The 71,562-nt window shown below is 46.5% G+C and overlaps 2 protein-coding genes across 2 annotated transcripts; one reads left to right on the top strand and one right to left on the bottom strand.

Annotated features, from left to right (window-relative positions):
- The first annotated feature begins 8,910 nt into the window (after positions 1 to 8,910).
- LOC123363319 (cathelicidin-1-like) lies at positions 8,911 to 14,304 on the top strand. Its single transcript, XM_045004178.1, has 4 exons — positions 8,911 to 9,223; positions 11,029 to 11,139; positions 13,086 to 13,169; positions 14,131 to 14,304. The coding sequence occupies exons 1-4, from the start codon at positions 9,050 to 9,052 to the stop codon at positions 14,302 to 14,304; spliced, it is 543 nt and encodes a 180-aa protein (XP_044860113.1). The 5' UTR covers positions 8,911 to 9,049.
- A 23,231-nt stretch (positions 14,305 to 37,535) lies between these two features.
- On the bottom strand, positions 37,536 to 48,444 carry LOC123365040 (centromere protein F-like). The gene is made up of 4 exons (XM_045007652.1): positions 48,336 to 48,444; positions 47,471 to 47,542; positions 45,533 to 45,726; positions 37,536 to 38,538 (listed from the first exon to the last, which is right to left on the bottom strand). The coding sequence occupies exons 1-4, from the start codon at positions 48,343 to 48,345 to the stop codon at positions 38,335 to 38,337; spliced, it is 480 nt and encodes a 159-aa protein (XP_044863587.1). The 5' UTR covers positions 48,346 to 48,444; the 3' UTR covers positions 37,536 to 38,334.
- Positions 48,445 to 71,562: the final 23,118 nt, after the last annotated feature.

Below are 71,562 nucleotides of genomic sequence, written 5' to 3'. Positions count from 1 at the left end.
GAAAAAAAACTATTTAAACACTGCTTTTCAGGTTAAATATGTAGCAATATAAAAACATTTTAAAAATCTATTATCAAATTGGAAAAATTGAAAGGCCTTTAAAAGTCTGGTTGGCACAATTCATATTTATTTTTTGAACTTGGATAGTGGCTGTAGATCAGTTTCACTTTGTTTTTTACTAGCTTCATTTTCTGATTCTTATGCATTGGCACAACACTGCAGTGTTTAGGCCACAAATTTTGCAGAGGTTCTTTGTCAGGGGTTCTCAAACTGGGGGTTGCGACCCCTTAGGGGGTCGTGAGGCTATGATGTGGGGGAGTCTCAAGCTGTCAGCCTTCACCGCAAACCCTGCTTTGCCTCCAGCATTTATAATGGTGTTAAATATATTTTAAATGTTTTTAATTTATACGGGGGCGGGGGGCTTGCTATGTGAAAGGGGTCACCAGTACCAAAGCTTGAGAATCACTGCTCTTTGTTTATAAGAACTACCTCCACTGGAATTTTCTAAAACGTTATTGAAACGTTTCTATTTGGTCTTCAGTTTTGAAAAAGCTGCTTCTGAAGAAAAGCTATTAGAAACCTATATTTGGGGCCAAATTTAACCCAATAGTGTTCATTTAACTTATTCAATGCATGTCTCCCTTTTTGGAAGGGGCCTTTTGTAAATATCATATAGGGTCTTTTTTTTCACATCACTAAAACCACTTATCTAAAAATCAAAACTGCTTTTCTCATGATACACGTGTGTGTGTTTGGGGAGGCTCAGAATCTATAGTTTCTTTTCCACAGACTTCAATGGAATTTTGCACATGAAGAACAGTAGTCATCAATTTCAGATTATTAGCATGTGAAATGAATGATCTGATCATTCTTTTATGAGGACCTATTCCACTGGTACTCTATCTGCGAACAAACAGATGACAGCCAATGGCAGTTGAGAATTTTCCTTTTTTCGGTCACTGACTTTTCTCCCTGCCCCATCCCCTTCCTCCCCTGCCCCAACACCCCAAAAAAAACCCCCAAAACAAACAAACAAACCCTTCAGGCTTCCAAAGCTGAAACTTCATCTTAGGTTTGCAATTAACTTTACAATGTGACCACACACATAAACTAAGCCTTGAATGAAAACTCTTCCCATTTAAACAGTAAGCAAAGGGTGAGTGTTTGAATTGAGATAACGGTCCTGCAGAACAGCATTACCATTTAAAAAATGATCTTTTTCAAAGACCACTTGACAACGATTTTGGCTTAATTGGATTAAAGCAGAAATCTAAGAAAGGAGACCCATCCATTCACTGAAAAAAAAAAGGAGGATACAGACACTGTCCCAAACACTTCCAACAATGTCACAAAATTTACTGACAGAAAATCTGAAGAGCAAAGACAGAATGGCAGAGCAGAAGACATGAAATGGCCTTAAGTCACCTGTCACCTTATCTGCTGAAGATAAGGTTCTTCCTATAGCGTTTATTGAATGTTACAAAGACTTCTAAGTGGGTATCCTGCACCGCTGCACTGACACTATGGCTACACTACAGCTTAAGTCGACATAAGGTTTGTTGCTCAGTCATGTGAAATTAGTCACCCACCTGAGCGACATAACTTACACAGAGTTAAGCATCGGTGTGGACAGCACTGTGTCGGCAGGAGACAGCTGCCACCGCTTGCGGGGCCCGGAGGAATTAAGCCAACGGGAGACCTCTAGACCTCTATCCCATTGGCTTAGAGTGGCTACACTAGAGAGCTTGAGCTCAGAAGACTTCTCAGTTGAAGAAGCTCCAGATGCTCATTTTACTATGGTTCTAGTTTAAGCAGGCAAGGATCTCCATGAAAAATGACTTCTTGATGGAACAGATTACTCTACAGAACCTGCCAAAGAATTAAATTCAAAAACACAATAAAACAAGTCAGTTTCTTAGCTCAGTTAATTTTTTCATACTGGAAAAACTTTATAAACTAAGAAAATAATTAATAAACATGTATATAGTGTTTTTTACCCAGAGATCTCCAAAAGTCTTACACGTTGAGTAGGTATTTTACCCCCATTTCATATATAAAACAGTCTTCAATGAAGTCCTTAAACACAGAGGGTTTTAATTATCTTTAAAAAAAATAAGACTTTCTTATTTACAAAATAGATTTAAAGTCATAACTACACTTGCAAGATACCTTGGGTCTGTGCTTTTAACTGCTTGATGACGGAAGAATTACCACAATTTTCAGGGAACTTGTTGTTTTAATCTGTCTTCTTTGATCTTAAGCCACTGTGACTAGGAATTGCCTCTAGTCCCCATAGAAAATGGGCTGAAGTAAAACCTCTCTGTAAAGGGGTTCTTGACTGCTGGCTGAAGGACAGCTGTGTGTCTTTTCTTCCCAGCAGCCAGGATAATGGGCTAGATGGACCAGTGGCCCTACTGCATCAGACCATTCTGTTCTAAAAATACAAGAAAGCTGCTATTGGTACTTACTGAACTTGGTTTTCCAATATGTCGACCATTTGAATGGGGTTTTTGACTAAAGCCCTAAGGGCCCCAATACTGCTCCCCCAAATTCACAAGAATGGAATCTCTGACATCAGTAGTGGAGCAGCTTCCCCCCTCCAGTAAAGCGCGGCTTCAAAACAGCCAAGCGAAGCTGATTGTGGAAGCAGCCACAGCTGTGGCCAACCCAGTCAGGGCCCAGCTGGCCCTGACAAGAGGCCTGTGAGCCAGCACCTGAAGGACTCTCTCTTCAGCCCTGGACGGAGAGGGGTGAGCTGTCTGCAAGCCAGGTACCCGAAGCAGAGCAGAGCTAGGGGAAAGGGCAAGGGGAGCTGGGGAGCTCTAGCCTTGCAACTCCCCAGGCTGCGGGTCTTGATGGAGGCCTATGGAGGTCCTGGTGCTGCAGAGGGGCAGCCCAGGAATAGGCAGAGGCAGCTGGTCCTAACCCCTTGCCAATGATGAGTGGCCATGACAGGCTGCGTCTGCCCCAGTGAGTGGGGGCAAGAGGATGACTGGCAGTAGCCACTGAGGCAAGGTGGTTTTAGAGGGTTGGCAGCTCCCCTGGGAGGGGAGACCCAGAGAGAGTGGGGGTATTGCTGGGGCAGAACCCCGAGGAAAAGGGCACCGGGGTCTGGGAGGGTCATGGGGCCTGAGGCTGGCGAGACATCCGCCGGCAGAGAGCGCTCCGAAGGCTGGAAAGAGACGAACAGCAGGAGGTGCCACAGCGGTGAGTCTTCGCCTCGCTACAGAGCGCTATCAGTCTTTAAAAGTGCTACAAAGGAAGCACCTACTGAAAAACAGTAATGGGAATATTCCTGGATATTTACACTGAGTTTATCGTGTAAATCAACTTCTAAATTTACTAGAAAGTGATTGTACACGTATTTCATTAATTTTGTTTGTAGGTTTTCAGTACACGTTTCCTAAAAAAAGCATGTTGAAGTAGTATAAATATTCTTAAGGTGGTAAAACAACTGTGCCCAAGTAGAGTAGGTTAGGTTTTTTGTTTGTTTTGCTTTTAAAACAGAAAACATAAGAGATCATTTTCAGATTTTAAATTAAAAAACATATACATTCCATATAAATTCTATCCCTCTTTATAACGAAGTATTGAGAAATTCTCAGTCGTGTGATTATTTACATGAAAACAATATTTTTAAAAAGCCCTTTTTGTGTATTCTAATTAGTACTAACTTTTCAAAAATGCTGTCAGGAAATTAACCATACCCCCTGCTTACTCTTCTTAAATCTACACTTTAATCTCAATGGTATGAACAATGAGCACATTTAATGTTACCACTTTCCCTGAAAAATCATATGGCTAATTTTGAAGAACTGCACCTTCCTCCATTTCACACATTAAATGAGATTCTAATGCTGAGATACTCTAGCCCCATACTTTAATCTGGCTATTTCTCAGCTTTTTTCTTTCTTCAACTTCTTTATTGTATTTTTCTTGGAGTTCTTCAAACTTAAAATCTACAAATTGACAGTGAATATTTGCTAATAATCTGCCTCATTTCATACATCATCTTTCCCTTTCCATTTCTTATGCCTAATATTAGACAAGGGTGATAACAGCAACAGCCCTCATTAATCTCTAGTGATATATTAAGACAACTCCTCAACAGGAGTTCTTCTAAAACTGAACAGTTCAGAGACTGAAAACTGAGATCTGGAACTCAGTGCCACAATGAAATTGCAACCACTAGACTGAGGAACCAATACCAGGGGTACAAATGTATATTGTTATATCTCCTGAATGAAGATTTTTTTTCCCATCGCTCCGCTGGCATTAACATTCATTTGTAGCATGAATTAAAAATCAGGCATTAAGATTCAAAGGAGCTCAAAAGAAAAATCAGTGGGAGTTGGACACCTAACTTCTTGCTAATGGGACTCCCCACACGTTTGAAAATCTCAGCCTAAAGTCACATCTTGCTTCTCTCCACTTTAATTCCTACATAACTGTAGCAGCCACTTTCTCAAGGAACACCATAGCCAGAATGCTTTTCCTCTTCCAAAAGCATCTGAAATCTCAGCTTTCAAATGAGAACAAGGACTGGGGATCTCCAACTCCAGCTAGGTAGCCAAATGCAAGTTTTTGGCTGTACCTTCTTTTGGTGTCCATGAAATCTGTGGGTTTTTGTTTTGTATTGTAGAGTCTGAATTTCACAACCCTAAACTCAAGCAAATTGTGTGATGGTACCTTGTCACTGGTAAGCATTTCCGATTCTGAGCACTTACTACTAAAACCCTCAAGCCCCCGATTCACCAGCCGGCAAAACTGAATTTCAATTATTTTGAATGAAAACTTTACCTGAATATTTTGTTATAGAACATAATTAGTTAGGATGTCCGTGTGTTACGTCCATATTAGTATCTGCATTTGTACCCTCCCCTGAATCAAGACAAAGCATAGTCTTGGACTCACAAAGTATGCTCACTTCAATTCCTACATAGTCACTCATGGGAATTAATTTTCAAATATTGGAAAATTATAGACATTAACAGATTATAAGCCAAACACATGGTCAGCTGTTTTCTTCATTCACCTTTTGTTTTCTTTTATGCTTTCAGGAGTGACCTGTACTTTCACAGGAATTTACATTTTATTCAATTGCATACTAGGGGGGAGAGGGAGTGACCATTGTGATTTTGATTTGGTGTTAAAGGAGCAGAAAAATTCTTCTGTGGTGTCCTCCTGAGTGATAAGTCTCCTGTAATCAATGTTTGCTGACTTCTCTCAAGTTCAGATTTGTACCTGTTTAAAAGAGAATTAGAAGAGCAAGGAATTAGTTACAGAAACAAATAGGGCCCAATCCTACATTTTTAAGAACACCAAATGCACATTGAATGGCAATTTTGGTTACTCAAGGAATATAAAATTAGGCATAATAAAGATATATCACTAAAAGTATATCTAGATGACAATACGATACCTTCAAATATTGGAATCTGTACTTTCACTTCTAGTGATACTTGGTTGTTTAAATTCTTTCTTCTATGAAAGAGACAATTAGCTTATATTTTATAAATACACTGAAGGTTTAATATTTCAGAAGACTCATAACTAAAAGAGTTATACACAAAGGATACAGATTAAAAGCAATTACAACGATTATCCCCTCTTAAAATCAGTCACAGCTCTGATAAGGCTCCCTCTGCTGGACATTCACAAGACTGCTGCCTTTGGGTCCCAATATGCTTGATTTGTGCTCTTAAGCTTCCCTTGGCCTGAAAAGGCTGCAGCAACTGCCTTTTCCCTTAGATTCGCTGGTACACTTCCAGGGCACAGGCTCCTAGTTCCACTTCCCAGTTACAGGACCACACAACCTAATTGTCTTAAGCCCCCAGGCGAGCACTGACCCCACAGACTTAAACACACCCTTTTCCCAGAGCTTCAACATTGTGGGCACTCCAGGTACACAGTTCACCTCTTCAATGATATGTGGTAGTTGAACACAGATACACAGACTTTACAAGGGTTCCCAAAAACACTCTGTTAGCAAGCACAATAAGTATACAGATCTGAACAAAAAAATTATAAAACCCTCTACACAATTCCCTGCCTCAATTTCCTCACCACTCCTAGAGCATTCTTTGGTCTTAGGTCAGAGTCCTCTAGTTCAGGATTCTTCCTCTCTCTGCCCTCATGCACATGGTTTCTCCCCTGAATCATGGAGTGTCTGTAGTCCTTTCTCTCCTTGCCCCCCTCCCCAGGATTCGTCAGAATCCCTCTTTTATTATCTCCCGCTTCTTTGTCAGGTGACTCCCAATCAGCCTCATCAGCTAATGAAAGTACCTGACCACAGATTCTGTTGCTTAGTTACCATCACTCCTAGAATTTAAGTATCAGAGGGGGAGCCGTGTTATCTGGATCTATAAAAGCAGCAAAGAGTCTTGTGGCACCTTGTAGACTAACAGACGTTTTGGTGCATGAGCTTTCGTGGGTGCATCCGACGAAGTGGATATTCACCCAGGAAAGCTCATGCTCCAAAATGTCTGTTAGTCTATAAGGTGCCACAAGACTCTTTGCTGCTTTTCCTAGAATTTAGATGGTGAAAAGCTAGTTTAGCCTGGATGGTAGCCCTTGCTTTGTCCCAGCGAGCTCCATTTAAATGATCATCAGAGTTTCACAGCCTATCATTGATAGCCCCAGGCCCTCACCACTTGGAATTTTAGTCCAAGATGGAGGTAAAAAAACAGAGGCTAAAAGACCCACATTCAAAATGGAGTTTGCAATCTGACACAGGGTCCCCGATATCAAACAATTTGTAAACTGTACATAGGCAGATTCTCCAAATGTTCATAATTAAATTGTTTTATTAATATTCCTGTCATAGGTTTTCTCCCCCACTTAGAGCTGTTGGGTTCCAAGATGGGGACCTGCATGGACTCCTCTAAACTAAAATCCTAGTTTAGATCTGGTTTTCGCTGCCACCAGTTACGTTTTAAGTGAGTAACACACTGCCTGTTCCCCCAAACTTTCCCTGGGAAACACAGATTCAATCTCCCTGAATTTCTGACACGAGCCCTGCTTCTACAGGTCCCACGATATTAGGCTAAGACTTAGCATGACAGTTGCTCTGTTTCTTACAACTGAGAGGCCTATATTTAAATCCTTTAACAGGATTTAACACACTGGCGATTTCCCATCTACTGACTGTAACTATAACCCAAGGCGGCTGGAAAATTGCTAGAAGGCTTCCAGTAAAACTATGAATCGGATAATCCATCTCCTCTCTGCTCAGTACTGGGCAGCCCAAGCTTCCTGGCGACACACAACCCCAAAGCCCTTGAAAACTGGCCAGAACGGGGCCTCACTGCAAGTTTTCCATTGGTGCTGTTGAACTGCTGCGATAGAAACACCAGGCATCCAAAATTCCCTCTTACCATCTTCAGCTAGATCACTGCACTCACACTCTTAACCTGGGCCCAGGCTGCCACTCCTGTGTGAAGAGCCAGGGGGCAGGGAACAGTGTCTGAGGAAATCTCCATGACAATTCCCCTGGGGAAACCGGTGGGGCCTGCCCCCAAACCTGGGGAATGTATAGGAGCCCCTGGAGCCCCACCCTGGTGTTGGCCACTGGCGGGGTGACACCATTAGCGTTATCCCTGCTCTCTCCTCCCAGTCAGCTTGGATTCCACCCCCTCCCCAAGAGATGATCCAGGCCTGTACAGAGAACCCCCCACAGAGCCAGGGGGATGCAGGGCAGAGGACAGTGCCTCCGGTATTTAAATTAAATGGCAACTAGGCATCCAATTTCTTTGCTGGTCTCTAGTTAGCAGGGGCGGCTCTAGGTATTTTGCTGCCCCAAGCACGGCAGGCAGGCTGCCTTCAGCGGCTTGCCTGCGGGAGGTCCCCGGTCCCACGGATTTGGTGGCACGCCTGCGGGAGGTCCCCGTTCCTGCGGATTTGGTGGCCTGCCTGCGGGAGGTCCCCGGTCCCGGGGATTCGGCGGCCTGCCTGCGGGAGGTCCCCGGTCCCGCGGATTCGGCGGCACGCCTGCGGGAGGTCCCCAGTCCCGGGGATTCGGCGGCCTGCCTACGGGAGGTCCCCGGTCCCGGGGATTCGGCGGCACGCCTGCGGGAGGTCCCCGGTCCCGGGGATTCAGCGGCCTGCCTGCGGGAGGTCCCCGGTCCCGCGGATTCGGCGGCACGCCTGCGGGAGGTCCCCGGTCCCGGGGATTCGGCGGCACGCCTGCGGGAGGTCCGCCGAAGCTTTGGGACCAGCGGACCCTCCACAGGCATGCTGCCGAAGGCAACCTGCCTGCCACCCTCGCGGCGACCGACAGAGCGCCGCCCGCGGCTTGCCGTCCCAGGCACACGCTTGGTGTGCTGGTGCCTGGAGCCGCCCCCTGCTAGGCTTGGTCTACACTTAAAAATTAGATTATGTCACGCAGAGCTGTGAACAATTCCTTGCCCTGAGTGGTGTAGTTAGGTCAGCCTCACCCCCGGTGCAGACGTGGCTGGGTCAAGGGAAGAATCCTTCCATCAACATAGCTGCCACCTCTCAGCGAGATAGTTCAGCTACATAGACAGAAAAACCCCCTTCCATCAAGGTAGGAAGCGTCCATACTACAGTCTTACAGCGGCACCACTCAGCAGCTGTCGTGTAGACAGGCCCTCAGACAGCTATTCTTGTATGCCAGTGAACGTGATTAGAATAGCGACTGTTAGCAAGTACAAGCCGGTCACCTCTGCTCCTCTGTCTTGCCATGTTATTTGTAATGGCTGCAGCTCAAGCTGTGAGAGGCTGTCCGTTTTCTGGTTGCCGCTGCGGGGTGGGGGAGTGGGTTTTGTCCCCTCTGTTGGTTTTTTGGCTCCTCTTATCGCACTGAGAGCTACAGGGCGAGGTTTCGAAGCCCCTCTCTTTGCAGGCACTGGCTCACTGGCTGACAACGCGTTCCCGTGGGAGAAGGGGAAAGCCACAGCTTTGAGGAAGAGCTGAGCACAGAATGAATGAGCCAATCATCCCCCTTTGCACAAAGCTGCTGAAGAGGCAGCATATATAAAGCGCCCAGGCACTGCACTCCCACCTTCCCTTGAAACAAAGAGGGCCAAGGATGGCGAGCTGCTGGGCGGTCCTGCTGCTGCTGGTCACCGTGGCCGCCGCCCTCCCCGTGAAGACCCCTCAGCCCTACGAGAAGGCCATTGCCCGGGCCATCGACTTCTACAACCAAGGACCAACGGTGAAATATGCCTTCCGCCTCCTGACATCCACCCCTCCGCCTGAAGTGGTGAGTACTGAAGGGCTCCCTTCGTTAGCTGCTGTTTGAAACCCAGGTACATACTCAGGGATACACGATTCTCCCTGACCCTGGGCCCCCGTCACCTCTCGCCCGGGTCACTCAGCGCCTGCTCCATAGCCCATGAAATAGACTCCAGTGGGGGTTGGATCAGACCCGCTGACCTTTCACTCTTCTAACACTGAGAGGCAGGGTGGGCCGGTGGCTGATGCACAGGATTGGAACTGGGGGCGCCTGGATCCTAAACCTGGCTCTGCCACTGACCTGCAGGGTGACCTTGGGCCTGTCCCATCCTTCAGCTGCCTTGTGTAGTTAGATGATAAACTCCTTGGGGCAGAAATCTCTGTTTGTTTCTCACTACGTGCGCGCACAGGGATTAGCTCAATGGGCCCCCCGCCTTAGAGGAGGCTGTTAGATGCTAACAACAGTGACGATCCTCTCAACTTCGAGACTTCGCACTCCCCCAAATGTACAACTCAGCAGCAACCTCCTAAGGGCAACCAGTCCCACTCCACTAAGCAGCCTGTCCTCAATAAGAATATCCAGCTCTTATCTAGCGCTTTGCATCAGTAGCTCTCAAAGGAGGCCAGTAACATCGGCCCCATTTTACAAATGGGGAAACTGAGGCACAGGGCAGGGACATGACTTGCTCAGTGGGCCAGTGGCACAGCCAGGAATAAACCCCAGCTCATTAGGCATTAACAAAGCTGGGATTGCTTCCTATCCCCAAAACAAAAGACACTGAAATAAAAATGCATTTCAGAAGGGTTAACCATGGCCGGTCGTGGTGGTGGGGGTGCTGGTGGCACAGGATTAGCCTGACACACTGCACTCATGTAGACATTGTAAATACAGCATTACTGAAATATTCAAAGCTGGCTGAATGGTGCAGTGCTGTCCTACCAAATCCTCAGAGCTACATCTAAAGTAAATGCAGCATTCACCCCACACTAATGAATACCGTTGGATTGCTGCAATATGCATTTACCACAGTGTTTCTCAAACTGGGGTCGCTGCTTGTGTAGGGAAAGCCCCTGGCAGGTCCGGCCAGTCGTGGCTCCCACTGGCTGCAGTTCGCAGGTCAATGGGAGCTGCTGGAAGCGGCATGGGCCGAGGGACTTACTGGCCACCGCTTCCAGCAGCCCCCATTGGCCTGCAGCGGCGAACCGCGGCCGGTGGGAGCCGCGATTAGCTGGATGTGCGGACGGGGCAGGTAAACAAACCGGCCCAGCCCGCCAGGGGCTTTCCCTACACAAGCAGCGACCCCAGTTTGAGAAACACTGATTTACCACATCACATCTGAGCTAAGGATTAGACACAGACATACAGAATGGGAACAACATGAATTATATAAATTGGGGTAAAATCATATAAAGGGTACAACCACTACCTGCTGGAAGTTATGGACCCCCTTCCCCTGTGGCAGGTTATTCTGTAATTGTCCAGTAGGGGACTTTGATCCCTTCCTCCAAAGTGTCTGGTACTGACCAATGTTGGAGACAGGAGACCAGAGTAGCTGGCTAACTGGTCTGATCCACCATGGAAATTCTCACACGTGAGCTCACTGCAGAACATTGACACGAGGCGATCCCCTGCCTCCATCCGCCACATCATACCTTGCTTCATACCAAGGGTTTCAGTGGGACTGCTCGTTTAAGGGTACCAAGATCTGGTCCCAAAGGCTCAGGCTGCATTGGTACATGTCATCAGCTGCTAAACAAACGCAGTGGTGGAGCCCAGCGTGAAGCTACTCGCCACGAGAAGGTTCTCTCATTCCTTTACTGGTTCTCTCTTAGGCCCAGGGCACCATATCGAATATTCTTCAGCTGAACTTCACCATCATGGAGACCACGTGCCTGGCGTCAGACAAAGCCGCTGTGGAGCAATGCGCCTTCAGAGAGAATGGGGTAAGGAACAGCTCTGGGGGTGGAGACAGTGCCATGTTCTCTTGTTTAGCGCTCCTCTGCCGTGATGAGCAACAAGCTCTCCTGAGTCCCTGGGGGCTACGGTGGTCACCTGACAGGCTTTTACTGCCTTTGGCTTTACACTGTGATGTTATGAACTATCATGATCCAATGTGTCGCCACAGAACCTGCTGAGCCAGATTCACTGCTGGAAATGAAGCTGCAGGTTTCTTTTGTTTGTTCCAGCAATGAACTTAGCCCTGTGTCCAGCGGGGCTGGAACAGTTTGTATTGTGGGGGTGCTGACAGCCATTGAACCAAACTGTGTAACCCCTGCATATAATGGAAACCATTTTGAACTGGGGGAACAGCAACCCCCCCACCCCAGCACCCCTAGTTCCAGCACCTCTGCCAGTGTCATACTCACAACTCAGCAAGATCTGTGCTCAGCTTCACTCAGGTCTGTCAACCCACCAGCCCTAGCAGGGGGACAAATTACACTGACGATCGGGAAAAAATGTGTGGCACAGTGTTTAGGGCTGTGACCCAAGACAAGAGATGGACGTGCTGGTACTAGGGATTCTGAAAACAGGGCAGAACAGAGGGTTAGGAAAATTCCTGCGGAGAACAAATGACGGGGAAATGGAGCGAGTGACGTACTGGTTCTCTGCCACCTCTGCCCTCTGGGATATGTGTGTGTCTGTTTCAGGTGAGGGGAGGGATGCAGACTCCCAAGGTTCAGCAAACAATTTCACAGCCAGAATTTCAAAACCAGCATCTTGCTTTGGGGCGCTCAGCTTCAGGCACGTAGATGCCTGAAGTTAGGCACCTGCCATTCATCGTTAGGCTCCTAACTAAGCTTTTGACATTCAGAGGTGGCGAGCGCCCACTTGAAGCCCCAGTCGAAGTCAATATGAGCTCAGCGCCTCTGGGGAAAAAAGCACAACACCACAGACCCACCGTTCCTAACTTCCCTGAATGTCTCCAACAGCCCCCAGACTGAGTGAATATCAGAACAAAGGGAAGGATCCAGGGAAGATCAAATAGAAACATATTAAAGAAGTCAGTAAGTGGTGCCAGCTGCTGACCAGATTTCACCTCACACTGCAGCGGCTGCACGGTCTAGTGGACAAGGCAGTGACATAGAGTGACCAGATAGAAAGTGTGAAAAATCGGGACAGAGGGTGGGAGGTAATTGGCGCCAATATAAGAAAAAGCCCCAAATTATCAGGGCTGCCCTATAAAATTGGGACATCTGGTCACCTTACAGTGGCAAGACACAGATTCAGCGATTTAGCACTACAGGAGGGGTGAGGTCTGATCCATACCTGCCTGAACACCTGCTTCCAGATGTGAGCGGTCAGAGGGGTGGGGTCCATCAGGAGAGAAGAGGAGACTGTTTTTTTCTGCTAAACGGATCTGTTTTGAGTTACTGCACCATGTGCTACAAGCCGAAAGAAGCACCCCCTACTTCTTTCTGCTTTTCGCACAAGAAATAGTAAAAGAGATGAGCAGAAACAAGACCCTCCTCTCCCCCCATGGAAACCCCCTGCATCTAGGAGCAGGCATCCAGGAATGCGTAGATCTGACCTCAGCCCACCTGTGGAAGTCACCTGAGCTGCTGCAATACTTCAGGGGACAGCAGTGACGGGGAGGGTTCTCCTGTCGCTGTCGATAATCCACCACCCCAGGTAGGTGGAGGGAAGAATTCTTCCCTCGACCTAGCGCTGTCTGCACGGAGGGCTAGGTGGGCACAGATACATCTCTCAGGGGTGCGGCGTTACCCTGAGAGACGTAGCTACGCCGCTGTAAATTTGCAGTGTAGACCAGCCCTCAGTCTACCTAGATCAAAGTGAGCTGGGCTGTCCCTACGGGAGCTGCAGCCACACCTCCCCAAGTGCCGTTTCGACAGACTGGAAGCTATTGTCCCCTCCTCTCCCTTCCTTGCAGCTGGTCAGAGACTGCTCAGGACACGTCTCCACCCAGGAAACATGCCCTGTCGTCGCGATCACCTGTGACGTTGCCCCTGCGCAGGTGAGCTGCTCAACCCGGTGATTCGGGGGGCGAGGGAGGGGAGAACTTATACCCTGAACAAGAGAGGCTGGGGCAGCATCTCCCCAGGGTGAAAATGCCACTGGGGCATCTCCTTCTGCTTTGGGTGCATTCACCTGCAAACCCACCTCTGCCAAACAGAGAGAGAAGTCAAATCCTCCCCCTACGTGGGACCAAGACACCTCAGGGAAGGTGGATGTCCAAGATGGGTCTTTGTCACTGCACGGCCGGGTCTAACAAAATGAGTGTCTGGGTTTCAGCAGAAGATGCCCTTAACCTCACGCTACAGACATTAGGCCCCAGGTTGGCTTCCCGGTCTCTCCCACGAAAGGATCTACCTTGGCTGGGATGGGCCAACCCTCAGTCGAAGTCGTAGGGCCTCATCCAGACATCAAGTGAAGCCCATGACAGTCTTTCCATTGAATTCAGTGAGCTTTGTTTCAGACCCGGAGAGACAGTAGTACGTGATTTGGATCCCCATATGAAAGGGTGTCCCCAGAACATCAACTCTCCAGCTGGGAATCCCAGTTCCTCCCCGGCACAGACCCCATTAGTGTGGTGTCATCCAGCAGCCAAGAGAGCTGTCCTCCTGAAAGCGAGCCCCTTCCCCACGTGCCCAGCAAGAGCCCCAGCTGCTATGGCAGACGCTTCTCCCGGGACGCAGAATTCCAGCCATCCCTTCCTGGCCATTCCCAGCTCCTCGTGGTCTAGCTCTGGTCTCAGACTCCGCTCCCCAGCAGGGGCTGCACAAAGCATGTTAGAACAGGCCTCTCCCCCGGCCCCCCAAACCAGCCCTCAGAGATTTGGCAAGGTGCAGATGATGAAGTTGCACAAACACCAGTAGAAGCCAGGTGGGTCTCCATGGAGACGCTAACACACATCTTTCCCCCCACCCCCATACAGCCCGTTCGCGTCACCAGGTGGTGGCCCCTTGTGCGCTTAGGCGCAAAAATCCTCGGTCACGGCATTTCCTTCTTCCGCAAGCGGGGTTAATCCAGAGATCGAGGAGGGGAACGCAAGCTTGGCAGACCTGCCCGTGCCCCACGCTGGAAGCTCACCAGGAATCGAGGCGCAAGTCGGAACCGCCCCAGGGATCGCACTTTTCCTCACGGCCTAGCTACCCCCTTAGTCCAATTGCATCTGCCAGGGCTTCTCTGTACAATAAATGGCTGTTCGCAGAGCCGTATGGTTGTGCACGTTTCCTGCGGGCCCGCACACGTCCCCTCACCCCTCACCTTCCCACGCTGCCCCCACCTGTGCTTGCGGTCAGTGAAAAGCCCCCGTTAGGCACCAAGCTGCCCCTCTCCCCCGGCCCATTGCCAGGCAGGGCCAGAAGCCCAATGCCTGGAATGGCTTTAGCGTCTGGACTTCAAGTGCAACAGGGAGCTGAGTCACCGCGCGAAGCCCAGCACGCGGGCAGAGCCAATGTAAGAGGCCCGTACCCTGGGCTCACCCAGCTTAGTGACATGGACCGCGGGTGCCTCTGGCTTCCATCGCTGCAGCTCCAATGGGGCAACCAGCCAGTCCAGGGCCCACAAAGTTATGGGGGCCTAACCACGGTATGATTTCAAATGCAGGAGTCCCAGGCTGGAGGTCTCTGGGGATTGCACCCCTGACGGGTACGAGTGGATAGGACTCAGGCATCTGGAAGCCTGTATACCCACTGCCTGAAGGTGTAACCAGAGCATAGATAGATAGAACCCAGGCGTCCGGTGATCTGGGGGGAGGAGGGGCTTTCTGTGCTGATGTTGCAGGGGGCTGCTGGCCATGGAGGGCTCCTGGATCTAGCCCACGTGTTCCTGCCACTACCAGCCCCCCAGAAGTTGAGCCACAATGCTCCGCAGTGGAGAGGGGCCCCAGAGGAGAGCAGGATCCGCCAGCCCTGCAGGGCAAAGGGGGTGGCTAGGATGGGTGGGGCGGCTCTGTCTGGAGTGGCTCCAGGCATGAGCAGCCAGCAAGGACACACGGGGGAGGCACGGTGGCATTGCAGCGCTGGGGACACACGGGGGGCACAGCAGGGGACATGGGGGCCCCTAGAGATGAAATACAAGGTAAAAGCATCGGCCCCTTTGTATGGGTTGGGGGGTGGAATAGGGGAGCGGGAACTAGATTGGAGCCAGAGGGGGACAGGGAGGGCAGCGGGAGCAGAACTTGGGGGGCTGGAGCTGCTCAGGCTGGGGAAGGGGACGAGTGGAGCTCAGGGGGTCTGGATCACGGAATTGGAGCAGCTGAAGAGGTCTGAGGGGCGGAGCTGGGGGAGGGCTTGTGGGGGCCTGAACCCAGGCTGGGGGGTGGATCAGGGAAGCGGGTCAGGGCTGGGAGAGCCTAGGGCTGGACTGATGGAGGCTAGAGAGGGGTTGAGGGAGAGCTGGGGCGGGGATTGGGGCTGTGGGGGAGCGCACCAGGAGCTGGGGGGCTGGAGGATGGTTGTTAGTTACTTGTGCTGCTTTTGCACCCAGAGGCCTCCAGCGACATCAGGGCCCCAAGGCGCTAGGTGCTGTACAAACCCAGTGTGAGCAACTGGCCCTGCTCAGAAGAACTGACAGGCTGAATGGCTGAGACAGACAAGGGTGGGGGAAAGGAGGCGTCATTAGCCCCAGTTTACAGAGCGGGAGCTGAGGCCCCAGGCCAGACAGGGAATCTGGGACCTAGACCTCCTGATTCCCAGCTGTTTGCCTTACCCCCAAGACCAGCCTTCCTTTCCTAAAGGCTGGAGGAGCCAAGGGTCTGCAAACTGACTCCTAATTGGGGTGGTGGTACATGGGGGAGGCTCCCTCCTTTTGGCATGTTAATACTGACGTTCCAGAGGCTGCCTTTGAGGGTGGGTCTGTGACTGGCCCTCCATCACTGACCTGTCATTGCCCCAGGCCTCAGACTGGCCCCTCTCTCCCCCCAGTCTCAGCTGCCGTCAGGCCGAATGACTCTCCCCGCCTGCCTGGGGTCATACGGCTCTGAAGGCAGCAGTCGAAGGTCTGGTTCCCAGCACATGCTGCCCCCTCACATCAGAGCTCAGTGGAGGTGTGCAAAGGGACTCCCACCAGCTGGGATGAGCGGAGTGAAACGGGGGTGAGGGGGGAACAGCTTGCGCTGGCCCAGCTTTGGAGAACAGACTGTATAAGTAGGGGCATTGCCAGCAGACCGAGGGACGCGATCATTCCCCTCTATTCGACATTGGTGAGGCCTCATCTGGAGCACTGGGTCCAGTTTGGGGCCCCACACTACAAGAAGGATGTGGATAAATTGGAGAGAGTCCAGTGGAGGGCAACAAAAATGATTAGGGGGCTGGAGCACATGACTTACGAGGAGAGGCCGAGGGGACTGGGATTGTTTAGTCTGAAGAAGAGAAGAACGGGGGGGGATTTGATAGCTGCTTTTAAGAACCTGAAAGGAGGTTCCAAAGAGGATGGATCTAGACTATTTTCAGTGGTAGCAGATGACAGAACAAGGAGTAATGGTCTCAAGTTGCAGTGGGGGAGGTTTAGGTTGGATATTAGGAAAAACTTTTTCACTCAGAGAGTGGTGAAGCACTGGAATGGGTTACCTAGGGAGGTGGTGGAATCTCCTTCCTTAGAGGTTTTTAAGGTCAGGCTTGACAAAGCCCTGGCTGGGATGATTTAGTTGGGAATTGGTCCTGCTTTGAGCAGGGGGTGGGACTAGATACCTCCTGAGGTCCCTTCCAACCCTGATATTCTATGAACGGGCCACATGGAAGGGACACCGGCCTGGGCCATGGACCCAGCACTTGGAAGATGGAAATGCAGAGCCCCCATTGCCCCCAGGGAAAGGAGCAAGAGGCAGGAAGAGAACCCCGGGCCGGCAGGATTGATTTCACAGCATGATAATCCGTAATCCCCATCTCTCATGGACACCACAGAGGATTCATTCCAGCCCGGGGCTTGGCTGCCCCCTTGTGGCCGTGTTTCTTATAACAGATACAGAATGGGATGGGAGTGAGGGGAGACAGGCCCTCGCTAGAGCCTGCAGCAGCCAAAGTACTTGGCTCAGTGCTCCCGGGATGGCCTGAAAAACACCCAGTGATGGCGGTGCTGGGGTAAAGCCTTTTGGATGCAGCACGATGTTGTTCTGCTCTGGGGCCCTGAGAGGCCCCAACCAAGAACAGTGTCCCATGGTGGTAGGTGCTGTACAGACACATAGTAAGAGTCCCTGCCCCGAAGAGCTTACAGTCTACAGAAGACAAAGGGCAGGAGGGGAAACAGAAGCACAGAGAAGATCAGTAGCTGAGCCGGCAACAGACCCCAGTTTCTCTGGCTACTAGTCCAGCGCTCTGTCCCCTGGACCGTGCTGCCTTCCAAGAGCCACCAGCACTGGTCTAGTCTGTCTTTCCTCCATAGCAGGGGGCTTCAGAGCTCATTGGTACTCAGCTGTTCGACCTGCTGGAACTAAACGCTGTGCGGACCTCCCAGGTCACCTGGTGCTGCTCCAAGCGAAACTGGCTCACTGACGTTTGAGCCGGTCTCCGAGCCAGCAGCAGACACCGCCTGTGGGCTCAGCCTCTTTCCTGGCATGGGGGCTTGTCTGAATGATGCCAGCTGTGGTGAGATGCAGGGAGCAGGGCTGATGCAGGTGTCCCAGTGGAGACCTGGGTGGGAGGATCCCAGCAGGGGAAGTACAGATGAGCTGGAAACAGCAGCAACCATCACTGGGAAGGCAATGCCTCCAGTCAGGCATGCTAAGAATTCGGGCTGGTTCGCCGTTGTGCAATGAATCACTCTCTCAGGAACATTCCTGGGGCAGTGCAGGGCTCCCTGACAGCCTCTCTGAGGAACACCAGACAGGGTGAACTTACCCAGGATCCCATCCCCTGTGACTGACACAGGAGGACATTGCACTTTCCAGATGAGGACAAGACACAGTCCTGGGGCTTTCGATTTCAATCTAAACACTCATTAATTACTAGTAAGGTCACACCCAGAGGCCCCATTCAGGATCCAGGTCTCATTGGACTGGGCCTGTTCACACACCAAGTAAAAGACAGGACCGGCCGTGAAGAGACTAGAGCCATAGTAAAAAATGATCCATGCATACAAATAGGATAATTATATTCAGCAAATCATAACTTTTTCAATGACATCTCACATGACTTATCTTGCAAAAAATGCATTATAATTATGTCATAATCCTATCATCAAAATATCGCTGCGAAGAATATGGGTTGCAGTGTCACACCAGCCACCTGAGAAATAATTCTCTGGAGTAACTCAGAGGCCTCCCCCTCTAGTGTCCCGTCTCCGGCCATTGGAGATATTTGCCAGTGCCGGCTCTAGGCACCAGCGTTCCAAGCATGTGCTTGGGGCGGTACTTTTCAAGGGGCGGCACTCCGGGGGGGCATTTCAGTGGCGGCACCCCCCCCCTTTTTTTTCCTTTTTTTGCTTGAGATTGCAAAAAACCTGGAGCCAGCCCTGATATTTGCCACTATTTTCAGTCGCAGATCGGCTATATCCCACTGGAGGCAATCTCATCGTACCACCTGGTTCGTTATGCTTGTTACAATAAAGGACAGTGGCATTTTAATTTGTAATGTATTTGCCGTTGTCTCTTTACATCGCAGCACCGAGCTGTGGCTTTCCCGTCTGTGCTGGGGAGGGATAGAAGACACACCCGGGTGAGGATTTGAACCTAAGGAAGGCACCTGTCCGTGTTAGCAAATGAAAAACACTAGACAGGATCGGTCTCCATTCCTCACCCTCACCGAGGTTGCTAGGGGTTAGGAGCTTCTCCTGCTAAGCTAAGGACAATGGAGTTGCTGATTAGACCGGTGCACGCGCTGCAGCAAAGAAAAAGGAGGCCCATCCTCTTTGAAAGGGAAAAGACAAGGTGCGTTGGTGAGCACAGACGAGCGTAACCAAAGGGGTGTTGGTGAGCACACACGAGCGTAACCAAAGGGGCGTTGGTGAGCGCACACGAGCGTAACCAAAGGGGCGTTGGTGAGGGTGCAAGTCACCAGGCTGACATTACAGATCACAGCTGACCACACACACACAACGTAGCCGATATCTTTATTACAACACAAAGCTGCCCCCAACACAAACACCGGCAATGCTTTTTGCAATATATTAAATCAGACAAAACACAGACGGGGGCAAATTTTCAACAGCGCCTAAGCCACTTAGGAGCCCAAGTCTCAGTGACTGACACCAAGTCTTAGACTCCTAAGTCACTTGAAAATGGGACTTGGACGCTTTTGAAAATTTTGCCCTGGATCTTCAATATCGGCAGCGATTACATTCTCTGGGGGGAAACTCGGGGCTGATTATATGCTATGATCAAGGAATGCAATTGATTAAGTCTATGAATTGGTGCTTATTTCTATAGAGGATTGTGAGATTGCGCAGAAGCAGGCTTAAAAACAGTGTTACATTGAGAGTTTTGCTGACAAAGGACAGTGTTACAAGGGGAGGGCAGTTCCAAAGTAGAGCGCTGGGTGGCACTGTTTGCTATAGCTCCGCATGGACCAGCAGCCCCACTCCAGCAGGTGGGAGGCCAGAGAAGCTGACCTGGGACCGTATGTAGCCAGTAGCATATGCCGGAGTAGCAGCAAGGGTGTGAGGCAGAGGAGGAGGGAGATTGAGCCCTTCAACCTGACTGGAAGCCTTTCCCCCTTGACGGATTAAGCTGTTGGACAGCCAGAGACGCCCAGTCCAAAGGAGCCTCGGGGCAAAGCAAAGCTGGAAAGGGCTGTCAGAGAAGGCGGCCCGGCCATGGGGAGTTACTGGGGCAGCAGGAGAAACCACAGCAGGTGGTTTCAGTCTTACTGGAATGAAGTTCTGCTCAGCTCCTCACACAAATATTTCTGGCTCTGCCTATTCCCCTCAGCCTTCCCGTCAGGACAGCTCCATGCAGCACGGCCCTTCCCTGCAGAGCCTCTGGCTCTGCAAGATTGTGCCTTGCGTTTCCCCTCTGCTTATCATCGAGGAGTGGCACCTGAGGAAATCCTTGACTCCCTATTGCCAGCCCCAAGCGTTCCAAAACCATAGGTCAAGGGTCCTGACAATCATGAAATGGACTTGGCAAATCACAAGGTTCTAAAGCTACTGTGCTTGCAGTTCTTTTATTAGCCTTTTGATTTCTGAGCCTCAGGGCACCACGATTTCAAGCTTTTTTCTCCCACCCACAAGGGCTAGAAACCTGCTTTTATAGATTTAAAATGAAAAGCCCCGATTCTCGCCTCATCACATGACTCCAGGAGCTGGGTCTGTAAGAAAAGCACCAGCTGTCATAACACTTGCAATAAGACTGCGAGAGTTGGCCAGTAACCGTGGGAGTAACCATCACCGGGATCCCTACCTTGTGACTGGAGCCTTTGGTAGGACTGGTGCACCTCACATGAAGCTCCATCTCTTCCCAGCAATCTCACATGTCACCCCTTTAGTCACAGGCTCAGAATTCAATTAAGGCCAAGATTTTCAAAAGTGTCTAGCAATTAAAACAGGCCTGGCTTCCAGAAGGCAGCTGCTCAGCACCTGCAGAAAATCAGGCCCCGTTAAAGGATCTCAGATTTGGCACCTGAAAATGAAGGCACCAAAATGCCTAAATCTTTGGCAACTCAAGCAGAGGAGGCCCTGTGAGAACGGCCGTCTCTGGAAGGGAACGTGGCCGGGATGGATATAACGTGTGTGAGGTCTGCAAGCGAGGGGCAACTCGGCCACACACTTCAGTCCTTGTTGCAGCTTAGCAGAGAATATAAAACTGAAAAGGCTTCCCCCATTTTGCAAGGGCTTTTTCACGCCTGCCTGTCAGCCACCCCAAAGCAAAGCAAGGAAAACCAGTGACAGAGACTAGCCAAGAATAACATGGACCCAAAAGCTCTCAAATTATCTGTCGGCTGAGATGGTGGCGTGGCAGGAAAGCAAACAGGCCGTTTGAAGACGATGGCAGCACGCTAATTCGACGTCAGGCAGACTGTGCTTTAGTCTTCTGGTTTTGTCAGGGCCGCGGTAGAGAAAGACGACGGGAAGTACTCTACAGTCACTTTAGGGACGGTCTGGGCCTTGGGTTTTGGTTTCTTGCTGGGTTTTTTCGCCCGCTGGAATTCGAAGGGATCAGAAGTGTCAATATTTCCCCCCCAAGGTCCAGTTTCTATTTCATAGTCTTCAACCAAACCATCCATCTACTAAGGTGACCATTTTTTTCAAATTTAAAACCAGGACATTTAAAATAGCTCAGCCAGCATGAGTAATAGTCGCTGTCGTAGAATATAAATTGAAAAAATATTGCGGAGTATGCTTATCTTTTTTTTTCTTTAAGCGAAAGAATACAATAAAATGTACTTCTTTTATTTATATTATATATTATGAAAGTAATTTTGCAGAAATTTTTTTTTGATATGGGTAGATTAGTACATAATTGTATACTTAGGATTTTGGGATCCAAGTAATAAAGAAACAAGTGTAGCAGTAAAACAAAATGGTTTTAATAAAAAATGGTACAAAAGTACTTAATCTACATTCCTAATTTTGCTTCTTATATTTTTGTGAAGAGTGGATTGATTTTAATAATAATTTGTTTTCCTGGATGTTTTTATAAAATTCCATGCAAGTTTGGTTAAAATTATATTTAGTAATTAGCAAACATTTCAAAGTTTCAACATGTACTTGAGTTTTATCACTGGACCAGATATTGTTCATCAAAAAAAAAAAGACGTTCGGCAGGTGCATTGGTTCCTGGTAAACAGAGACAATATTCTACCAATTTGCCAATATTTTTGTAGGAAACATCATTTTCACTGAAGGCTTTGAATATTTCAATCCATCTGTTCGATAGTGGTACAGAATTTTGTCTCCCGTGAGTAATTTTTTCATCTGTAATGTAGCGTAGGACAAAGCAGGTTTAATCAAACAGTTCATCTTCTACTAAATTGATTTCAGAAAAATACTGAAGAATATAATCACTGCAAACTTGAATGTTGTCATGGGTGAGTTTAGTGTTTAACAAAACCCAATTGAATTTTTCGGTATGCTTAATAGGTCCTTCCCATTCCTCTAGATATTGAATACATGTGTCATAAAATTCTACCACTTTTTCTTTGAAAATAGCAGGTTTTAATATGCCTTCTTCCTCAAGCTGCTTCAAATTTTGCCACACCTGTAATGGCAAGAAAACGTTTGCTTTTCTGTCAGCTAATTTTGTTTTTAAGTCACTGTAAATATTGCTAGTTTCTATAATAGAAATCTCCCTGTCCTTCTATTTTCAAAATAGTATTGTGGAACATTGATGACACGTTATGCAAAAATAAAGCCAAGACTCTGTCTCTGAATTATCAAAATAATTTGTGATAATTGTGGGGCTCTTCTCGTTTGAGGCAAAATATGATTTTAAGGCAGGATATATTTGTAGGACGCGCTCAATCGCGGGTCGTAACACCAACCATCATGTGACACTGTATCCCAAGACTTTCTTATATTTGATGTCCACGAATTCACAAAATTCTTTCAATTCATTAACGTGCACTGTATATATATAAAAGTATGAATAAATCTTGGTGATGAAAGTTTGCACATCAATTGGTACACAGTCGGCAGCAGTTTGTATAGCATTGTTCAAAATATGAGCGGCACAACCAATTCCCACAAGCTCTCTTCCACCCAAATTTGATTTCAGCTTGGTAAAAATGTTATTTTTCCCACTTCTTCGCATTCCTCCAAAGTTAGTATTGGTGTTGTCAGCACAAAATCCAAGTACCTTGGTATCTAAACAATACTTTTTTAACACTTCCAAAATATAATCAGTAACTATGTCAGATGTTTCGCCTGGCAAATCTCTTGCTTCCAAAATTTTGACGTGTATTCCAGACTGGTATGAAAAATATCTTCTTATTATGGGAATCAACTTTACTTCCTTGTGGTTTGATGTATCCAAATAAATAGAAATAAAATGTGCAGCATCTAAATCCTCTTCCAATAACTGTTTCGCATAAGGCACCAGCACATCGGTAACTATTGCCTCGCATTTTGTTCTAGAACATGTAAACCTGGCATCAAAACATGTTTTAATCAGTTTGCAGGTACAATCCATTGATCGGAATGAGTGATTATGCATTACTGTGTGGTACGCCCATAAACCTTCAGCTGCAGCTAGTTTTCTTTCAGCATCTTCAAAATGTTTTTTCTTAAAATATGATGTCACACTCATACTTGCAATTGCTGCAGACACGGCCCGTTTATGTTTGACTGTTTGTATGTGGTTTTCAATGTTGGTTTTTCCACTGTTTGCAATAAAAATATACTTCTGCATTTTACACATTCCACCTCACTATTGTCATTATTAGTACTTGCTTTGATGAATGTATATTTTGATTTTAACTCGTCATTGAAGACGCACTTTCGTCGTTTTGGCGCCATGGGTGTCCAAAAATAAACAATTATTACAAACTTCGTTGGATGTCGGTCTTGGTCCGAGGGGGCGAAGTCACCGGTCCAGGATCGAGGGGGGCAAAGACGCCGGTCCTGGTCCAAAGGGGCAAAGGCGTCGATCCTGGTCCAAGGGGGCAAAGTCATCGGGTCCTGGCGAAGCAGCGAGGTGCGCCGTGAAAACGGCGGAGCGAAAAGCTCGAGTAACCGAGAGAGCGCGGAGCTCTGAGGGCCAGTGTCACGGTCCGAAGATGCCAGATCACTGGTGCCTGTCCTGTGCTGCGGAGGTCCTTTTATAGTCCGAAGCTAACACCGAACTGGTCGATTCTGTGTGATGACGTCATCATTGAGTTCCCACGATCGGACTGTATGTAATGCGCGGGAGTATTATCGAAGAGTCGCCGCGGCCACAATATAGTGAGAGTGCGTGTGCTGAATGCTGAGTATTGCCGAGATCCAACGACGAGAACCGTCGTGTAAAATAAAACTAAAACTAGGATAAATTAATAAAATTGATTTAGGCTGGTTTATCAAGGATTGATTTGATGTACTCAATCTTTTGATAAATTAATAATTTTTGATTTTGTAATCCTAAACTGTACTGATGACATCTCACGACTAACCAGACCAATGTCCAAAAAACCAGTACTGTACTGGTAAAACCAGTACGTATGGTCACTTTAATCTGAAGTGATATAACTGCAGGCTAGTAGTATAAGGGCCCTACCATCAATCAAACCCTAACCCTGCTCCTTGACCCCTTAACCTGTCCCTTGACCCCTTAAACACCACCATCCTGTCACCAGAAGTCCTGCCCCAGAGGATATTACTTCTGGGGTCAAGGTAGCCACATGACCAGAAGCAAGTATGCCATGTGACCCCTCTAAGAATTCCATCCACTGCCCTCTACCCATCAGGATGGGTTTTGTCCCATTAGCAGTGCCCTGAGAGGCGATTTGACCAATCAGGGTGAGATGCGGGGTGGGGTGAGCCGTCCGTAAGTGGGTCGTGTGACCCCTCTAAGAACTTCTCCCACCATCCTCTACCAATCAGGAAGGGTTTCAGATGCTGGGGACCACCCTGAGAGGAGATTAGACCAATCAAGGCAAGTTCTGGGGTGGAGTGAGCCATCTGGAAGTGGGTTGTGTGACCCCTCTAAGAACTCCACCTACTTCCCTCTACCAATCAGGATGGGGTTTGCCCCAATAGGACCGCCCTCAGAGGAGATTTGACCAACCAGAGTGAGTGCCGGGGTGGGGTGACCTGTTCGGAAGTAGGTCATGTGGCCCCTCTAAGAACTCCTCCCAACGCCCTCTGCCAATCAGAGAGCAGCACCATTACCCCATAAGTCCCAGCTCTGGGCAGAGGAGGCCATCTCTGACCAAGGACACGTGTTTTAGAAATTGTGGAAAGGCTGCTGAGAGGAAACATGGACTCCTTTACCATCCCTGTGAGAACTTTGGACTTTGTTTTAGCTCCGAGCACCTTTGGACTTGTGTGGAGAAAGCGCTACCTCAGTGACAGTTCCAAGGAGGACCCTTGATGGATACGTTGGAATCCGACTCCGAAACCCTTGTTAGGCATCCTGATTAGTGTGAAGGCCTCTCATTGTCCACCCCCCTCGAGGTGGAAGGCGATCATGGCTTGGGGAAGTCACCAGCAGACAAGGTGAATGGAAAAGTCATCGCTCGGTTAAATGAATAATTAAGAAACGACGGTTGAGGATGGGGTGTAATGGGGCTAGAAACCAGGGATTGCATAAATTAACAACACGCAGTAGGGTGCTTACACTGTTCTTTACTGAAAATCTCTCAACAGCTCGACGATGCCTTTCTAGAGGCCTCTGAGTACTTGCACATCGGTAGCCCTGTGGGAGTAAATATATCGTGCACCAGCTGTTTTTTTTTTTTGCTCGTGCCTGAGACACAGATCTCAAGAGGAAAATCTGGAAAAGGACAAATGGAAGAATGAACTGTAGTAAGATGAGGCCTGAGGCCTGATCTGAAGTAAGGGTCAAGATGTTGCTAAGCAAATTTAGGCTGTGAGCCAGAGGCAGGCCCTGCTCGCAGAAATTGGCAAAAAGAGGGCTGCTAGAAGAGGAAGGGTTTCAGCTGCTGTGTACAGATGTGGTCTCCTCACCTCAAAAAAGATATTCTAGCACTAGAAAAGGTTCAGAAAAGGGCAACTAAAATGATCAGGGGTTTGGAGAGGGTCCCATAGGAGGAGAGATTAAAGAGGCTAGGACTCTTCAGCTTGGAAAAGAGGAGACTAAGGGGGGATATGATAGAGGTCTATAAAATCATGAGTGATGTTGAGAAAGTGGATAAGGGAAAGTTATTTACTTAGTCCCATAATACAAGAACTAGGGGTCACCAAATGAAATTAATGGGCAGCAGGTTTAAAACAAATAAAAGGAAGTTCTTCTTCACGCAGTGCACAGTCAACTTGTGGAACTCCTTACCTGAGGCGGTTGTGAAGGCTAAGACTATAACAGCATTTAAAAGAGAACTGGATGAATTCATAGAGGTTAAGTCCATTAATGGCTATTAGCCAGGATGGGTAAGAATGGTGTCCCTAGCCTCTGTTCGTCAGAGGGTGGAGATGGATGGCAGGAGAGAGAGCACTTGATCATTACCTGTTAGATTCACTCCCTCTGGGGCACCTGGCATTGGCCGCTGTCGGTAGACAGATACTGGGCTAGATTGATCTTTGGCCTGACCCAGTAGGGCCGTTCTTATGTTCTTAGGAACGTATGCCAAGACAGCACCAGAACAGCTGGGTACGAACACATCCCACACAGATAACCAGGAACAGGCAGACCCAGCCTAATGACAGTATAAAAGCACAATGTGATGAATAGACAATATGGAAGGATAAGATGATGGACAGATTTGTTCGAAACGACCTGGGCCAGGAGAAAGGCAGTAACGCGCAAAGGGGCTGCACCTCAATGCGTCAGGAGCGATGAGTAATCTGTTCTGCCCCTTGTATAAGAATACGCACCGGAGAGCACATCTTTGTCCGGCCTAGGGTGCAGTGGAAAGCCCCACCACTGACTGAGCTGTGTCCATTGCAGGGAGCACCACACCAGTAGCTACTGACAACAGGAACCAGCTCAGACTCCCTTATGGTAGGGGTCATGGCGTCCATTTTTACAGGCAGCTCTAAAAGGTTGTGTTAAAGCAGGCAATTAATAAAACTTATTTAAATGTGTCAGTACGAATGTGTCCCCTCCTCTATACTTGTGTGAGTAAAACATGGTACATGACATGTCTCCACAGACGGCTCTGTTAAATAACTATATTACACCCCCCCGGAAGTTGGGAGCTTTGGTGGGGTGACCGCTACCATAAGGAAGTCTGAGCCGGTTCATTCTTCCATTTTGTCCTTTTCCAGATTTTCCTCTTGAGATCTGTGTCTCAGACATGAGCAAAGACAGCTGATGCATGATAGACTTACTCCCACAGGGCTACCGACGTGTAAGTTCTCAAAGGCCTCTAGACAGGCATCTGGGACAGATGGGATCACAGAAACCCCCTGGGAGCTGCCACCTGATGTGCCCAGACTACTGCTACCCCTGCTTTCCCTGCCAGCTCAGGACCCCAGCACCCTGTCTTGCTGAGCCAGACACTCCTGTCTGCTCCAACACAGACCCAGGGTCTGAATTACTTGCCCCAAGCTGCAGGTTTACCTGAAAGCAGCTAACAGAAGTGTTCCTGTCTTTAACACTCAGATGCCCAGCTCCCAATGGGGTCTAAATCCAAATAAATCCATTTTACCCTGTATACAGCTTAAAATGCGCAAATCTATATCTAATCAAACTGAATACAGATAAGATCCCCACCAGTTCCACAATGCTCCTTTGACAGACTAATCTCCTTTTAGCCTGGGTCCAGCAATCACTCACACCTCCTGCAGTCACTGTCCTTTGTTCCCATTTCTTTCGGGTATCCTGGGGTGGGGGTGGAGGCTCTCTCTTTAGCCAGCTGAAGACAAAATGGAGGGCTCTCCCAGGGGTTTAAATAGACTTTCTCTTGGGGATGGAGATCCACTCCTCACTCCTGTGCCAAGTCCAGCTCCAAGATGGAGATTTGGAGTCACCTGGGCAAGTCACATGTCCATGCATGACTCACAGTTTTTACAGGGAGCATCCACTGTTTACATGCTACCTTGGACTTCCTCAAGTAGACTTCTTATGTGGATTGGAGCATTCCAAGATCCATTGTCCTTTCAGGTTTCAGAGTAGCAGCCGTGTTAGTCTGTATCCGCAATAAGAACAGGAGTACTTGTGGCACCTTAAAGACTAACAAATTTATTGCTGTAATTCACGAAAGCTCATGCTAAAATAAATTTGTTAGTCTTTAAGGTGCCACAAGTACTCCTGTTCTTATTGTCCTTTCAGTGTTTCTTGATTAGCTACTTAATTTCCCCAGGAACTGACCAAATGCTCTACTAAGGTTATTTAGAAATCAAGCCGGTACACAGCCAACATTCATCACTTTGAATACAAAAATGATACATGCATACAAATAGGATTAATACATTCAGTAGATCATAACCTTTATGGAGATGTGTTACATGGCATATGTAGCATAAACACATTCTAAGCATATTTCCATAGAGCCTTATGGGACGTACCGTCACACCCTCCCCCTGAGCTTACTGCCAGAGATTTGGACACTGTCCATGGCGGAGGCAGTACATGTAAAATCTCTGTTTGTTTTTGGTTACACTCCTTTCAAGTACCTTTAAACCATATGATGTCATTCCTAAGGGTCCTAGCCAGTTTTGGGGGTCCTGGTCCTCAGATGCCAGAAAACAGGTTGGGGTGTAGTATTGTTAACAGAATGCAGACAGCGATATCTGTTACAGTGGAGGCGTTTTGGCATTTAGCCACCAATGCCATGAGGCAGTGTGCCTCAGTTTCCCCTTCCACACAGCAGCATGGGGCTGTTATGCTTTTGCTGCTGTTCCAAGCTTCCAGACTGTTTACAGGCGTAGGCTGAAAAGTACCATGCTTGTGGGGCTCTCCTGTCACCATCCCTAGCATGTACAACAGTTTCTTCCACAAAGCAGGTATGTCCCACATCTTTAAAGGGTTTAACACTAGTACGAATTCCTTTGTTTTATCCCATAGGTGAATTAGCAAAAGACACAAGGTTAATAGCAAATCTACGGTGGACAGGCTTCGTTCACTCAGTTTGACTCCTTTAGTGTCTATTGCATTTTCCCAGCTCTCTGTAGCCTCTGGTAGGCACTCTGCCTCTTTGGAGAAGGCTTTTAATTCAGGCAGGTGGTTGAGCCTTTGGCAAGGAGAGGGTGCACTGCCACCATGCCTGCCCTCGGCCCCTCCCTCTCGAATGTCTCTGGGCTGGACCGCACTCCCTTGGGAAGTTCCACCCATGCAGAGATTCCCCACCACCCCCATCTTGGAGAGAGAGTTTTATCTCTTACAGGTGCAGCAAGAACTCCACCTTTCAATGGGGGGCTCTGGACCCCTTGGGCACCCCACTTTCTGTTCCCAACAGGCCAGCTGGATGGACTCCCCCGTTCAGGAGATCTGACCCCCAGGTTTCCCTTACAACATGAACCACAGGAGAAGGCGCTGGCATTTTAAATGCAAACTTTTCACCCTCCTCCTGGGAAAGTCCCTTCCCACAAAAGGTGGGGGGACTCTCTGCCCCCCCTTCCATCTGGGCTTCCCTCTCTGGGCTCCCCTCTGGGTCAGACACTCCTGTGTCCCCCAAAAGGGAAGGTGACCCTGGTCCAACTGTGGGCTCACAGCTACCAGCTATGGCAGACTTTTCACTGGCCAGCAAAATTCCCCCCTTTTCACTCAGGTTGGGTTTGCTTCCAGCTACAGAGATCTTGGGGTCTGTTTCCACCACTGTGGTCACCAGGACCCCAACTTCCACCTTTGGGACACACGTCTCTATGCACCCCAGGGCAGGCCCTGCCCTCTGCTGACCTGCAATTTCCTGGCAGTCAGCAGCTGGGGTGGCCCCCCTGCTACAAGGTGGTTCCTCCCCCTCCCCTGGGGAGATGATTACGGGACAGGAGCTGGCTTCGTCCAGCCCCTCCCTCTGGAACTTTCCTTGAGCCCTGGGACTACAAGAACTGGCCACAACCATCCCTGCCCCCAAAGCTGCATCCTTTACTGCTGCAGGGGAATCTATGAGACACCCTCCTATTCCCCCAGCAGTCCATGTGACTTCACCCCGCACCGACCCCGACTGCTAACCAGCCCTGGGACAGATTCTGCCACACTAAAGAAATCGTTCCCCAATAGAAACGGTGCAAAATTGTGTGCCACCGTTGCAACAGTCAGTTCAGCCTGCAAATCCTTAGTTTGCATGTGTACTTTAGCTAAAGGTGCAAAGACTTTGTAACCCGCTAACAGCTCTAATTCTGCCATTTTACCTGGCAACAAATCCTTCTTCTGGGTAAGGTCCCTCCTGACCACAGAAATCTCAGCACCCGTGTCCCTCAATCCAAGAAGCCCTGCACCATTCATTTGAACAGCATGCATATGCTCCTTGCTTGGTTGTGTGCAGGGGCGGCTCTAGAAATCAGGCTGCCCCAAGCAGCGCGGTGCGCTGCGCCGCCCTTCCCCAGTCCCGCGGCGGGTCCCCTCTTCCCGCGGCTCCGGTTGAGCTCCCGCAGGCATGCCTGCGGCAGGTCCACCGGAGCCCGGGACGAGCGGAGCTGCCGCAGGCATGACTGCGGGAGCTCAACCGGAGCCGTGGGACCACGGCACCCGCCGCAGGCATGCCTGCGGCAGCTCCGCTCTTCCCGGGCTCCGGTTGAGCTCCCGCAGGCATGACTGCGGCAGGTCCACCGGAGCCAAATGCCGCCCCCCCGGGAAAGGGCCGCCCCACGCGCCTGCTTGGCGCGCTGGGGTCTAGAGCCGGCCCTGGTTGTGTGGAACAAGCTTTACAAATCCTGTGTGGAAAGAGGCCACAGCCTGGCTCTGAGAAGCCGCAGCTTCATGTGTTACTTGTTGCTTGTTTCTACTCAGAAAGGGACACTTAGTCCTCAGGTGCTCAGTTGACTTACAATCATAGCACCTCTTGGGCTCCTCTGCTTGCACAGGAAATTTGGGACGAGTTCCAGGGGAATTGGGAGGTTCCCCGGACTCCTTTTTCCCAGGGGTAAAACGGTGATTCTGCTTCCCCCCAACCCTGTACCCCTCTCCCAGTGGTTTATGTTTGATTGCAGCTTGTGCTTGCTCATAAGAGTCTGCATACCCAGCTAATTCACCCACTGCATTTACCTTTTTGTCCCACACATACTGGTTTACATATTCCCTGCACATACTCAGGAAGTGTTCCTGAGTAACCAGATCACACATCCCTTCGAAGCGTGTAATGCCCTTCCCCCACACCCACTTGTCTACCAAATCTCTCATTTCATTGGCATAAGCCACATTACTCAATCCAGATTCCCTCTTAGGACTCCTGAATTTAACCCTGTAGGTTTCAGGTGTAATCTGAAACTCTTTCAAAACCAGAGCCAATAGGCATCTTACTGACTATGTCCAGAGCTCTACCAGTCCATTTTGCTATCAATGTGGTCAGCTTTTGATCTCCAGGGATGGTATGCAGGGTGCCCAGGCTCTTGAAGGTGATGAAATATTGGGCGATATCGCTGGATTCCTCATACTGTGAGCACAGTTGCTCCCATTTATGAATTTTTGGAGAAGTGGAGCCAGCAGGTGGAGGGTTTTGTCTCTTTGACTCCGTTACAGCCAGTTCATGCTTCTGGGCCTTTCTCTGGGTCTGCATAGCTCTCTCATGGGCAGCCTCTTCCCTGGCTTTTTCTGCCTCCACCCTTGCTGTCTCTGACTCCATAGCTCTCTCGTGGGCAGCCTCCTCCCTCTCCATTAGTCTTTTATGTTCATTTTCTTTCTCTTTTGCTTCCAGTCTAGCCAACCCTAGTTTGTTAGCTGCTTCACGGCTAGTCATTTTCCTGCTTTCTTCTTCTGGGCCACATCCCCTCTGCAGTTCACTGACACGGAGATGCACTCAGCTCAGGGGATTCTTCGTTAACAGAGACTTTCACAGTGCCCAGTATTCAGCCTTTCTGGGCAATTTGCACCCTGTGCAGTTTTAGCATCTTCAGATCTTGTCTCTTACTTATTTTGCTTCCTTTTCTGTCCCTACTTCCCTTACCCAAAATAAGCAAACAGAAAATAACAAACCAGTAACCACTTGGTCTGTTCTCCAGCCACCGACCACACTCAAAACTCACTTAAAATCACTACCAGTACCTCAAAGCAATCAGATGTGCACAGATTCTGCTGACTACGCCACTGTGACAGGTTGGATCACAGAAAGCTCCGGGGAGCTGCCACCTGATGTGCCCAAACTACTTCAAGTCCTGCATTCCCTGCCAGCACCCTGTCTTGCTGAGCCAGACACTCCCATCTGCTCCAACACAGACCCAGGGTCTGAATTACTTGCCCCAAAGTTGCAGGTTTACCTGAAAGCAGCTAACAGAAGTGTTCCTATCTTTAACACTCAGATGCCCAACTCCCAATGGGGTCTAAACCCAAATAAATTCCTTTTACCCTGTATAAAGCTTATACAGGGTAAACTCATCAATTGTTCGCCCTCTATAACACTGATAGAGACATAGGCACAGTTGTTTGCTACCCCAAGTATTAATACATACTCTGAGTTAATTAATAAGTAAATAGTGATTTTATTAAAGACAGAAAGTAGGATTTAAGTGGATCCATGTAGTAAAAGAGAGAACAAAGTAAGTCACCAAGCAAAATAAAAGAAAATGTGCAAATCTATATCTAATCAAACTGAATACAGATAGGATCCTCACCAGTTCCAGAACGCTCCTTTTACAGACTAATCTCCTTTTAGCCTGGGTCCAGCAATCACTCACACCTCCTGCAGCCACTGTCCTTTGTTCCAATTTCTTTCGGGTATCCTGGGGTGGGGGTGGAGGCTCTCTCTTTAGCCAGCTGAAGGCAAAATGGAGGGCTCTCCCAGGGGTTTAAATAGACTTTCTCTTGTGGGTGGAGACCCCCTCCTCACTCCTGTGCCAAGTCCAGCTCCAAGATGGAGTTTTGGAGTCACTTGGGCAAGTCACATGTCCATGCATGACTCACAGTTTTTATAGGGAGCATCCACTGTTTACATGCTACCTTGGACTTCCTCAAGAAGACTTCTTATGTGGATTGGAGCATTCCAAGATCCATTGTCCTTTCAGTGTTTCTTGATTAGGTACTTAATTTCAACATTCTTTCCCCAGGAACTGACCAAATGCTCTACTAAGGTTATTTAGAAATCAAGCCAGTACACAGCCAACATTCATAACTTTGAATACAAAAATGATACATGCATACAAATAGGATTAATACATTCAGTAGATCATAACCTTTATGGAGATGTGTTACATGGCATATGTAGCATAAACACATTCTAAGCATTATTTCCATAAAGCTTTATGGGAGGTACTGTCAAAAGCCTTATGGGAGGTACTGTCACAGCATCGTCAAGCTGTTGAGAGGTTTTCAGAAAACAAACAGTGTAAGAACCCCATTGCTTGTTTTTAATTTATGCAATCCCTGGTTCTTAGCCCCATTACACCCTATCCTCGACCATCGCTTTTTAATCATTCATTTACCTGAGCGACATCTTTTCCGCTCACCTTGTCTGCCTGCATGGACGCCAAATTATATGAGCTCGTGGGGCTAAAGCCCCAGGAATATTCACAATCAGGGGCTCTGCTCCACCAATATTTGGAGCTAGGTTTCGCCCCTGCTTGGAGCGCAGGGGAGTCAGAGGGCTCCGGGCTGCCTGCAACCGCGGGGAACCCAGAGCCCTTTAAATCTCAGCCACAGCCGGGAGTCAGAGGGCTCTGCGCTGCCGGCAGCCGGGGAGCCCAGAGCCCTTTGAATCCCAGCCGCAGCCGGGAGTCAGAGGGCTCTGCACTGTCCGCTGCGGCGGGGAGCCCAGAGCCCTTTAAATCTCAGCCGCGGCCGGGAGTCAGAGGGCTCTGGGCTGCCGGCAGCCGCGGGGAGCCCAGAGCCCTTTAAATCTCAGCCACGGCTGGGAGTCAGAGGGCTCTGGGTTGCCCGCTGCGGCGGGGAGCCCAGAGGCTTTAAATCTCAGCCGCAGCCGGGAATCAGAGGGCTCTGCGCTGCCCGCTGCGGCGGGGATCCCAGAGCCCTTTAAATCCCAGCTGCGGCCGGGAATCAGAGGGCTCTGGGCTGGCCGCTGCGGCGGTGAGCCCAGCGCCCTTTAAATCTCAGCCGCGGCTGGGAATCAGAGGGCTCTGGGCTGGCCGCTGCAGCGGTGAGCCCAGCGCCCTTTAAATCTCAGCCGCAGCTGGGAATCAGAGGGCTCTGGGCTGCCGGCAACCGCGGGGAGCCCAGAGCTTTTTAAATCCCAGCCGTGGCTGAGAATCAGAGGGCTCTGGGCTGCCGGCAGCCGCGGGGAGCCCAGAGCCCTTTAAATCTCCGCCGCGGCTGGGAGTCAGAGGGCTCTGGGCTGCCGGCAGCCACGGGGAACCCAGAACCCTTTAAATCTCCGCCACGGCCGGGAGTCAGAGGGCTCTGGGCTGCCCGCTGCGGCGGGGATCCCAGAGCCCTTTAAATCTCCGCCACGGCTGGCAGTCAGAGCGCTCTGGGCTGCCGGCAGCCGCGGTGAGCCCAGAGCCCTTTAAATCTCAGCCGTGGCTGAGAATGAGAGGGCTCTGGGCTGCCGGCAGCCACGGGGAGCCCAGAGCCCTTTAAATCTCTACCGCGGCCGGGAGTCAGAGGGCTCTGGGCTGCCGGCAGCCACGGGGAACCCAGAGCCCTTTAAATCTCCGCCACGGCCGGGAGTCAGAGGGCTCTGGGCTGCCGGCAGCCGCGGTGAGCCCAGAGCCATTTAAATCTCAGCCGCGGCTGGGAATCAGAGGGCTCTGGGTTGCCCGCTGCGGCGGGGAGCCCAGAGCCCTTTAAATCTCAGCCGCGGCTGGGAATCAGAGGGCTCTGCGCTGCCCGCTGCGGCGGGGATCCCAGAGCCCTTTAAATCTCCACCACGGCTGGCAGTCAGAGGGCTCTGGGCTGCCGGCAGCCGCGGTGAGCCCAGAGCCCTTTAAATCTCAGCCGTGGCTGAGAATGAGAGGGCTCTGGGCTGCCGGCAGCCACGGGGAGCCCAGAGCCCTTTAAATCTCCACCGCGGCCGGGAATCAGAGGGCTCTGGGCTGGCCGATGAGGCGGTGAGCCCAGAGCCCTTTAAATCTCAGCCGCAGCCGAGAATCAGAGGACTCTGTGCTGCCCGCTGCAGCGGCGATCCCAGAGCCCTTTAAATCTCCACCGCGGCCGGGAGTCAGAGGACTCTGGGCTGCCGGCAGCCACGGGGAGCCCAGAGCCCTTTAAATCTCCGCCGCGGCTGGGAGTCAGAGGGCTCTGGGCTGTCTGCAACCGCGGGGAGCCCAGAACCCTTTAAATCTCAACCGCGGCTGGGAGTCAGAGGGCTCTGGGTTGCCCGCTGCGGCGGGGAGCCCAGAGCCCTTTAAATCTCAGCCGCGGCCGGGAATCAAAGGGCTCTGCGCTGCCCGCTGCGGCGGGGATCCCAGAACCCTTTAAATCCCAGCCGCGGCCGGGAATCAGAGGGCTCTGGGCTGGCCGCTGCGGCGGTGAGCCCAGAGCCCTTTAAATATCAGCCGCGGCTGGGAATCAGAGGGCTCTGTGCTGCCTGTAGCCGCGGGGAGCCCAGAGCCCTTTAAATCTCGTCCGCAGCCAGGAGTCAGAGGGCTTTGGGCTGCTTGCAACCGCAGGGAGCCCAGAGGCCTTTAAATCTCAGCCGCAGCCGCAGGGGCGGCTCTAGAAATTACGCCGCCCCAAGCAGGGCGGCGCACCGCGCTGCCCTTCCCCGGTCCCGCGGCTGGGGCAGAAGTGTCTGCAGACGGTCCCGTGGTACCACGGCTCCGGTGGAGCATCCACAGGCATGCCTGCGGGAGCTCCGTCCGAGCCGCGGGACCAGCGCACCCACCGCAGTCATGCCTGCGGGAGCTGAAGCGGAGCCGCGGGAAGAGGGTACCCTCCGCAGTCATGCCTGCGGCAGGTCCGCTCGTCCTGGGGCTCCGGTGGACCTCCTGCAAATGCCGCCTTGCCACGAAATTCCGCCCCACGAGCCTGCTTGGCGCGCTGGGGTCTGGAGCCGGCCCTGCGCAGCCGGGAGTCAGAGGGCTCTGGGCTGCCTGCAACCGCGGGGAGCCCAGAGCCCTTTAGATCTCAGCCGTGGCCAGGAGTCAGAGGGCTTTGGGCTGCCTGCAACCGCGGTGAGCCCAAAGCCCTTTAAATCTCAGCCGCAGCCGGGAGTCAGAGGGCTCTGGGCTGCCGGCAGCCACGGGGAGCCCAGAGCCCTTTAAATCTCAGCCGCGGCCGGGAGTCAGAGGGCTCTGGGCTGCCTGCAACCGCGGGGAGCCCAGAGCCCTTTAAATCTCAGCCCTTTAAATCTCAGCCGTGGCTCCCAGTAGCCCAGAGCCCTTTGAATCCCAGCCCCTGGCCGCTGATTGCCCCCTTCCCAGACCCCTGTCCCAACTGCCCCCCAGGACCCCTACCCCCTATCTAAGCACCCCTGGTCCTTGTCCCCCGATTACCCCCTGCCGAGACCCCTGCCGCTAACTGCCCCTTGGGACCCCAGCCCCTATCTAAGCCTCCCTTCCCCTTGTCCCCAACTGCCCCCTCCTGAGACCCCACCCAACTTCCCCCCAGGACCCCACCCCCTACCTGTCCCCTGATAAACCTCCTGGACTCCCATGCCTATCCAATTTCTGCCTATCCCCTGACTGCCCCTCCAAACCTCTGCCCCATCCAACCCCCCCTGCTCCTTGTCCCTTGACTGCCCCCCGGAGCCCCCTACCCCTTCTCCAACCCCCAAACCGCTTACTGTGCCACTCAGACCAGCATGTCTGGCTCCGTGCAGCTCCAGACAGTTGCTGCCATGCTCCCCCATGGAGCCCACAGCCCTCTCCCACCCCCAGCACCTGCCTTCCAGATTTGAACACCTCAAAACTCAGGAGTGCTCAAGCTCGGTTTGGGCAGCTTTTACTTCATTTCTCCCAAATCACTTTCCCCTGCAAGGTGCCAACTGAAGGTGTTGGAGAACAGAGATCGGGTGGCCTCCTAATGCCTGGAAAAGAGACAAAGGCCAGAGGAGGGAGTGTCAGTGCCTGTGCGGACTTCTGGGAAGTGCACGGTGTGGAAGGGGATGCTGGGATGCTTTGGAACAACTCCATACAAAGCCAGTCAGGACTCTGGGGGAGCCTCCTCTCTGAGCAGACTGTCTCCAGGGCAAGAAGCTTACACCTTCCTGGGTCTGACCTAGGAGCATTCAGCCCTTGCACATCATGCACTTTCCACAGCGAGTCTGTCCAGGCGGGTCCTGGGGCAACCAGAGGTCCCTGCACCCCAACTCCGCAGTCAGATGTGGGGGACTCTCAACCAGACAGTAAAACAGAAGGTTTATTAGATGACGAGAACACAGTTTAAACAGAGCTTGTTGGTACAGAAAACAGAACCCCTCTGTCAGGTCCATCTTGGGGGGTGGGGAGCCCAGAACCAAGTTCTGGGTCTCTCCCCATTTCCCCAGCCAGCTCCAAACTGACACTCCCTTCTCTGGCCTCTGTGTCTCTTCCGGACAAGGAGGCCACCTGATCTCTTTGTCCCCAACACCTTAAGTTGGCATCTTGCAGGGGAAACTGAGGCACCCACACAGTATTCAGAGAAAATATTAAGAACATTCCCACTTCATCACAACAGGTGCAACAAAATATAATACTGTATATTGAAGTAGGCAAGTGCTGCTTCTGACTTTCCACTTTTAATTGACCCTTGTAATCTTGTGGCGCTGACGCGTTGTAGCTTCATTTTATATCGGCTTACAGGGCGGGAGCGGGGGGGCACCACCATTTTGGGCCCCACCAAAAATTATACAAACCTGCCGCCTATGTCTGCCTGTGACTCCCCCAAGGCATGATCACTTTCCACCTCTAGGAAGGTGAATAATGAGAGGCCGTCACACTCATCAGGGTGCCTAACAAGGGTTTCGGGGTCAGATGCCAACGTATCCATCAACGGTTGAGTCAAAGGGTCCTCCTTGGAACTGTCATTGAGGTAGCGCTTTCTCCACACAAGTCTAAAGGTGCTCGGGGTTAAAACAAAGTCCGAAGTTCTCATGGGGGTGGTAAAGGAGTCCACGTTTCCTCTCAGTAGCCTTTCCACAATTTCTAAAACACGTGTCCTTGGTAAGAGATGGCCTCCTCTGCCCGGAGCTGGGACTTATGGGGTAATGGTGCTGCTCTCTGATTGGCAGAGGGCATTGGGAGGGGTTCTTAGAGGGGTCACACGACCCACTTCCGAACAGGTCACCCCACCCCAGAACTCACTCTGATTGGCCAAATCTCCTCTGAGGGCAGTCCTATCAGGGTGAACCCCATCCTGATTGGTAGAGGGAAGTAGGCGGAGTTCTTAGAGGGGTCACATGACCCACATCCAGATGGGTCACTCCACCTCAGAACTTGCCTTGATTGGTCAAATCTCCTCTCGGGGTGGTCCCCAGCGGCTGAAACCCTTCCTGATTGGTAGAGGATGGTCACATGACACACCTTGCTTCCGGTCATGTGGCATCTTGACCCTGGGAGTAATACCCCCCGGAGCGGGACTTTTGGTGACAGGTGGGTGGGGTTTAAGGGGTCAAGGGGCAGAGTTTAAGGGGTCAAGGGGTGCGGTTAGGGTTTGTTTCATGGTATACTACCTATACTACTCAGGTTTACTGTACCATACAGTTTTTGTTTTGTTCATTCCGATCAGGTAGTTTTTGTGTGCTCAAGGAACATCTGCCTTGGTGTGTGTGGAGATTCTTCCTTGAGTTCTCAGCAACAGCTTGTGTGTGTTGCTTCTTCATGCAAAGAGGAGATCTTGATTCCATAGGTTCAATAGCTGTTTCTGCTTGGCACTGCTGAGCATCATCTACCTGCAATACAAACAAAAACATTCTCATGCTTTAGTGGTATGGGAGAACCTTGTTAATTACCAGCAGGAAGTGAAAGACCCATTCCAAGCGACTGAATAATATGAATTAGCAGACACACGCTAAAAGCAAGAATCTTCAATGTTTATAGTTATCACTCTGAAAATACAACAGCGCTATGCAGAATGCTTTACAGCAACTACCTACTCCTCACCATGTTCAAGTTTAGAATCGACATTATCATCCATGCTTTACAAATCACAAGTCACATAATTTAACAAGGTATAGGCAAAGCTAAGGAGTAGTATACAGGAGTTCCTTGTCTAGTCTCTTCTTACTCAATCACTAATCGGCAGAACTGTATTTTGAGATATGTAATTTAAGTTTAATTACTGATATTTCATAATGAATTTGTAAATGTCCTATAGTTTATTCTGTAAATATGATAGCACTTGAAAAAGTTGTTTAGTCCTGAAGCATTTACATTGGCCTGCCGAGGATATCCCTCCCAAGAGGAGGGATAGCTCAGTGGTTTGAGCATTGGCCTGCTAAACCTAAGGGTGTGAGTTCAATCATTGAGGAGGCCACTTAGGGATCTGGGGCAAAAATTAGTCCTGCCTAGTGAAGGCAGGGGGCTGGACTTGATGACCTTTCAAGGTCCCTTCCTCTTCTAGCAGATTGGTATATCTCCAATTATTACCTTACCTTATATCCTGTCCAGATGTATTATGAAATATTCAGGAGAATGTCATGTCATTCTAAATGTTTAACATAATCTTCACAATATGTTTGTTGTGATGGTCAACACTAGCTTTGTAAAACTGTTGAAAAATTTCACAATGTGTACACCTTTGGGGTTATCTCAAATTCCAGTCCCCACCGCTATCGCAATCGTCCTTGTCTCTCCTGCACTCCCCACCAAATTCTGACATGATTTTAGCATCAGTTAGCTAAAACTTCAGTAGTTATAAATGTGTGCTTCATGACAATTGAAATCCTGAATGCCAAAGCTTCTGATAGTCTAGGTAATTGGCTCCAATTCTCATCCCACTTACACTGATGTGGGTCCTGTGTGCGAGGTGAGCATCAGGGCTTATCCTTCTAGTGCCAATACTTATCAAAATAAAAGCTGTTAAAATTTTGATGTCAAGTGGAAAAAGGGAAGACAGTCCTTACACTTCTGTCATTGTAATAGTAGCTTGAGAAATATAAGGCTAAATCTAAAAATAAATGTTTTTTACCACTGAAAGCAGAGAATGTGGAAGCATTCCTTATTAGACCCAAGAGTTGTGGGGATAGTGTGCCGCCTCTCTAATTGTTCCTTCACTCTAACAGTGTTTTCTAGCAATGGGCAAAATCTCAGATTGCAGACATGCAGTGACCAGTGTCTGGTTGAGGCTATCACAATACGAGCATTAAGACAACGTTCAGTACCAGAACTTCTAACGAAGGCAATCAATTTTCCTTCCAGTGTCCTCAATAATAAAAAGCAAAGGATAAAAATCAGATCAAGTTTGCATAAGGACTGAGAAAAGACTTCAGGGTCTGGCCCTAAAAATGAAAACTCTGGGAACAGAATATCTCTTTAAACAATTTGTTGAAGTATGATTGTTTTTGTAGAGATTGTTATTTAAAGAATGATCTTGTGTGTTGTTTAAATTGGCTAAGTTCACAGCAATGCAACAGCAAAAACAGAATTGTTACCAACATATATTACTGGCAAAGCTAATAGGACCATTTATTATTAAGGGTACCTGACTCCTCCCATTACAAGAAGACCCTGTTTTCTGCTGCTTCTAACTTTACAAACTTTAATTGCTTGGGCTGAAAATTTTCAGGGGTGGGGGACAGAAGCAGAATTTCAGCCAAAATGGTTAAGCTATTCCCAAGATCTGGCAACTTTTCTTTGAAAAACTCCATGTGTTGGGGCGAGGACCTGTAATTTGGCAGGGAGTGGCCTTTGTGCAGAGAATGTGCTTTTTGCCATCCCCATGAAAACCTGCCCACATTTGGCCAAATTATAAGCCTTTGAAAAAAATCACAGTTCACAGATACTCAGAGAATTCTTAGATTTTTAGCAGCTAAAATCTCTGAAGATTTCATCCTCGCTGAGTATACTTGAATCTCGCACAGCTCTTAGTGCTAACCAAACTGTGCATGAGCTATTCCCCACAGAGTGACTGCACATGCGCCATTTCCCCACAGCTCCTGGATGTGAAAACACGGCACACTGTGCCATCCCCGCAGAGCAATTGATATGCTCCAGCCCAGGCCTCTAAGGATCAAAGCCAGAGTTTCCCTGCAATAGTTCGTCCCAGCTGCTTTGGTCCAGGCACCAGAACTGAGAGCAGGAACTTTTCTCTTAATAAACTCCCAATGATCCCACCAAGCTGCTGCACAAGCACGCTGGTGGAGGAAGATACTGGACTCAAATGCAGAGGGGACAAAAGACAAATGGAGGGGCGGGGGCGGGAGGGGCAGGCTGGGACAAGGAGTATGCCAAGATTGGGACTGGAATGGGGGTGCGGGGAGGGGGCCAAGGACAGGGAGCTGGTAGGCAATGCTAGGACTGGAAAACTATGAGAGAAGGCCGGGGAAGGGGGAAAGGAATGTAGAGGAGACACTGAGAGAAGACACAGAGCTAAGAGGAGGAGAAGGAGGAGGAGGAGGAGAAGAAGGGAGTTTGCAGGGGGAATTTGCAGGGGAGACTAAGAGACTTAGGCAGAGGAACTGACAGGCTAGTGAAGGGAGTGGGTGGTGTTCTGGTGCCTGTTGGGGTTTGTTTTGCTGTAGGTGGTGGTGGTTTGCTTCAGTTTGTGCTTCCTGGACTTACAGGTTTTAGGTGGGAAGGCTATGACCGATACAGAGGCAGCAGTGAAAGACAGCATGAGGATGACTGGATATGGAAGCTGCTGCATGTACATGATCCTGGAGGAAAAGAGTTTCGTCTGCCTGACGTGCCGACTGATAGAGCTGATGGAAGAAAAGATCTGAGGACTGGAGATGCAGGTGGAAACTCTGGTCGAGTTTAGAAGGGGGTTCGAGCGGATGATGGAGCAAAGACATGAGGAGGCTGAAGGGAAAACCTCAGACTTGCAGATGGAAGCAGGACCAAAGAATTCTGAGGGGAGACTGCTGGGTGAGGAAAGTGGACGGTGGAAGCACGTGACTAAGAGAACCAGGCAGAGAAAAAGATGGGCCAGTGAAGGAGAAATAGAGCTCAGGAACAGGTTTGCAGAGTTGGAAAATGAAGAAGACGCTTAATGAAATTGAGGCTCAGGTGATCTTCAGTGGGGTTCTGCCTGTTCCTAGAGAAGGGCAACAAAGGTGTGAAAAGATTATGGCGATCAACAGATGGCTCAGGCAGTGGTGCTATAAGGAGGGCTTTGGGATGTACGGCCACTGAGAAGCATTCATGGACAGAGGACTGTTCTCTCGGGATGGACTTCACCTGAGTAAGGAGGGAAATAGACTTCTAGGATGGAGGCTGGCACAACTGATTAAGAGAGCTTTAAACTAGGAATTTGGGGAAGATGGTTGGGAGATGTCCAGGTAATCTCCAAAATTCCCATAAAAGGGTAATCTCCCTTCTTAACATTGAGAGGGAAGAAAACAAAGTAAGAAAGAATACAGCCATGGGTCGGAGAATGGAAATAAGGAGGAAGGGTAGTGTAGATACCAGTCTAATAGGTGATACTGGGAGTAGAATGTCTGTGCCTAACCGGGTAAAGAATGTCAGTGAAGCCAAATGGCAAAAATTAAGATGTTTGTACACTAATGCGAGGAGCCTACGTAACAAAATGGAGGAAGTAGAGCTACTGGTGCAGGAAGTGAAACCGGATATTATAGGGATAACAGAAACATGGTAGAATAGTAGTCGTGACTGGAATACAGGTATAGAAGGCTATGTGCTGTTTAGGAAAGACAGAAATTAAGGCAAAGGTGGTGGAGTAGCATTGTATATCAATGATGAGGTTAACTGTAAAGAAATAAGAAGTCATGGAATGGATAAGACAGAGTCTATGTGGTCAAAAATCACAATGGGAAAGAAAGCTACTAGAACCTCCCCTCGCCGGGAGCTGATTTGGATATGGATAGAGACCTCTTTCATGTTTTTAATGAAGTAAACATTAATGGGAATTGTGTGATTATGGGAGACTTTAACTTCCCAGATATAGACTGGAGGACAAGTGCTAGTAATAATAGTAGGGCTCAGATTTTTCTGGATGTGATAGCTGATGGATTCCTTTATCAAGTAGTTGAAGAACCAACAAGAGGGGATGCCATTTTAGATTTGGTTTGGGTGAGTAGTGAGAACCTCATAGAAGAAATGGTTGTAGGGGACAACCTTGGTTCGAGTGATCGTGAGCTAACTCAGTTCAAGCTAGATGGAAGGATAAACAAAAATAGATCTGGGACTAGGGTTTTTGATTTCAAAAGGGCTAACTTTAAAGAATGAAGGAAATTCATTAGGGAAGTGGATTGGACTGAAGAACTTGTGGATCTAAAGGTGGAGGAGGCCTGGAATTACTTCAAGTCAAAGTTGCAGAAACTGTCAGAAGCCTGCATCCCAAGAAAGGGGAAAAAATTCATAGGCAGGAGTTGATGACCAAGCTGGATGAGCAAGCATCTCAGAGAGATGATTAAGAAAAAGCAGAAAGCCTACAAGGAGTGGAAGACGGGAGTGATCAGCAACGAAAGCTACCTTATTGAGGTCAGAACATGTAGGAATAATGTTAGAAAGGCAAAGGCCAAAAGCCATGTAGAGTTGGACCTTGCAAAGGGAATTAAAACCAATAGTAAAAGGTTCAATAGCCATATAAATAAGAAGAAAACAAAGACAGAAGAAGTGGGACCGCTAAACACTGAGGATGGAGTGGAGGTTAAGGATAATCTAGGCATGGCCCAATATCTAAACAAATACTTTGCCTCAGTCTTTAATGAGGCTAATGAGGAGCTTAGGGATAATGGTAGGATGACAAATGGGAATGAGGATATGGAGGTAGATATTACCACATCCGAGGTAGAAGCCAAACTCAAACACCTTAATGGGACTAAATTGGAGGGCCCAGATAATCTTCACCCAAGAATATTAAAGGAACTGTCACATGAAATTGCAAGCCCATTAGCAAGAATTTTTAATGAATCAGTAAACTCAGGGGTTCTACTGGACAACTGGGGAACTGCTAACATAGTTCCTATTTTTAAGAAAGGGAAAAAAAGTGATCCAAGTAACTATAGGCCTGTTAGTTTGACATCTGTAGTATGCAAGATCTTGGAAAAAAATTTGAAGGAGAAAGTAGTTAAGGACATTGAGGTCAGTGGTAATTGGGACAAAATACGACATGGTTTTACAAAAGGTAGATCGTGCCAAACCAACCTGATCTCCTTCTTTGAGAAGGTAACAGATTTTTTAGACAAAGGAAACGCAGTGGATCTAATTTACCTCGATTTCAGTAAGGCACTTGATACGGTTCCACAGGGGAAATTATTAGTTAAATTGGAAAAGATGGGGATCAAGATGAAAATTGAAAGGTGGATAAGGAACTGGTTAAAGGGGAGACTACAACAGGTCATACTGAAAGGTGAACTGTCAGGCGGGAAGGAGGTTACTAGTGGAGTTCCTCAGGGATCGGTTTTGGGACCAATCTTATTTAATCTTTTTATTACTGACCTTGGCACAAAAAGTGGGAATGTGCTAATAAAGCTGGGAGGTATTGCTAACACAGAGAAGGACCGGGATATCACACAGGAAGATCTGGATGACCCTGTAAACTGGAGTAATAGTAACAGGATGAAATTTAACAGTGAAAAGTGCAAGGTCATGCATTTAGGGATTAAGAACAAGAATTTTGGTTATAAATTGGGGACACATCATTTCGAAGTAACAGAGGAGGAGAAGGACCTCCTCCAAATGGATATAAACTGGACACTAGGACGTTTAGAGTTGAAATTAGACGAAGGTTTCTAACCATTAGAGGAGTGAAATTCTGGAACAGCCTTCCAAGGGGAGTAGCGGGGGCAAAAGACATATCTGGCTTCAAGACTAAGCTTGATAAGTTTATGGAGGGAACGGTATGATGGGATAGCCTAATTTTGGCAATTAATTTGGCAATTGACCTTTGATTATTAGCAGGTAAATATGCCCAGTGGTCTGTGATGTGATGTTAGATGGGGTGGGATCTGAGTTACTACAGAGAATTCTTTCCTGGGTGTCTGGCTGGTGAGTCTGGCCCACATGCTCAGGGTTTAACTGATTGCCATATTTGGGGTCGGGAAGGATTTTTCCTCCAGGGCAGATTGGCAGAGGCCCTGGAGGTTTTTCACCTTCCTCTGCAGCATGGGGCACGGGTCACTTGCTGGAGGATTCTCTCACCTGGAGGTCTTTAAACCACGATATGAGGACTTCAGTAACTCAGACACAGGTTAGGGGTTTGTTACAGGAGTGGGTGGGTGAGGTTCTGTGGCCTGCGTTGTGCAGGAGGTCAGGCTAGATGATCATAATGGCCCCTTCTGACCTTAAAGTCTTTGAGTCTAAGAGAACTGGGGCTGGCTGAGCAGGGAGATTGGGCCAAGGAGCCTTAATTCCAGCATATACGAATTTTTGAGTGCTTTTGCGTGTAATCCATATATGCACGCGCACACCCCCCCTGATCTAGGCATCCAGGCCTTTCAAGAAATAATCAAATATTTGGGATGAGCATTAAAGTGGGAAGATTGACCTCATTCCCATTTACCAAGTTAATGAGCACTTGGCATGAGATCACAGATTTGATCATACCAACAATTTTAAGTTTACCATTATGCCCAGATCTTTGTTATGTGCCAAGCTTTATTCATTTTATTTACATTGATGACCTTGTCTTCACTATATTCATGGCAGATATAAAGGAGGTATGAATAACACGGCATATCTTCAAATTCACTTGGAGAGATAAATCCATTATGTGGATTTCCCATGCCCTGCACATTCAGATACATTTTGACGATCAGTTACCTTTGGTGATTTGCTGCCACCAGCTGTCGGTTTAGAGATCTTGGCAAAATTATCTGACCTGCCTTTTTGTAAACGTTGGCCATATGGTGACAAATTTTGGCTTTGAGCAGCAAGACGGGGACTGGTCTTTAGGTTTAGCGCTGTTCTGCGCAAAACACAGGGGTTGGTTTTCCCAGTAGGAATATCAGCAAAGCCTGAAAAATAAACAACAGCCATTAACCACAGTTCATTAAATTACTTTATTGTTCCAATCAATTTGATCTTGCTCAATTCAAGATGGAGATGACAACGGGTAATAATTTAAGAAAGTAAAATGGCATTTACTCACTGAATAACATAGAATGGGGGAATTATTAGGACTATCTTGCGTTCCTAGAATTGTATAGGTGAACTCAGGCAAGAGTGTGGATCTGTACAACAGCAACTCTACTAAAATGGCAAAAAGAATTTTCCCCAAGCAAATGTTCTCTTTTTCCTTTAAAGGGACACCATTAACTGGAAAATCATTTCCATCTTGTCATAAACAGATAGTTAAGGGTTAAGGTCTCTTTTACCTGTAAAGGGTTAACATGCAGTACCTGTGAACACCTGACCAGAGGACCAATCAGGGACAAGAGATTTTAAAATCTCTGTGGAGGGAAGCCTGTGTCTGTGTTCTTTGTTAGAGTTCTCTTTTTGGATCTCAGAGAGGCAGTCATGTCTCCAAGTTCTCCTGGTGTAGTTTCTACTAACTAATAGTGAGTATTAATTAGAAAGGCGGATTAGTCTTATAATTTGATTTCTACATTTGCAATTGTGTGGTTGCTGAAGGAAATGCTTTATTCCTGTTTGCTGTTACTTTGCTTTTACTGAGAAAGAAAGGGGGCGGGGGAATTCTCTCCAGGTTTACAGGTTAAACTTTGTGTATTGTTCTATCTTGGTTACAGAGACAGTTACTTTGCTTTTTATTCTTTAATAAATTCTTTTCTTTTCTATTAAGGACTTGGTTGGTCTTTCCTTGGGTGGATTCTCAGGGAAAGAGGAGGAGGGAGGTATCCCTCTGTAGATAGATCCCGGTGTCTCTCCTAGGAAAAGGGAGGGGGGAGGAAGCAGGGGGGAATGGTTTATTTCTCCTGGGTGTAAGAACTCCATGGATTTGGGGCTCTTGTAATCTCTCCAGAGCAGGCTGGAGAGAGGGAAGGGGGGAGGGGAACTGGCTGTTTCTCTCTCTCTGGTGAGATTCAAGGGGTTTGGATCTGTGTTCCCCAGGGGAAGTTTTTGGGGGAACAGGGTGTGTCCCAATCCACGTTCCTGATTGGGTGGTGGCAGCTTTTACTAGATCTAAACTAGGATTTTAGTTTAGAAGGATCCATCCATAGGTCCCCATCTTGTGAACCCAACAGCTCCAAGTGGGGGTGAGACCTATGACACATCTGAAAACGATGTCTCTTCTATTGTTCTACATAGAGCCGGCCAGAGGGAGACAATTCTTTTTGCGACCCCTTTCGAGGTTTCAGAATTTGTTTTTATTCTAGATTGGAATGAAAACATAAGCCTTTCAAATGCTTTCATAAAATGAAATTGAATCAAAAAACATCAGGCTTTCAATTTGGGGGCCTTCCTCCCTGCTCAGCAAAAACTGTGTCCGAATCAATACATCTCCGTAATACATTTCGGCTTTGACAATGCAGCACATTTCAATGAAAAAACATTTAGCTAAAAATGTTTAAGCAAAAATTTCCCCCCTTCCTATCAACCAGAAGAAAAAGATGTTTTATATTGGGAATGGCTGGGCCTAGAATCCCTCTCTTGCAACCTATACGAGGGCTGAATTTGGCCAATGATGTCCAAGTTTTTACAATGCTTCCAAGTCACACCTATGACAACACGATTATTTAGATAAGCGCGTGCACGCTCTCCCCAGTGTGGACCATTCTCCTCTAAAGAAGTAACAATTACCTTTTCTGACCAGCTCTGGGAGTCCGTCTGGCTCATACTCTTGCTCGTTGTCCTGGGTCAGTGAATGTGCACCTGACCAAAGGAAAGAGTCATTACCTGTACAAATAACTTTAAGGAGACTCTGGAAAGATGTGTTTAGAATGCAATGATCTCAGTCATTCATTTGTTAATTAAGTACATAAGATGTGTGCTTGTGCAACCACAGTCAACTATACCAGAGCTTCAGAAGCTAGACTGATTTATGAGGATCTGGCCCCTCATCTGAATCAAATGGAATAATGGATGTTTTGAAATCATGTGTTCTAAATAAATGCATTAAGGTTAGAAACAGGATCATGATTAAGGCTGTTTTAGTCATGGGTATTTTTAGTAAAAGTCATGGACAGGTCATGGGCAATAAACAAAAAGTCAGGGCCCCGTGACCCCTCCATGACTTTTACTGAAAATACCTGGGACTAAATCTCACCGCCTGGGAGAGGGGACGCTCCTGAAGACTGCTGGGGAGTGGAGAGAGAGAGCAGGGCAATGCTGGGGCAGGGGGGAAGGGGTGACTCAGGCCCCACCACCACTAGTCCCAGACTGCTGCTCTAGGGACCGTGCCTGGGGCTGACTGAGCAATGGCCAGCGCGGCTGGCTCCTGGGCATCCCCAGCTGCTGGGCTCCTGGGATCAGCTGCACCAGCACTGCAACATTCACAGAGGTCACAGAAACCGTGACTTCCACGAATGATTTGCAGCCTTACAATCATTCTAGTGGAGCATTTCCTTCTTCAACTACCCCAGACTTGGCTTGTGCTCCTTTAATAGAGCATTATGGTCAGCAATTTGTTTCGGCAACATTGCTTTTTCCTTCCCCAGCTGCTTACAGGATTGCATCCATGTCTTCAGTTTACAGTGAGCGAATCCATTTTGCTTCTTCAGTTGATCTAAAGCCTTCAGATTGTCTAGCTATAAAATTAAAAAAAAAATTTAGTTGCTAATAGGAAAATTCATTCTTCTGTCTAAGCATTATACTCTCACTAATGGCATCTCACCTGCCATTAAAAGTTCAGTGCAACTAAAAATCCAAACAAAAGTTATAATATGAATTTGTACAGTAGAGTTCACTTAGTAATATACAATTGAATTATAGCAGCTTCTAATTCCAACAGAGAAACATTAAATCATGTTTATTGGAAAGCTACGTGTGTGTAGATTTCCTTGATAGAGAAATCATAATCTAAATATAATATTCAAAATAACCAAATGACAGAACCCAGCCGAAAAGCATGTGGTCCAGGCATGTTTGTCCACCCTATGTGCATTGGGGTGCCAAAATAAATGGATGGTGGATATCTGGCAGCCTTATAAAACGCACTTCAGGATAATGTAAATATCAAGCACAGTGCTCCATCAGCTGGGCATGGAGTGAGTACTGTAACTCAATGCCTGCTTGCCACAACACCGGCTCCACACTGTGCTACATGAGTGCTTTTTGATGTGTATTTCTGAAGCGAGAGCATAGAACTACAGTCCCTCATTCACCACAAATGGAAGTAGAAAAAGATTGTAGGCTAGAAAATGCAGAGGGAATTGATAAGAAAAAATTCACCTAGATGGACAGGTTTAAAAATGTTTCCCCTTCTGCTTGGCAGTAAACACCAACCTATGCGTGTTACAAATAAAACTTCATATAGTCATTACCAGAATTTCTTTTTGCAGCGGCACGTGGAATTGTTCACATGCCTATCTGTAGGAGGCTAGGGAACCACGGAAGATTCTGTTACGGCTTAGCTTAGGCAGTTCCGCTTTCTCAGCCTCCGGTTATTGTAGGACACGGCACGCTAGTTTTAACCTGCCGCAACCGGCTGGGACTGCTGCGTGGCAAGCCCCTGGCTGTTGGCCAGGGGGGCAGCCCCGGAGGGTGGAGAGTTTCTATTGCATTATGTATGAGCTGATATGCTGCTGTTTGTATAAAATGAGCATGCTTTGTGTTTGTTTTCGGACTTCACCCCAGGCCGAGCTACAGGGCGCTGGGTCCCCGTCTCAGTGACAGCAACGCTTGGGGTCCCCGTTGCAGATGTGTCACGTTACCTTCATTAAAACCAATTACTCTCAGCGTGGAGTCGGTCTCGTTCTTGCAGAGTACCTCGGGCCTTTTGGGGCCGTAACACTATCTAAATTATTAGCAAGAATAGTGCTGTCATAAAAAGAATCACTTCATTAATAATTTAGATGAAAATTCTGCATACATCAGAACGGATATGCTCTCCCAAGTCAAGTGTGACATAATGAGGCAGTAGAAGCAGTTTAAAGACAATAGGGGCATGTCTGCACTGGGAAGTTTCATAAGATATTAATTAATGTGTTCATTAACATGACGTTACAACATACAGTGTAGACACTGCCCTGTTATGTTTAATATCACATCAGTCAGTTACGGTCAACCTTAGGGGCAGAGTGAAAAGACATGTTTAAACACGGTCTAATTTTGAAGTACAGACCCTGACAAATAAGGTATTGTTTCCTTTGCACCATAAGTGAAACTTTACCAGAACAATGAATGAAAGTTCCTGATTGAATTCTGCCTGGATACCAAAATGTATCAGTCAGGCTAAAAAAGTGTTTTTAATTTATAAGGGGGGGGGGCGCACTCAGAGGCTTGCTATGTGAAAGGGGTCAACAGGACAAAAGTTTGAGAATCACTGGGCTAAAGGATAAACTCTGCTGAACTACACTTTCCTTTTGATATCCAGGCTGTCAAATTGTAGGCAGCTCAGGTACAGATGAAATAGGGGCCCATGCTTCAGGAGATCTGTTTTTTCTGCTGGTATAGTGGAGATTCCTTAGCTATCAATCAATCATGTCCAAAAATTCCCAGGACTTCTGGCTAGTGACGAACTAGAAGGATGATTTCAGCTCTTTCCTCTTCCCTTTATGCGAACTGTCTTGTAAAGCAGCGGATTCTTCTCGACATCTGACATTATTTCCATGGCCTCTGAGAGAAGTTCTGACCTCTGGTTACTCACTTACATTGAAAGGGATATAAACATTCATACTTCAGAGCACAAGCCAACCTCTAACAGGAGATAGGAAGAAATTTCCCTTGTGGGTTAGTTATTCCATAACTGCCCTCTACAGGTTTCTTGAACCTTCCTCTGAAGCAACTGCTACTGGCCACCGTCAGATGACATACAGGAGACTCAATGGACCACTAGTTTGAACCCATCTGTCCATTCCTATGTTTTTGTTCCAACACTACTGAATTCTGTAAAAGTAAACTAAAAGGAAGTGTACCCTGACATACTGAAAAACGGTACAGCACAAGGCGTGCGGTTCAGAAAGCTGGATGTTCTTTTTTCTGAGTGACCCACCATAACCCTGGGGGCATCTTGTCTTCCAGGTATGCTCTTCACCAAGTGAGGTGTGTTCCTGTAGCAATCATACAAGGGCCAAAGTGAAAACTGAGTTGGCTTAAAGTATGTTCCTTGTACTTACCTGCCCCAAAAGAGACATTTGGACAGGTTCTGAGAATGACGTGTCCACAAAAGGAATTTCTGGAGACACATTGTGAAATCCCACTCAGAGGACAGTACCAATGCCTGGCATCAGCAAACCTGGTCACTGGGGAAAACTAGCTACAGGGTGACTGCTGCCAGGATACAATTGATGAGGTGAAGTATTGGGTCTTTGTAAATCTTTACCATAGTGGTAAATTTAGAGTCAAAGCCATGCCTATTTTAACCTGGTTGAACAATGTCCTGCACTGGATTCAGAATATTCTGATTTTGAACTCCAGGGGGGTTGGAATCCTTTCTAGCAGCTGGCAAGTTGGGAATGGATCTGTTTCTCTGGTCAGGGCACTAACAGTGATGTTGTCTGTAAATGGACAGGGTCGTGTAACTTGAGACCTCACCCTTGCTGTGATACTACCAGCCATTTAAACCTCTCAACTCAGAGGATAGGTCAAAACGAAGAGTCTTGTATAGGAATTGTAAACTCTTCACACACAAATGCTCATTTTGTCTTTCTGATGCTGAAGATTTAATTGTTTGGGAAGAAAAAGATTTAGGTCTTCCATGTGAGCTTCTGCTTCATACTCTCCCCTCTGCTAGGCAAACATTCCCTTCATGAATACCTTTGTGTCGGCAGTGACCAATGGATTACTATGCCGGCTTTGACAAGGAGAGTTCAGGCTTCTGTTGTCTCAGCTAGTAATTTCACTGGTTCCCCAAATAGCCTTGCACTTGTGAAAGTGGATGCACGGGGTATGGATGATTTTTTTCACGTTCATGAGTGTAAACAGTTTCCTTATAGCCAGAGAGTAAGAATGCTTTGCTACAAATCACATCAAGATAGAGAAAAAATTGCCATGAAAGAATATCTTACACAACACTTCAAGGATTTGACAAGAATGTAATCCAGAGAACTCTCACACTCAAATTGAGGATCATACCCTAGAAACGATGGCCCACTTGCTTGCCACCAACTAGATTTTCCTTACTAAGTCTAAGAAATGGCCACAGTTGGAGTTTTGAAATTTGCTGTAGTGTCCTCACTCTTTTGGTCAATGGAATCTTTTGGAAGGAACCCCCTTCTGGAGGCATGGCCACGTCTCTCTCAGGTAGGACTACTGCTGCACTTAGGTTCCCCAAACTTACACATTTTCCTGATCTTTTTATATAACATTTTAGTTTAATATCTAGATTTAACCGGAAATGAATGGAATTCTTATGTGCCTCTCTTCTGGGCACACACTGTCTAGAGTGCTCTTTAATCCTTCAATGATGAGCAAGCCTATGGAGAGGGGGAGGAGACTCCAAACTCCTTTCCTTGGTAAAGCCTGGGCCCTTGACCTGATAAACGGACAGGGACAATTCCCACTCCATTGTGACCTAAAATTTGGGTCCCCTTCCCTGCTTGAAAGAGGATCCCAGACTGAAAAGCAGAGATTACCCTGCCACCTGAGAATGGGCTTCACAGAAGTAACACATCTCTCTGCACACCCAGATATACTCGGGTGGGAGAGAAGGGAGGCAGTGAGTCTGATACAGAGCACTCCAGGAGACCCGTATATAGGAGAAAACCACAGCAAACACATCCTAAGGGTACGTCCAGACTACCCGCCCTATCGGTGGGTAGCGATCGATTTATCGGGGATCAATATATCGTGGCTCATCTAGACGCGATATATCGATCCCCGAACGCGCTCTCCATCAATTCCGGAACTCCACCGGAGCGAGCGGCGGTAGCAGAGTCGACGGGGGAGCGGCGGACATCGATCCCGCGCCGTGAGGACCCAAGGTAAATCGATCTAAGATACTTCGACTTCAGCTACGCTATTCACGTAGCTGAAGTTGCGTATCTTAGATCGACACTCCCCCCCACACAGTGTAGACCAGCCCTAAGAGTGGGAAGGCAAGAGAAAAGATTTAAAGCCTGATGTGTATACAACCTGCTCATTAATTGTATGTATTACTTCCTTACAAAGGAGACAATTCCTTTTGCCTTTTTGGGACCCAGAGCATACGGAGTTTCCAAGTATTATTCCTGAGCAGACTATGTGGGGTTCTCATCTCCTTGAGAATCCTCATGCTCCTGATCAAGCCTTCTCACAATGGAGTCAGGGCTTCAAATGGGTGTGTTTATGGACGCATGCATGGCACTAGTGCGCTGGTCCAACAAAGCCCCGTCCCCTCACAGAGCAAGGGTTGGTGGCTTGTAGCAGCAAGACATAGGTAACCCTCTAAGCCCCCTAAACAGCTGCCCCCTGAACTACTTGGGCTTAGCTTGATCTTGCAGGGCTTTCCTAGCACGGCAATAGCGGTCAAAGGGAGTTACTGAGAGGTGCTGTGTTTGCGGATCCAGAGAACTTACTTGAGGAAAGGGAAAGAGGAGCAAGAAGTTGAAATGAAATCAATATGGCAGAAAAATGAACAATAATTAATTAGAAAAAAAAGTTGTTGGGAGAAACTGAATCGCCAACTTGTTCTGCTGGTGGACACAGTTTCTGGTGGCCTGAGGTGAAGGGTGGAGCTTAGTCCTGGGGCCTTCAGCAACAACACCGGTCCACCTCCCAGTTCTACAGGGGAGAGGAATCACCTCTTTGTTACCAATGAGGAGAAAACCTGGGCCACAGAACAGACAAAACGTGCACATTTTATCACGTTTTCAGGTGTCCCGCTAAAGACCTCCTGTATCTTTGATAGCCAGAAGTTGATAAGATAACAGATTTAATCACATTTCCATGCTACTAATGGAGAAGTTATAGTAAATGTTATATTAGAATAGAAAATAGATATAAAAAGGACACAATGTAATATTTGGGCTCTTAAAAGCTAAATGCCTTATTAACTGTCAGCAAAGGATATTGATATTGCTCTTATCTGGCATTGATAACAGAGATTGAAAATAACATGGCTTTGTTAGTTTCCGTATTGTACCATTTCAACTAAGATATAGGACAGATCATTTGAAATAGTTTCCATCTTCCCTGTCATGAACTAAGTAACGTGCTACTGATTCATTCTCTCTTTTTTATTACCTTGCTCAGTTGCTCATTTTCGTGAAGTGTGATATTAAGTTGCTCTTCCATTTTCTTTTGCTGAGCCTTGATGTTAATCATTTCCTTTTTTAAAGAAGCCAACTCAGCTGCAGACAGCTGCAGATGGGTAATCTCAGCTTGTTTCTCTTTCAATTCTATTTCCTGAGATAAATTCTTATCTATAGTAATAAAAAAAATTAAGTGCTTAATTTGTGAAAGCAAACTATGTCAAATATGCAATATTAGCTTTTATGGATAACACTATAAAATGGCAGTATTGACAATTTTCAATTTTTCACCTAGCAATACGTTTTCTTAGTATTTCAGAATATAATTACTTATGCGTTCTAAAACTGCCTTTATACCCAAACCATGACATTGGATAGCTGAGACAATTTTTGCACTGCCAGAATTCAGTTTTGCAGAAAGAACATACTGCTGGTCAAATCGCTCTATGCTTCACAATTGTAACTGTTTCTACAGCCCATCTTCACTGAGGACCGATGGCTTGTACTCTGAAACTCATGGTTGACAGGCAACAGTACCAATGGCTAGATAAAGAATGTTGGTGCCCTATTTGTCTGTTTTCCTCTCTTCAAAATCCAGCATATATAAAAATGTTCAAGGTGTTTGATGAACTGATGTATGGAGTAAAATTAAGAGACACGGACAATACAAGAGATTTCCTGTATTGCAAAGAGAATTCTATTGAATAACACCAACTTACTATATGAAACAAGACTACACATTCCCTTCCTACAGGACAAGGGAAATTCAATGTCTCCAAGACCCAGAACTTGGTGAGAAAGAGGAGCAGACAGAGGGGAAGGGAAATGATAGCAATCAACAGTTATTTGAAATATATCAACACCTCGGGTGGCGAAGGATTATTTAGGGTGGTGATTCAAAGGGGGGTGTGGCGGGCCGGTTGCCCGCTCTAGCCCTGAAGGGGTTGGAACAGCCCTGAAGAGGGCTGTGGCTGGGGAAAGCAGCAAGCCTGGGCTGATTGGGGAGGCAGCTACAGCTGGGCCAGGCCCCAATCAGGCCACAGCTGGCCCTTATAAAAGGGCTGTGAGCCAGGCACTCAGTCAGTCTCCCTCTAGCTCTGAAGGGAGAGGGACCTGGCTGCTGGGGAAGCTAAGGGTACTAGAGTGAAGCAGGGCTTGGGAAAGGCCAGAGGAGCTGGGGAGCTCCAGACTGGCAACTCCCCAGGCCGCAGGGCCTTGTCCAAGGCCTACAGAGGTACTGAGTTGCAGGGAAAGGCAGCAGGTCCAAATCCCCCGGCCAATGATGAGTGGCCATTACAGACTGCAGTCAGCCTCAGTGAAAGGGGGCTAGATGGTACTGGCAGTAGCCACTGAGACAAGGTGGAGAAGAGGGGGTGGGGATTCCCTGGGGTGGGGAGACCCAGATAGTGGATTTCTGCTGGGAGCAGGAGCTGACGGGGAGGGCACCAGGGTCTGGGAGGGACATGGGGGCCAGTGAGGAGAGGGATAGTGACCAGCAGAGGATGCTCCAGCTAGAAATGAGCTCAGTCCCTGGATGACCAGAAGGAGGCACAGCAGGGGTGAGAGGATAATCAGAGACTTGTTAAAGAGGAAGGACTGTCCGGGGGTTAAGGGTGACAGCCTAGGACTCTGGGCACCCACATTCAGTTATGTTTCAATTAAGACAAGGTATTGTTGGTTGCAGTGCACAGCTACAGCACAAACATCTTCTGACTTATTTTTTGTTCATAATTATTCCCTCCAGAAAATGGAGATAATGCTACCATTTGACACCTTAAGAACCACAGCTAGAAGATAGTGAAAGCAAGAAAATGGACTTAGAAGGCGTTACATTTTATTAGCTAGCCAAAAGTGCTGCCACTTGCCAAGAATAAGATCAAAACACAAAGCACTTCTTTGGATGGCCTCATGGGTTGGAGAGTGCAAAATACTGATTAAAATGGGAGCAGGACTGGGTCCATACATTTAATTTTGAAATCTCATTAAGTAAGGTTAGACTTCTACAGGGATAAGCGGGAGCAGTCTCCTTCTTTACAATGGCTATTTAGCAGAATTACCTGTTCTCTTAAACCTCAATCTGCAAATTGCATTTTCCCAACCAAATAGACAAATGTAGGGAAAAGTCAAATTAGGGCTCGGCAGGTAACATTTCACCACGTTTAAGCTTGATGGAGTCCATATACAAGCTAAAGGATAATAGTTTGAGGTATATTTGTTTGCTTGGGATTTTAAAACACAGGAGCACATTGTAGTATTTAATGTGCTGACCATATAGTTCTCTTTGGGACATATTTATTCCTCATTTTAAATTGCTTTAAAACCATATAATTTTACGAGTTAGTACTATATATTTGTATAAAGAAGTTCCATCTCAGTTTGGAAAGAGAATTGCATGTATTAGCTGAAAGTTAATTTAACTGTATCACACGGCTTGAAAACCACTGTTCCGTTGTAACGACAACCTGTCGAGAACCCCTTAGACAGTCTGCAAACTCCCAGAGGTCTGTGCACCACAGGTTGAAAACCACTGCTCTGGGGGATATGGGAGTAATAGAAACCTCAAATAACAGATGCTAGTCACCTTAATTATTCTTAACTCTGGAAAGCATTCAGATACAACAGCAACTGGCACAACAGAAGAACTTTTAAAAAACCCAATCGCGGATGTTGCTTCTATGACTATTCTGAGTTCTCTTCCCTTTCATTTTCCTTCTAATACCAAAGTAAAGGAAAAATCTTTTAATCTACAATCAAGGTTTTTTTAAAAATCCAAAGTTACAGACAGATCCTTTTTGTGTAAATTGGAATAACTTTACTGATTTCAATGGAGCTATGCTGATATATGCCAGAGCAGGATCTGGCTTCATAGTTCGAATTTTGTTGATAATGCTGGTCTATAGTGCTTGAAAAAGTTAAAATGTAAAAATCATTTGGGGGATTTTCTCTTGCTTTAAATTGATTGTGTGACCAAAAAAGTACCCACTCCTCCATGAAATCTTAGAATTAGGCAAAACACACGTATACTTAGGAAGCAGCTAATGATTCTAGAAGTTCCAAATGAACTCAGATATTTAATATATTCTATTTTTTAGGACTAAACAAAGAGTCTCTTGAACCATGCTACATAATTAGATTAAACTAATAATTCCATATGAACTGTAACCCGAGCTGTAGTATGCTGGTGCAAAGTCATTTTTTTAAACCGTGACCATACAACCAATTTTTGGCCTGGGGTCAGTCCACATGGAATCAATTGCAAAAACTGCAAGATCGGGGCCTTCTCTTGTATCACAGCTATAGGTCTTGTGACAGGGTCGGGCCAGAGGCTACAGGAGAGTGATCCTATTGGGATCCAGGAAGTGGGGAGCCCACTGCTAAAAGATCCCCCCAGCCTTAAGGGGGGATCCACAGGACCTGGAAAGCAAGTGGTTTCAGGGGACAACTAATGAAATAACAAGGACAGACGTGCTGTCAAAGGCTCAAACGAAGGGAACCTGATGGGGACACCGAGCAGAGAACCCCGGACAGCACCCACTGCTCCTCGAAGGCATCAAGGGAGTCAATGGACGCCTCCCAGAGGATTTCTGCCCGGTTGCATGAATGGATGGAGGACCGGAAAGAGGCCCCATAGTTACAGGAGACTCCAACTGGTTTTCAACCTTTTTAACCTGTTTTATATCCGTCATAATAGCTCTATAGTACTCCAAATTAAAAAGGAAGTAAAAATGAGAATGAAATAACCTAGTTCCATTCTAGAAAGGAGTAGACTTTTCTGGATAAAAACCTATAGATGTCCAAGTTTGAGTATGAAGCGAGTGTTTCAAGAGTAAACCTGGAAAGAAGAGTATGTGTAGAGAAAATACTAACCACCTCTGTAGAAAAGGTTTGATTAATGTGCTCACACAGCTAGGATGACACATAGCTATGCCGGACAGCTATTGTGGACAAATTTAGAACCTCTGTATGAAGTCAGTGTAGACCATGTCTATCATAAATAAAAAAGCAGTTTTCTATTAGAGAGTGTGGATAGAAAAGAAGCAGTGCTCATATCAGAACAAGGCTAAAGGGAACGGTTGTAGGGCATTACCCCCAGATTGCCTTTGGGCCCATCTGCTACCTCAGTTTACCTTTAATCTTGCATCAAACCAGCTATCACATGTGGTGATTTTACAGTAGTGCTCTCTTGCAGGTTGGTTTATTATCATAACACAAGACTCAAACATACCCTGACCAGCCTCAATTCTTCTTTTCCGCATATAATGCCTCACGTTTTTCCAGGTCTTGATCAGAGCAGGCCCATCCTTGTAGTCCCACCCCTCTCCTAGCTGGGACTTCTGCATCCTGCAAGTCCATCAATGGAGGCTTGTCCCTGCACAGTTTCCAGTTCCTTCTAATTCTCTTCCCCCAAAAGGTTCTGCCTTGGAGTTCTGGAAAATTGTCACCTGCCCTCTTCACAGGCTCTCTGCCTGGGCACTAACGAGAGAGAGTCTCTCTCTGAACTTTTGGGGTGGAGGGGCGGGAGGGTCGCTCTCTCTTGAATGACCACAGGCTGCCCTTTTACCTGCCGGCAGGCCCGGTTTAGATGCACGCTTCTGTCACATGACCCTTGTATTTATTCCCGATCATACAGGGAGATGGGCTAAACCTGACAAAAGGTGCAGCTGTGCCCAAGTCTTTTAATGGACCAGCTCACCCTGTGACAGGAACATACTGCAGCTTGCTCTGACCTGTGATGTATTTAGTTGCACTTAAATATTAGTCATGAATAGATCTTCAAACACAATAAAGAGGACAGTTAAATTTTACATCAAATAAAAACTCAGCATCACCACATCCATTTGAATAGTTCAGATATTAAAAATCCTACTTTGTCGAGTTCTGCTCGTAGAGCGTCGTTGGCTTGCTGCAAGTCCTGGTTTATCTGGTCGCACGGCAGATCCCCTGCCAGTAAGTCATGTAGCTGACGAAACACTTCCTGGAAATGTAGAAGATTGTGGGGGTGGGTGCTAGGAGAGAGAAACACACTCCTGTTACATGTTTCTTGTCAAGTTACTATAACTATTAACACTGGAAAGCGCGGGGGAGGGACTGTAAATCGCCTCTGTAAAAAGTTACTAATTACACTAAAGCTGTGTACACTAATTACACTCTCTGACAGAAGCAAAAAGAGTTTAAAACCCATTTTTAAGTAAAGCATAAATTCTGTTATGGACACTAATGGCCATGACTCACTTTGGCCAATCGGAGAAGCCTACTTCATCTGCTACACCAATACAGGTGGATCAAAAAAATACTAGCAAATAATGGAATGAAGCTTATACATCGATTCAAAAGTAGATCTCCATAACAACACTGAGCATTACAACTAAGCAACCAGACTAAGCCCCAATAATCATGATCCTTTGGGGTGGGGGGAATTCCCTTCTTTGCTATGATAACATGTTTAGCTTATTGCTGTCAAAATGTTTTTCATGAGGAAAATGCCTTAGTTATTTTCAATTTGACTTCACACACGACTGGGCAGCAACAGAAGTTTGTAGAGGGGCACTGACTCCTCCCGCCTCAGGTCTGGGGGAGCAGAACTTCACTAATGGACACCTCCTAAGATCCTTAGGCATCTAGCCCATCTCCTGCAATCTTTAGGAGATGCAAAGTCGATATCCATCTGGGTATAATTAGTTTTTGAAGCTTCTTCCCAGCCCCACTGTCCTTATGGTTGGGGCTCTACATGAATTTGAGAGGGGATTTATATGGGGGAATAGGGCTCTGAGGGGCACGGGACTTTTAGTAGGGGGTGTTGGGTTGGTAAGGAAAAGAGAGGGCTCAGTGGGGGAGCAGAAAGCGGAGGAAGATAGGGAGGGAAAGCACTAGTGGCGTCTCCTGGCAACAAAGCTCTCTGCCAAACTTCTCTTGGCAGCAGCTGCAGGACTCCCCTCTAACAAATCATAGCAGGTTTGTCAGCTGGAGAAGGTAGTGAAGTGCTAGTGCTTCCCCTCCGCTTTCTCCTAAGCACCCTCCTATCCTCCAGCAAGACACCTGCCCATCCCATGTCCTCAAGCACCCCCACAGCCTGCTCCCACTCTCATTGCCAGCCAGAGACCCATCCTATGAAGTCCCCACCCTCTTGGATCCCAGTGATCCATTTCCCCAAACCTTTATGTCTCCCCACCCCCTTATTATATTCAGCCTCTCCGCCCTCAGACCCTTTCCAAAGCCCCACTCCTACCCTGGGTTGGCCTGCCAGGAGCAGACGAATGCAGGCGGGGAGGGTCAAACTCAGGAAGAAGTGAGCAAATTATTAGCAAAATGTTCAAACTTTTTTCTGATTTTATTTTTGTCATCGAACTATAAATTAGAGGTGAACAAATTGGTAGCCTGCCTGCCCAGCCTGCCTTGAAGAAATACGGATTCACTTCCTCTTACCAAGTGATAACCACCAGACTACTATTATCACCAGCTAGGGAACATGGCTTTAGTCAACTTAATTCGTGGTAGGCCAGTAAATTGTTTCACTAACAAATACAGACACATTCAAGGAACTGAGAGGGCGTGTGACCAGCAGGGCCCCATGTACCGGCGCATAAGCACAGGGCTCCAGAGGTTGCCAAAGCCGGCCCTAGGGGTACCATTACAGGGAAAAAATTCTGACAGCGTGCACGTGGGCACGCACACATCAAATATGGAATCGTCAGCGTTTTTTCTTCTACATGGACAAATACTCAATGAACAATTTGTTCACTCTGGTAATAGCAGTCTGGAGGCAACTTTAAACTTGTGAAAAAATGGGTCTCGTCTTACCTTTTCCTTTCCTTTTCTTTTCTGTTCTAAGGACCGACGATTATTTTCGACAAATTGTCTCTGATGACTCAGTAGGTCGTCCATTTTTTGCTCCAGCATTTCACGCTATACAAAGTTTAATCATAAATCACAGTGATGCAAGGGTAATATTTATTATTTGTACTACAATAGCAATCCCACCCCCGCAATCAGGATTGAAATCACACTTTAGTAGGCACTGTTTAAAAAAAAACAAAAAAACCGACATACATACGAGGAAGTCATGGTCTCTGCCCCAAAACTGCTTACAGTGTTCCATGACTTAGTGAACACTCACACAAGTATCCCATACCAAACTGAGAACAGATTACACTTGGCTAGAAGACAAGTGTGTGCTAAAGTTTTAATAAGTGTTTAGGCAAAGGAGATAAATTCAATGCAACTTTAAATTTACAGAGAATCGGCACATTGATTGATCAGAAAAAAATTACTGAACTATTTTGAACATATTTACTAATATAATCTGCAATTCAATCGGATTTCAAACTCATGTAAAGAAGCTAGACTATAATAAGAAAAGCTCTCTACAGTCACATCTAGAGGTTATGGTGACAGAGCTATGCCAGTAACTCAGGTAATTTACAAGTAGCATCATTGTGACATCAGAAGCAGCAATCAATCAATCTTTCCTCTGCACTTTGCTATCAGTCAGTGAAGTGGAGAGGGCCTATTCACAGGTCAAAAGTTCTCATTGTTAAATTACTTGAACATCTGTATACAAACATGGTAATAACCCTGGATTGACTCATTGTCCCTGGCCTCAACCTACTCCCAGCCAAGACCTTCTCTCAATGGGATCCTCACAGAGGTAGCAAAGAACCACCATTACCGTACCTCTGCAGAGGCAAATTCTTAACCCCCATTCATATGATGGTATAATCTTCAGCATCCTGTATATAGGATGTAGGAAGCAGCAGCATTTTCTAACAAGCAGCAGAATTTTCTAACATTCTTGAGTAGGCAGCAGAATCTGCATGCATAGATAAAATCCCTGACAGCAAAGGGTAGGTGACAACCATCACACCTCCAGAAGACGTATGTGGTGGTGCCTTTCCCCATGGCAACATAACTTCTTTAATCTAAGTGTGTATGGAGGGGCAGAAAGGGGATGGGAAAAGAGTTAAGCTAAAGAGAAATATGAAGAATCGTGGAATCCATGACTTGCATGAGCTACAATGTTCTACCCAATGCACACAGAAATTGTGGAGCTACAACAATTGGCAGAGGCCAAAACATTCAGCTGGACTAACTTCCCCATGTTAAATAGGGTGAAAAGCCAATGATTTTCAAAGAAGGAGACAGTGGTGCTGTTAAAACCTCTTTTTATGACACTTTCAAATGGCTTTAGGATATATAAAATATCTGTGTTTCTTAGATATTTGTTATCGTTATTCACTCTACCGCAATAACAATACTGCATTGCTGGCTGCCTCATTAGAGAGCTGGCCTGCTATTTGTTCAGTCTATCAGAGCAACTTATCCATAAAGGAAAAGTTTTCAAGGTGCAGATCTTCCCCACAGCACACACCCACGTAACTGGTATTAAAAAAATAAATAAAAAAAATGAAAAGGTAGGGGAAAAAAGGAACCAATCACTAATCCCAAAAGTCATAGAGCAGCAGATGATCCACTAGTTTCCATGGTTCTCCTGCTATGCTGTCCAGTATATCAATGCAGTGGCTGACCCACTAAACCAAACAACCACTTCATGCAGTGGCAAGGAAGCTCCTGCAGAGAAAGGAAGTGCTGTGCAGGCTGCTGAAATCTTGCCCACCCTATCCCATATAGCAAAGTGTAGGCTTCTTCATGGATATGGAAAGATGGGGCCAAATAAGGATTTGCCTCTTAATGAAAGGCTGGCTTTGACTGACTTTATTTCTTTACTCTTATCAGTGTACACCTGTGGCATCTGTTTTAGCTAGCAAAAAAAAATCCATTTTATATGATTAACACATGTTTGCTCCACTAATGCAAATTATTTCAATGTTTCAATTATATCAGTACTATAGCCACAGAAATTTCTTGGCTTCCTTGCACTGAATACAAGAGGGCCTTTTCCCCCTTGATTCTTCTGCAGCAAACCGGAGAGGTCTTGGAAGGACCCAAGATCTTGCATTCTGAGCACTTTAAAACTCTTCAGTATGGTGTGTGAATTCTTGCCTGTCATGGAAGGGATCTAGAGGTACCACCAGAATTTAGAGGGTCCAAAGGATAGAGAAAAAAATCTGTCCTGGATCATGCAGGTCTGTGACTCTAAGTGGATAGCACTGTTCTGTTTCCTTGTTTATGTACCAGCCTCACAGACTGCAATACAGTTCTACTAATAGGCTTTATTAACTTCTGCCTGTGCTGGTGCTGCATAAGCAAAAGTATGAGATGTTTTAGCTCATGTAAAGCTATTTAAATCTTTTAAGGGCATAGGGAAATGGTGGACTTAAATATACAGTAGAACCTCAGAGTTACCAACTCGGGAATGGACGTTGTTCGTAACTCTGAACAAAACATGATGGTTGTTCTTTCAAAAGTTTACAACTGAACATTGTCTTAACATAGCTTTCAAACTTAACTATGCAGAAGAAAAAATGTTTATTTCCCTTCATTTTTTAGTAATTTAACACAGTACAGTACTGTATTTGCCTTTTTTTGCGGGGGCTGGGGTGGGGTGGGGTAGAAGGGATGTGTCTCTGCTGCTGCCTAATTATGTTCTTCCGGTTCCAAATGAGATTTGTGTGGTTGACTGATCAGTTTGTAACTCTGGTGTTTGTAACTCTGAAGCTCTACTGTAAATTATGGAGCCACCATTAGCAAGCACATACATAGTTAAGCTTTGTTGGAGAACTATGTAATGAATTGTGTTAGTGAAATATGTACTAAGTAATGTTAGAGAAATTATTATATACAATTCTGGAAGAAAATAGGAATGTTTGCTTTTCATATGTAGTTCTGCTGCTTGAGATCATCAGATTTTGCTGAAACAGTCTGTAAATCAGAAAATTGGTTTTTGTGTTTCATCTATAAAGTTCTTGACCAAGCAGATAGCAAGGTATAGAAGAGAGCTGTTAGCTTTCAGTAAGTCAGGTACAATCCCTCATCCCCCCACCCGTCTATTCAACCAGCTAACACGTGTTTTTTTTTAAATCACAATATTAATAAAATTCACTGCTTGTTCTCTCACCTTATTCTTGGCTTTGATTATTTCAATGACAGAAGACCCCAAACTCTTCATATATTCCATAGTTACTAATATAATTTGCAATTCAATCGGATTTCAAACTCATGTAAAGAAGCTAGACTATAATAAGAAAAAGCTCTTAACAGTCACATCTAGAGGTTATGGTGACAGAGCTATGCCAGTAACTCAGGTGATTTACAAATAGCATCATTGTGACATCAGAAGTACCAACCAATCAATCTTTCCTGTGCAATTTGCTCAGTAACTCAGGTGATTCATAAGTAGCATCATTGTGACATCAGAAGTGGCAACCAATCAATCTTTCCTCTGCACTTTGCTATCAGTCAGTGAAGTGGAGAGGGCCTATTCACAGGTCAAAAGTTCTCATTGTTAAATTACTTGAACATTTGTATACAAACATGGTAATAACCCTGGATTGACTCAATGTCCCTGGCCTCAACCTACTCCCAGCCAAGACCTTCTCTCAATGGGATCCTCACAGAGATAGCAAAGAACCGCCATTACCGTACCTCTGCAGAGGCAAATTCTTAACCCCCATTCACATGATGGTATAACCTTCAGCATCCTGTCTATAGGATGTAGAAAGCAGCAGAATTTTCTAACAAGCAGCAAAATTGTACAAGTCAGGTACAATCCCTCATCCCCCACCCGCCCATTCAACCAGCTAACAAGTAAAAACTCAAGCCCACAGAAACAGATGAGTACGAAGAATAAAAATTGCAGTTGTAATGTAAGTACAACTGCATGCAGCCAGGGAGCGTGGCAGCAAGGAATAGCTGCGTTGGGAACTACACAGCTCTAAGTACGTTTTAGCAGGATAAGCAAAAAATGTATTGATCTGGGTTAGTTATTGTGATTTATGCAGGCGAATCTTTTAATTAGGGGGTTAGAGTAGAATATATATGGATAAAGACACGGATCAGGTAGCTTCCTCTACTGAGTCTGCGCAAAGTTACAGAACAGAGGATTAAAAAAAATTAGATGATTGACATAAAATAGTGGAGAAGAGACAGAGGAAAAATAGCCAAGCATAGCAGAGATTTGAAAAGAGTCACCCTGTCCCCAAGAAAGATAACTTGAGCACTTCCTTGTCTTGCCTTATCTTTTTTTGCATGTTTATGTAATTCATACGTGATAGTAGCATTGTCTAAAAACATATATAATAAAGGTTAAAATAAATTGTTTAAGCCTAAATTGAAGTGGATTTGGTTTTCACCCAACAGGTTGACATTTGCATTTAAAGTGGAACTAAAAATCCCTGTTTCACAGTATAATAAATGAATCTACTTTCCAAGTTTAGCAGAGTTACACTTTAGATTACATTAATTTTTTGCATAAAATAGTTTCTTACTTTGCCAGAGAAATTTTTTTTTAAAAATAATCACAATATTAATAAAATTCACTGCTTGTTCTCTCACCTTATTCTTGGCTTTGATTATTTCAATGACAGAAGACCCCAAACTCTTCATATATTCCATAGTTACTAATATAATTTGCAATTCAATCGGATTTCAAACTCATGTAAAGAAGCTAAACTATAATAAGAAAAGATCTCAACAGTCACATCTAGAGGTTATGGTGACAGAGCTATGCCAGTAACTCAGGTGATTTACAAGTAGCATCATTGTGACATCAGAAGAACCAACCAATCAATCTTTCCTCTGCAATTTGCTCAGTAACTCAGGTGATTCATAAGTAGCATCATTGTGACATCAGAAGTAGCAACCAATCAATCTTTCCTCTGCACTTTGCTATCAGTCAGTGAAGTGGAGAGGGCCTATTCACAGGTCAAAAGTTCTCATTGTTAAATTACTTGAACATCTGTATACAAACATGGTAATAACCCTGGATTGACTCAATGTCCCTGGCCTCAACCTACTCCCAGCCAAGACCTTCTCTCAATGGGATCCTTACAGAGGTAGCAAAGAACCGCCATTACCGTACCTCTGCAGAGGCAAATTCTTAACCCCCATTCATATGATGGTATAATCTTCAGCATCCTGTATATAGGATGTAGGAAGCAGCAGAATTTTCTAACAAGCAGCAGCATTTTCTAACATTCTTAAGTGTGGATTGCCACGGGCTCGCAGGGGCGAAAGAAAATGCAGGCCTGTTATTTACCAGGCTGCACGTGGCAACAGACTATATTGGTAAGGGATGCAAGGAGAGTGTGGGTCACGATGCAAACTGCAGACACACACACACACACACACACACACTAAACTTAATCAATTTAAAAGTTTTATTGGGGATAATTACAAGGGGTAAGGGGGCAGCGTATGATTAGCTAATAGAGTTAATGAAACTTAAAACACACAATGACTAAAATATCTACTAACAATATTTATAAACAAAGATGCAGCATTTAGTAATAACTGATACTTACAAATACAAACCAACGCATAACGACCGGCAAACGTAGAAGCTCTATTTGAAACACGTGAGCTGAGAGAGAGGCTTCGAGGTGATCAGGCTCGGTTACAGGTATACACAGGACACACGGGTATACACAGGATACACGGGTATACACAGAATACACGGGTATACACAGGATTCGTTTTCTTTCTCCTCTCCCTGCCTGCACATGGCAGGCAGGCCATAAAGTACCCACTATGACATCATAGAAGTGTCATAGGGGACGGGGCCCAAAACCTGTTTGTGTTCGTTTCTGATTGGCACAAGCAAAGTTTACACCATGTAGGGGAGCAGGTGCCTTAAAGTCTGGCTTCGCCCCCAAAAGGTGAGGAAATGCATATTGGTTTAGAATGCGTTCAACACTGAATGACAAAAGAAGAGGCCAGGGCAATACCGGTATGGGCAAGTTCTATAGGATGCAGACAGGAACTCATCTTAACATGCCCCCGTGCCCTGGCCGAAATAGTTTGGCCGAAAACCTAAACTTCCTAGTCCGACTCCTCATTCCCACCTACGAGGGGATGCGCTTCGGGGGTGGAAGCGATGTAGGCCGAGGCAACAAACTTGTGAATGCAGGCTTTAATGAAGGCACATTCGTGACAGAGAAGAGCAAGCCCAACCAGAAGGGACACAAACAGGGATTGGAAATAGGATTTGTAGGGCACAAGGCCAAGCCAATCGAGCCATGACCAAAACTGGAAGGACTCTCGTGACTCTCTGACAGTAGAGCTTAACGTTTGCAGGTCTTTAACAATTGAGGACAAATTAGGAGAAATAGAAGGCAAAGAAACGCATCATTTATCAGCAAAGTCAGGATATACTTCAGCAAATTTAGTACAAAATGAGGAAGATTGTAACAAATATTGAATCATTAATCTATTTTGAATACTACACTGAACAAGGGAATTTAACTGCTGATTAATTAAGGAGAGGCTCTTGCCCGTGGTATTAGCAAGCATTTCAATAGCAAGGGATTGAAACAGCACTTGATCACGTAACATCATATAACCAACAGGGTTAAAACTAACAATAGAGGAGGCAAGGGAGGAAGCTGTTGTTTGCAAACGAGTCCAAAAAGAGTGGGTACTACGATGGTGTCGGTGGCGAGATGGCAAGGTATATATACCTCCGCCCTGTAGATACAGGGTGCCAATGGTGCATGTACCCCGGGGATTGGGAGGAAGCACAGCAAATGCAACATTACCGCAAATCCAAAAATGACCGGGTCTTAAGGAAGAAACTGTGGTATGGCTCCACCCATTATTGGTTACAGAATAAAAGCTGGATGCACGATTGATACATGCAGCCTCAGCATGATGCATATGCTGGGCATGGAACAGATACGTATGTGTTATGGAGGTATAGAAGGTTCCAAATAAAATATTATAATTAAAACGATTAGAACAATTAATGGGAGGGGGGTAGGTAGAATTAAGAGTGGGTTTAGTTAGGGAGGTATTAGCATAAGAGAAACTCCACATAGAACAATTAGAATAAGTACCAACCCAAGTAGGGGCTGGGGTTAAACTATTACCAACAAAAACCCAACAATGAGATGCTGGAACTCTAATACTTTCAATTAAAGGAAAGCTATGATTACTTCGACCTGAAGCATTAAGAACTGGAAACACATAAGAATTAAATGGTGAAGAACAATTATTACAAACAGTAAAAGCAGCCTATTGCACATAAGGGGAAGAATAATTTACACTAGATATATTAAATGAAGAAAAATTATAAACTATTGGTACAAATTGAAAGGGTAATGGATATTTAGGTGAGAACTGAGTGGAGCAAACAAGACAATCTTCTGGACTCAGCGCTGACAGGGACTGGTTTCCGCTGACCTCCTGCACCCAGTAGGTGGCAAACCAAGTTTGTAGTCCACCCTCTCCTAAGGGCTCCGTGGGCAAAGATGTTGTGAGGGAGAGCAGTGGGCAAAGATGTTGTGAGGGAGAGCAGTGGGCAAAGATGTTGTGAGGGAGAGCAGTATAACAAATACAAACCAACTATAAAATTAAACCAAAATAAATTTTAAATACAGATACATGCAAATACTTTGAGGGTATTTGAGGGTATACTTTTATGATGCTTTGTTATGTTTGGGAGCCAAAGGTGGAAACCTGTTGAAAATGTTTGGTTAGCTTTATGCATAAATTGTTATTTTAAAACATTTTGGTTATGACAGTCTTATAACTATAATTAAAAGAGCAAACAAGTTTATAAAAATCCCAAACAAGAAATTGACATTTGTTAATATTATCTTTACCTTAATGTTGAGGTTTCCCCTTACATTTTTTTTTTAAATAACAAATTAAAAAAAAAAACTTAAAAAACAAAACTGTGATTGATAAAAGAGAATTTCTTTGTTTGCAATTGCATTATTTGTTGAGGCAGAAATATATGTACATATATTTGTAACTGAAATGCACAAAAAATTGGTGTTAATATACTATGATTACACCCCAACCATGATTTTAAAATAGTGTGGTACCACATCTTATATATATATATATTTTTAAAAGGGTATAAAATTGACTTTTGTTGCAACAAAATAAAAATAATTTTTTGAAAAAAAAAATAGTCACGTGACACACACAACATGACATACAGGACAAACTTACAATTAAAAACAAATGGCGCCAAAATTCTATTCATATTTATACAAAATAACACAACCAAAAATAAAAAGTAAAAGGGTTAAACATTTGAATAAACAAATTATTACCTTATTTAAAACTTGTAGCATAAATTTGATAAAAATATATTAGTATTTGCCAAATGTATTGTATTAATTCGGTAACAAGGAATTTTGCATTACTTTATATTTAACATTATTTTAAAACTCTGCTATATGGAAATAAGAAAAGCCCATGTTACAAATATTAGTTAGTGGTTAGAATAAGAAGCAAAGAGTGCACTTCTGTTGCTTGGCAACCATATCTTCAAGAAAGTTAGGAATAATTCCAGCTGTTGCATTCCTGGAGGGTTAAAATAATTAATTTACCGTATTTAAAGTTTTTACCTTGTTTTCTTTTTGTTTCTTGTTTTGTTCTGTTTTCAATTGCTTTATTTTTTGGAGGTTTCTGTAAAAACTATAGCTTTTAATTTTTAAAACAAAAAGAGAGAGCCGAAGTGAGGAGAGGCAGAGGGGGGGAAGAGGGGGTGAAGAGCAACCTAGGAACGTAGCGAGACCTGAGCCAAGAAAGATTAACTCCATCGAGGTTAGTTATCGCAATAGGCAAAGCTTCTGCTACAGTTTTAGATTCATTGGCAGAGCTGGATACAGAGGAGTTTTAGGAGCTTCATATGAGGGTGGCAAAATTTTCTGAGAGGGACTGGGGGGGGGAAGTGATGGGCTCTACCTTTTCTGTCTTCTCCTCATTATCATCTTTAGGAGAGCCTGGGGCTGCCTGTTTAGCTGCAAACATTGTGCCCCCCGTGGAGGACAGAGCACAGATCAAGGGCCTTGCATATCATGCTAAACAGGACGGTGGAAACAGCCTCAGAGTATCTGCCAGGGTTAAAGGCACAGTATAGCCTTTTAGAGTTTTGCCCGAGCCAAGGGAACAGATCCATTCTATTTTTGGATTAGTCGAATTTTGGCTAGTAAAAAGGTGAAACTGCAAATATTGGAACTGTTCAGTTTCATAATCTGCGCGGTCTGCAGCGTGCCACGGGCATGGCCCAACTCCCTTGCATCCTGTTCGTGACGCCATGTGGATTGCCACGGGCTCGCAGGGGCGAAAGAAAATGCAGGCCTGTTATTTACCAGGCTGCACGTGGCAACAGACTATATTGGTAAGGGATGCAAGGAGAGTGTGGGTCACGATGCAAACTGCAGACACACACACACACACTAAACTTAATCAATTTAAAAGTTTTATTGGGGATAATTACAAGGGGTAAGGGGGCAGCGTATGATTAGCTAATAGAGTTAATGAAACTTAAAACACACAATGACTAAAATATCTACTAACAATATTTATAAACAAAGATGCAGCATTTAGTAATAACTGGTTTCAGAGTAGCAGCCGTGTTAGTCTGTATCCGCAAAAAGAACAGGAGTACTTGTGGCACCTTAAAGACTAACAAATTTATTGAAGCATGAGCTTTCGTGAGCTACAGCTCACTTCTTCGGATGCATAGAATGGAACACACAGACAGGAGATATCTTCCTGTTGGTATGCATACTTCCACCATTTCATGTTCTCTGTATGTATAAATATCTCCTGTCTGTGTGTTCCATTCTATGCATCCGAAGAAGTGAGCTGTAGCTCACGAAAGCTCATGCTTCAATAAATTTGTTAGTCTTTAAGGAGCCACAAGTACTCCTGTTCTTTTTTAGTAATAACTGATACTTACAAATACAAACCAACGCATAACGACCGGCAAACGTAGAAGCTCTATTTGAAACACGTGAGCTGAGAGAGAGGCTTCGAGATGATCAGGCTCGGTTACAGGTATACACAGGACACACGGGTATACACAGGATACACGGGTATACACAGAATACACGGGTATACACAGGATTCGTTTTCTTTCTCCTCTCCCTGCCTGCACATGGCAGGCAGACCATAAAGTACCCACTATGACATCATAGAAGTGTCATAGGGGACGGGGCCCAAAACCTGTTTGTGTTCGTTTCTGATTGGCACAAGCAAAGTTTACACCATGTAGGGGAGCAGGTACCTTAAAGTCTGGCTTCGCCCCCAAAAGGTGAGGAAATGCATATTGGTTTAGAATGCGTTCAACACTGAATGACAAAAGAAGAGGCCAGGGCAATACCGGTATGGGCAAGTTCTATAGGATGCAGACAGGAACTCATCTTAACATTAAGTAGGCAGCAGAATCTGCATGCATAGATAAAATCCCTGACAGCAAAGAGTAGGTGACAACCATCACACCTCCAGAAGACGTATGTGGTGGTGCCTTTCCCCACGGCAACATAACTTCTTTAAACTAAGTGTGTATGGAGGGGCAGAAAGGGGATGGGAAAAGAGTTAAGCTAAAGAGAAATATGAAGAATCGTGGAATCCATGACTTGCATGAGTTACAATGTTCTACCCAATACACATGGAAATTGTGGAGCTGCAGCAATTGGCAGAGGCCAAAAC

Source organism: Mauremys mutica, chromosome 2, assembly GCF_020497125.1.
Source record: "Mauremys mutica isolate MM-2020 ecotype Southern chromosome 2, ASM2049712v1, whole genome shotgun sequence".
In the NCBI taxonomy this organism is placed as follows: domain Eukaryota; kingdom Metazoa; phylum Chordata; order Testudines; family Geoemydidae; genus Mauremys; species Mauremys mutica.
This window is presented reverse-complemented; position numbering and strand designations above follow the sequence as displayed.

What these genes read in the sequence shown, in the direction of transcription:
- LOC123363319 (XM_045004178.1), top strand. Translation starts at nt 9,050, where the DNA reads ATGGCGAGCTGCTGGGCGGTCCTGCTGCTGCTGGTCACCGTGGCCGCC. An exon ending in CCACCCCTCCGCCTGAAGTG is followed by an intron (nt 9,224 to 11,028) that starts GTGAGTACTGAA and finishes GTTCTCTCTTAG; the next exon opens with GCCCAGGGCACCATATCGAA. An exon ending in GCGCCTTCAGAGAGAATGGG is followed by an intron (nt 11,140 to 13,085) that starts GTAAGGAACAGC and finishes CCTTCCTTGCAG; the next exon opens with CTGGTCAGAGACTGCTCAGG.
- LOC123365040 (XM_045007652.1), bottom strand. An exon ending in CCCAGAGCTGGTCAGAAAAG is followed by an intron (nt 45,727 to 47,470) that starts GTAATTGTTACT and finishes TTTATTTTTCAG; the next exon opens with GCTTTGCTGATATTCCTACT. An exon ending in GTGGCAGCAAATCACCAAAG is followed by an intron (nt 38,539 to 45,532) that starts GTAACTGATCGT and finishes TTTGTATTGCAG; the next exon opens with GTAGATGATGCTCAGCAGTG.